Below are 72,089 nucleotides of genomic sequence, written 5' to 3' on the forward strand. Positions count from 1 at the left end.
GATGAGGACACATGGTGATAAATAATCTACCTAGAGCTCCTAATTAAGATTTAAGTCTTATGTATTACATAGAGATTGATTGTACATTTACTGTTCATGCTGAGCCACCAGGAAAGGTAGTAGGTAGTGCCCTTTGCATACGGAAGTCCTTCAGAGGCTGTGATCCTTTTCATTCTCAGCTGCAGAGTCTTACTGTAATTCCAACTATTCAGTCTCATTATTGACTTCCCTTGCAGAGTTGCCTGCTGATCAGTTGCACCTTTGAGGGTTTTGGCAAATGTCCTTGAGTTTTATCATTCTCCACACACGTACTGAAGATTAATGACATTCCTTTGAAAAGGCTGGACAGTTTTATCTTGCAAAAAGCATTCCATTAAAAAAAATTCACTGTTCAAATGAATGTATTATTTGAAAGAATTATTTATGGAATTTATAAAACACTGGCTAGAAAATTCCTACATAAATGAATTTCTTGATCCTAAAATTATTTGCACATGTAGCTGAAAGCTCACTCTCTCTCTCTCTCTCACACACACCACACACACACACACACACACACACACACACACACACACATACACACACACACATCCTGAATTGGTCCATTTGTATCCCTATTTCAAGTAGAATTATGCTATTATCTTGTGAATATAAACACATGCCAGTCTAGTGTTGGTACTGTAGGCATTTTTACCCAACAATTTCAATAATTCCTATGTTTTAACACAATAATATCACACTTTATTAACTGTAAATGTGTTTTCTTATTTAATATATTAATAAAAAAACATACTGATGAAGAAAAACACATTTCTCCTATCATTTGGCTTAAAATGAACAGTTAGGAATTTCCTTTTCTTAATTTCTATCTCATCATTGGTAATTAGTGCATATATAATTCTTGTTTTTTTCTATTTTCTCAATAATGCCAAAGAAAAACAACTTGATATTTATCAAATACTGTGGTTATAACAGATATTTTCTTGTTCATAAAAGTTGGACAATATACTGAACACTATATATAAGTATAATTTAGTTAATTTCAATAACAATTAGTTCTTTCACGTTTGCCCTCACAAAGCAAGACATAGGAAAATTATTTCTCATAAATTTCAATGCTTGCAATTCCAGTAACTACCAGCAGGTGGTAGTGATAGCTCGTGTACCTTAAAGCTAATTTTTAATCTTTTTAAAACTAAAAAACCTACTTGTATAAAGGAATATACTTATTACATTGATACTGTATTACTAAGCACAGATTTACTATTTTTGCAACCAAATACTAAAAGGAAAAAGTAATTTAACCAAACTGTAAATCAATGTAATACTTTAAAGTGAAACCACAGGCTCTCCATAAATTATCTTAATTCCAGTCTTAACTTCCCAGCCATTAAGCTCACATAGTACCTGCACGAAACAAAATGTAGTGCTTTGAAACTTATTTCATTATATTTTCTAATTTGCAGAATTCCTCAGCCTCTGTAATCGTAATGCATTATAAGAAGTTGTCATGGCTGTATTTTTTTTGCTTACTAGCTAGAAGTGAGTGGTGGAGACTCTTCTACTTATAACATTTGCTTTGGACATCATCAAGATTCATAATTAAATATATCTAGGATTTTCTTCAATAGAAAAGATTACAAATGTTTAAAATGTTAAGTAAGAATGATTCAGGGATACACGTAGGAAATTGTTGTCTGTCAGAAGATACTCCTATAGCAGTATAGCGTTTCTAAGGCTTATACAAATTTTACTAGTTTGCCATACTTTAGGGACAATTCTCTAAGTAACTCAGTAATTTGTTGTTTGTTTTGTTTTGTTTTGAGAGAGAGAGACCCCACCAGGGTGAGGGGGTGGTGAGGAGAGGGAGAGAGAGAATCCTAAGCACACTCCATGCTGTGTAACTGTCCCTCAGAACAACATACTGCTTAAAATATAATTTATAAGAAATTATACTAGTTACCAAACATGCTTAGATATAGCCTTTAGAAAAACATGTACTAGCAACAGGCTTCTGGGGGAGAGGATGATATACATACTTAAAGCTGAGCAGCTGGGGATGCTGGGCTGGCTCAGGGTAGAACGCCACCTGCTTCAATTTTCTGTTATCTCCCCTTCACAGGAGCATTAGCAGTTAGTCAGACAATTCTTTTGTTTGGCCTTGCTCACTATGGGTCATGTACTATGTGACCAGACATGTTTTGCCTTTCTTCTTATGTATCTACAAGACTCATGGTCAATGTTAATCTACTCCAGCTTCTTTGTTGATTGTTACTCACTTTCTAATAAATATGAGACTAAGGATTTGTTCAGGGCAACAGTTACAGTGCTAAGCATGGAGCCCAATATGGTGCTCTATCTCATTACCCTGAGATCATGACCTGAACAGAAATCAACAAGAGTTGGATGCTTAACTCCTTAAATGACTGAGCCACCAACGTGTCTCTCAGTGACAAGTTGTATATAAATGTTATTATCTTCTAGTTCCCCTTTAATCTGTACTTCCTCTTCATACTTTTTGTTCATCTTTTCCAGTGAATAGATAATGAGTATTGAATCTCCTACCTGGAACAAGGACTCTTGGCACTTCTGGAAGAAATTGTTTCTGTCAATTTGCTTTTCTGAAATCTAACATGTATTTCAAACAATATTTACAATTTGATTGCAATTTAATCCAATTATAATTTGATGAGAACTCCAGAAATAAAAGCCTAGTCACAATGCTGTGTACACAAAACTGTGACATACAATGCCCAGGAAGTTAAAACTAGTAGAATTTAAGACTAAAAATAATGCAAAGGAGTCGTCTTCTTGGGATTTAGAAGCCTATTTTTCAGTTTCCTCATAGCTGTCTTCACTTCTTGATTCCTTAAGGTATAGATTATTGGGTTCAGAATGGGAGTAAAGATGGTATAAAACACAGACAGGATCTTATCTACAAGGAAACTGTTTAGTGGCCACATATAAATGAAGATGCATGGCCCAAAGAACATGAAGACAACAATAAAATGAGCTGTGCAGGTAGAAAGGGCCTTAGAAGATCCTTTTGAAGAATGATGCTTGATAGTAACCAGGATAATAACATAAGAATTGAATAAAAGAATAAAGCAGGATAAGGCAATTATGCCACTAGTTGAGATCATGAAGAGGCCCAGAACATAAGTATCCACACAAGCCAGCTGGAACACTACAGGAAGGTCACAGAAAAAGCTGTCTACTTCATTGGGACCACAGAACGGTAATGTGAGAGCAAATATGACCTGGCTCATTGAATGCATGACTCCCACAACCCAGGAAGCCACCACAAGTGCAGTACACACCCAGGGATTTATGACTGAAGCATAGCGGAGAGGCTTGCATATTGCAATATACCTATCAAGGGACATGGCCATAAGTAAAATTATTTCAGTACCAGTAAAAAGGTGTAGAAAAAATATCTGGGTGATGCAGCCATCAAAGGAAATGGTTTTGTGTCCAGTGAGGTAGTCTGTAATCATCTTAGGAGTGGCAAAAGAAGCAAGTGACATATCAATGATGGAAAGGTTGGTAAGCAGGAAATACATAGGAGAATGTAGGTGAGAGTCAGCTATAACCGTGATGACTATGAGGCTGTTACCAACCATTGTTGCTACATAACACAGTGAAAACACCATGAAGAAAAACAGCTGAAGTTCCCGGGACTTAAAGAGTCCCAGCAAGACAAATTCAGAAATGGATTTATTGGCCACATCCATTATCCTGATTGATAGCTGAAAACCTATATCAAAGTAAAAAAAGAGAAAATATGATTCTATTTAAGCAAAAGGTACAGGGCTCCACTTTCATAGACTTTGGTTCCTCTATGAAAACTCATCTTTACTATTCTTTCCATTTTCATTGGTATGTTGGTTTGAAAGATAATTATAGAATATTAGAGATCATAGTGAAATACCACTGAAGTCATAGGGATTGAAAATAACACTTTCTTTTTTGTTATTAAATAGCAATCAAACTGAGATTACATCATCCAGAAGGTATCTACTTATCTACATATTTGTCCATCTATTCATCTATATAATATTAAAGGTAATAGCTAAGTAAGCACTTGCTCTGGGATGACAATGTGTAAATACACACACACACACACACACACACACACACACACACACACACACACAATTAAGTCTTTTAGAATTCATCCCTAAGAATATCCTTACTGAAAGAACATATAAAAATTGTATCACATGTAAGTGACATAGAAAGATTTCAATGAACAGTTGCAGAGCGCTTGTAAATTTCCAGAGATTTTTAACATATCCACAGATAAAGAATCTCATTGAACTGATCAGAAACAGAGAAAATAAGTAAAAATCCAATGTAAGAAGACTACTTTATTACCAAGTTTAGTACTATATAGTTATATAGCCAGTTATATAGTCTGTTTTTCTTACAAATATTTGTAATTCTATGATTTAAAATTTTACCTTTGTCTCCTAAAGACTATATTACAACATTTCTATGGGAAAGAGCTAGAAGATTAAGTTCTTTAGTTTCTCCCCTGTTTCAGTTCTCCTTTTATATCTGCCAACATATGTAAACTGTTTTATTTATCTCAGCTCCAAGGAAAAGAGTTAGGAGATTGGAAGTAAGAAAGGCAGAGATTTAAAATCTTTCAGTAGAAATTATTTGTGAAACACTTAAGCTTACCAGCTGTGCAGTAGAATCAGGGCTTTAGGTTATTCTGTACTAAGTAGGATCTGATAGAGAGCATATAGGTAATTTTAAATATAAATAAATGACCTAGTTGAATCATTAGTTGTTTAGCAGCTCTAGAAAAAAATGTAGGAACTTGGGGATTGACCAAAAAAACATCTTGCAATGGGATTCATTAAATAGGAAAGATGGTGTTATTTGGTTTACAACAGGAATATATGTCAAGAGTCTTATGGGAGTTTACAATGATGATTTTCACCTGGACCAGAGAGATTCAGAGATTGGAAGTTGAAATAACCCTTCATTTAAGAGGTAGCCAGAAATATCAAACAATAAGTTTTGATAAGCACTTCTGATCAGCTAACCCTGTTCTAGAGGCAGCAGAGAATAAAATCCAAAAACATTAACCTCTGCTTCAAGTAATTTATTATTTGTTTGGAGATATTGAATACCATAATTAAAAAATATTAGTGAAAATATACAGATAAATAAATCTATGTTCATACAATTCTCAGAGATCATGAGTGAATGGAATTTTAGATAAGTGAAAATGTATAATGTGCTTAATTAACCAAGAAAGTGTTATTGCAGAAGAGATATCATGCCTTGACTTAGAATGTAAACTAAAATCCTGATTGGTAAGAGAAAAAAATGCACATGTGGAATAAAACAGTGCAACTAATTTGCAAGAGCAAGATATTCAGTTAGTAGTTTGAAAGAAAAAAAAAAATGCAGTTGTCCTAGAAAGAATAACTTCATTTTAATATACTAATGTAAAAAAATATGTCTACAATGTTATCTCAAGTGAAAAGCAAGTTGCAGAGTAATGTGTATTATATGATCTTGATTTTATAAAATCAAACAATAACAAAGCAAACTAGGCTATTAAGAAAATGGAGGGCAGAAAAATGATGCATTTTCTCATTTATATGTATTTGAATATTTTTCACTTCTTTCTATTTTTTACTGTTTTTGTGTCAAAAACTTGTACAGAAGTGTTCATGGCCATACTATTCATAACAGCAAAAAGTGGAAACAACTATCAACTGATAAATGAATGAACAAATGTGGTATAGCCATGATTGCAATGGATTACTATTTAGCCATAAAATGAATTATGAAGAGTGATTATATGCTATAGCAAGGATGAATCTTAACAACATTCTCAGTATGGAGAGTGCTGTGAAGTGAAGTGTGTAAACCTGGCAATTCACAGACCTGTACCCTTGGGAATAAAAATACATTATATGTTTATAAAAAAAAAAAAAACTTTAAAAATGTAATTAAAAAAAACTTTCTCAGTGAAAAATGTCTTTTAATATATGTATAGATGTGTGCAGGTGAAAGAACAGAATAAAATCACAGCAAAAGAGCTTCATTAAATGGAGAAAAGCAATATGCCTGATAAAGATTTCAAAGTAATGGTCATAAATATTCTCACTGGACTTGAGAAAAGAGTGGAGACTCAAAAAATTCTTCAACAGAGAGAACGGAAATATAAAAAAGAACAATCCGAGGTGAAGAACTCAATAACTGATACTAAAAATACACTAGAGTGAAGTACTTAGTCAGTTAAAGTGGCTGGCTCTTGATTTTGGCTCAAATCAAGATCTCAGGGTCTTGGGATTGAGCCCAACACTGGGCTGTACACTCAGCAGGGAGTCTGTTTGATATTCTCTCTCCCTTTGCCCCTTTCCCCTATTCATGGATGTGCACTCTCTTTCAGATGAATGAATCTTAAAAAAAAAAAATACAGTAGAGGGAATAAATAGTAGTTGAGAGGAAACAGAAGAATGAATCAGTGAGCTGGTAGAGTAATGGAAAGCAACCAAGGAGAACAGCAAAAAGAAAAATAATAATAAAAAATTAGAGTAGGCCAAGGATATTTTTCTTATCAAGGAAAATACATTCACGTTATAGGGATTCCAGAAGGATAAAAGAGAGAAAAGGGGATGGAAAATTTATTTGAAAACTTCTTTAATCTGGAGAAGGAAGCAGACATCCAGATCTAGGAGGCACAGAGATCCACCAAAAAATCAATCCAGGAGGTTCACACCAAGGAACATAATAATTAAAATGGCAAATGGACTACGTCCTTCAGTCAAAAGATGAAACATAAAAAACAATCAAACTACAAAGACCTGTCCATATACTGCCTATAGAGACTCATTTCAGACCGAAAGACACATGCAGTTTGAAAGTGAGGGAATGGAGGAACATTTATCATTCAGATGGCGATAAGAAGAAAGCTGGAGTAGCAATACTTACATCAGATAAAATAGACTTTAAACTCTGTAACAAGAGACAAAAAAGGACACTGTATCATCATTAAGAGGACAATGCAATAAGAATACGTAATAACTGTAAATATTTATGCACCTAAAATGACAGCACCCAAATACATAAAACAGTTAATAGCAAAGGTAATACATTAAAAGAAGGGAACTTTAACACTCCACTTACATCAATGGACAGATTATCCAAACAAAATCAACAAAGAAACTATAGCTTCGAGTGACCCATTGGACCAGATGGATTTAACAGATATATTCAGAATATTCCATCCTAAAAGAGCAGAATAAACATTCTTTTCAAGGATGCACAGAACATTCACCAGAATCGATCACATAGTAGTCCACAAAACAAAGTCTCAACAGATTCAGGAAGATTGAAATCATACCATAGCATTTTTTTTTTTTTTTTTGGCCATGCATCTTTTTGGACCACAGTGCTATGAAAATAGAAATCAACCAAAAAATCTGGAAAGACCACAAATACATGGAGGTTAAATAATATGCTACTAAACTATTAATGGGTCAACTAAGAAATCATAGAACTCAAATGAACATAGAAACAAATGAAAATGAAAATACAGTGGTCCAAAACCTTTAGGATACAGCAAAGCAGGTCTAAGAGGGATGTTTATAATAATATAGGCTTATCTCAAGAAGCAAGAAAAATCTCAAATAAACAACCTAACCTGACACCAGAAAGAGCTAGAAAAAGAACGACAAATAAAACCTAAAACCAGCAGAAGGAAATAATAAATATTAGAGCAAAAATAAATGATATAAGGGCACCTGAGGGGTTCAGTTGGTTAAGCATCTGCCTTTGGCTCAGGTCACGATTCCAGGGTCCTGGCATTGAGCCCACATTGGGCTCTCTGCTCAGCAGAAGTTCTACTTTTCCCTCTATGTTCTCTCTCTCTCTCTCTCTCTCAAATAAATAAAATCAAAGAAAGAAAGAGAGAAAAGGAAAGAAAGAAAGAGAAAAAGAAAAAGAGAAAAAGAATGAAAGAAAGAAATGATACAAAAACTAAAAAATAAAAGGAAAAAATCAATGAAATCAGGATCTGGTTCTTTGAAAAAATTAATAAAATTGATAAACCTCAGTGTGCCTGGGTAGTTCAGTTGGTTAAGTGTCAGGTCCTGAGCTGAGGTCCAAGGATCAAGCCCTGCATTGGGATCCCTGTTCAGCAGGTAGTCTACTTCTCCCTCTCCCTCTGCCCCTCTCTCCATTCATGCTCTCTCTCTCAAATAAATAAATAACGTCTTTTAAAAAATTGATTAACCTCTAGCCATGCTCATCAAGAAAAAAGGTCCCAAATAAACACAATCACAAATGACAGAAGAAAACTAACAAACAACACAACAGAAATATAAACTACTGTGAAAAACCATATGCCAACAAATTAGACAACATAGAAGAAACAGATTAATTCCTAGAAACATATAACCTCCCAAAACTGAAATAGGAAGAAATAAGAAATTTGAACAGACTGATTACCAGCAAGGAAATTGAATCAGTAATCCAAAAATTTCCAACAAACTAGAGTACAGGACCAGACAGCTTCATAGGCAAATTCCACCAAACATTTAAAGAAGAGTTAATACATGTTTCTTCTCAAGCTATTTCAAAAAATCAAAGAGGACGGAACATTTCCAAACTCATTCTATGAGGTTGGTATCACCCTGATACCAAAATCAGATAGACACCACCAAAAAAAGAGAACTACAAGCCAATACCTCTGATGAACATAGATGCAAAACTCTCCACAAAACATCAGCAAACCAAATGAATAGTACATTAAAAAAAAATCATTTACTACCATGAAATGAGATTTAATCCAGGAATGCGAGGGTGGTTCACTCTTTGTAAATCAACCAATATTATACATCAATCACATCAATAAGAGAAGGGATAAAAACCATATGATCATTTCAGTAGATGTAGAGAAAGAGTTTGACGAAGTACAAAAAAGTGGGTTTAGAGGAATATACCTCAATAGAATAAAGGCCATATATAGAAAACCCATAGATAACATCTAACTTAACTAAAGTCAGGAATAAGACAAGGATGTCCACTCCCACCCACTTTTATTCAACATAGTAATGGGGTCATAGGAGTTAGACAACAGAAAGTAATAAAAGGCATCCAAATTGATATGAACAATATAAAAGTTTCACTGTTTGCAGATGACCTGACACTCTTTATAGAAAATCTTAAAGACTCCACCAAAAAACTACTTGGACCTAATAAATGAATTCAGTAAAGTTGCAAGATACAAAACCAATATGCAGAAGTCTGTTGCATTTTATACACTAATAAAGAAGCAGCAGAGGGTCCCTGGTTGGCTCAGTGGGTTAAGCCTCTGCCTTTGGCCCAGGTCATAGTCTTAGGGTCCTAGGATGGAGCCTTGCATCAGGCTTTTTGCTCAGCATGGAGCCTGCTTCCCCACCCCTCTCTCTCTGCCTGCCTCTCTGTCTGCGTCTCTGCCTACACGTGACCTCTCTCTCTGTGTCAAATAAATACATAAAATCTTTTTAATTAATTAATTAATTATTTTTTTAAAAGGCAGCAGAAAGAGAAATTAAGAAAACAATCCCATTTACAATTGCACCAAAAATAACAAAACATCTAGGAATAAACCTAACCAAAGAGGTAAAAGACCTGTACTCTGAAAACTATAAAACACAGATGAAAGAAATTCAAGATGACACAAAGAAATGAAAAGACATTCCATGCTCATGGATTAGAAAAACAAATTTTGTTACAATGTCTGTATTACACAGGAGGAGAAGTTAAGCTGGTTGAGGAGTGTGAGGGCTCTGAGTTTGTCCCTCAAACCCAGTTTAGATAGTTACTAAATTATTCTGAACACCCAAGAAGTCAGTTGGAGTTCTGAAGAACAAAAACTTCAAGTCTATAAGTAGAAAAACAACTGCCTTTTGGAAGGTAGGAGGTGTGGAAGCTCACTTGGGAAAGATATAACTATGGATGCAGTGGTGAGGAGAGAGCCTACTTGTGGAGGCTACCATAAAGTATTGGAGTGAAAAATCTGAACTTTTTAGTTGATTAGTGTGGGGGGATGTCCCTGCATTAAAGGTGCTCAGGTGGTGAAGTGGGGCAAAACCCCAGGAGTGACAGAGTGGTCTGAGGATCCACTGGGTCACAGGAAGAACAGGTGACACCAAGGTACTGTGCTTTTCCCAGGCATAGAAGCTGGGAAGCTGGCTGAGGGCAGCGGGTCTTGGTGCCAGCTTTTTGGTATAAACTACAGACCACAGCACAGTTGTGCAGTTGCTTTCCTTGGACCTGCTGGGAAGCCTGACAAGACCGTCCTTCAGAGAAACACTACAGATCCATGCCACAGACCTCCCTAAAAACTGGAATTTTGAAACTGTCATGCGTCTAAGATAAAAAGGCTCAGACATGGCCAGAGTGAACATAGGATCATAGGGAAACCAGGAAAAAAAAAAAAAAATAGGGTGATTGGCTGCTTTTCTGTGAGGGCTCACTGAAGAGTAGAAGGTGTGAACTTTGACCTCCCAGGCTTTTCATCCAGCCCATCAGTGGCTAAAAGCCTTCAAGGAGGAAAACAGCACCACCTAGTGGAGATGGGAGCCTCTTACATCAATTCCCCCACCAATCCCCAACTCCCCCACCCAACCCCCCAACTGCCCCAAGAGTCTTTCCATTGAATCAAGTCAGCCTGAGAATTAGCCCCAGGCCCCACCCCCAGAGGACCAGCATAAACAACTCATACCAAGTTTATTGGTAATAGAGTGCTGCAAAGTTTCACCTCTAGGGGAATTTTATTTCCTTTTTACTTTTATTCTTTTTTTTTTTTTTTTTAAGATTTTATTTGAGAGAGAAAGATTGAGAGTGAGGGGAGAGGGGCAAGCAGACTGCACTGAGTACAGAGCCTGATGCAGGGCTAGATCCAGAACTCTGAGATCATGACCTGAGCCAAAATCAAGAGTCAGAAGTTTAACTGACTGAGCCACACAGGCACCCCTATTTCTTTTATTTTTATTATTTTTCACTTGTTTTCTTAAATTTTCAGATACCCTTTTAAATTTATTAATTTTTTAAATTTTTGTATGTGTTCTTTTCATATATTTTTTTTTCTGTCTATTTTTATTTATTTATTATTTTTTTTTTTTTCATTTTGGGATCTAGATTCTTTCAGTAACCAAACTGAAGCACCCCCAGGATCTACATTTCTTTTTTCTGATTTTCTTGTTTTGTGTTTTTGTTTTCTTTTCTTTTTCTTTGTTTTTTTGCTCTTTCTTGATTTTGTTTATTTTTTGTTTTGTTCTGTTCTGTTCTTTTTTGTCTTCTTTTCTGAACAAAATGACAAGTTTGAAGATTCACCCCAAAATAACAAACACAAGGTAGAATTCACATCCAGGGATTTCATCAACACAGATATAAGTAAGCTGTCTGAACTAGAATTTAAAATTATTATAAGGATACTACTTGGGCTAGAAGAAAGCATAGAACACACTAGAGAATCCCTTGAGGCAGAGGTAAGAGAACTAAAATCAAGTCAGGCCAAATTAAAAATGTCATAACCAAGATGCAAAGAAGCAAATCAGTGATATAGAAAATAAAATTATGGAAAATAATGAAGCAGAAAAGAAGAGGGACCACAAAGGTAGACTTGGAGAGTTCAGAGACTCAGTAGATCATAATAGCATGGATACCATAAGAGTACCAGAAGAGGTTTATTCAAACAAATTATAGCTGAGGACTTCCATAATCTGGGGAAGGACACAGACATCAAAATTCAAGAATCACAGAGAATTCCCATCAAATTCAACAAAAGCTGTCCATCACTAAGGCATATCATAGTCAAATTCACAAAATACACAAATAAATAGTCTAGTAAAGAATCCTGAAAGCAGCAAAGGAAAAAAAGTTCCTTAACTTACAAGGGAACACAGGTCAAGGTCATAGCAGAACTGTCCACAGACACAAAGTGAGCCAGAAAGGAGTAGAAGGAAATGCTTAACCTGCTGAATGGGAGAAATATGCAGCCAAGAATTCTCTGTCCCATAGACAGAGGGCAAGTGGGTGTAGGATTAAGGACAGCACTTGTGGTGAGCACCAGGTGTTTATGAAAGTGTTGAGTCACTATATTGTACAGCTAAAACTAATAATAGACTGTATATTAACTAATTAGAATTTAAATTAAAACTTTAAAAAAATAGATTCTTCCATAGGTGTAAGGTTAAAAAATAAAATAAAAATTAAAAAGACTATATAAGGTAATGTTTAAACATAGTACAACATTTATAGGTATAATATGTGTAACAATAATATCAAAAAAAAGAAGAAAGGGGTATAGAGCTATATAAAAGTACCATTTGTAGTTCTCACTGTAATTCAGTTAATATAAATCTGAAGCTGATGCTGATAAGTTAAGATATACAGTAAGACCTGGAACAACCACTAAGGAAATAGTTGAAAGATAGGGGTGCCTGGGTGGCTCAATCAGTTAAATGTCCAACTCTTGAATTTGTCTCAGATCATGATCTCATTGTTGTGAGATCCAGCTCTGTGTCAGGCTCTGCGCTGGGCATGGAACCTAAGAATCTCTCTCCTTCTCTTTTTGCCCCTCCCTTACTTCTCTCTCCCTCCCTCTGTCACTCTCTCCCTCTCAAAGAAAAAAAAAATTTAAAAATCTTTAAAGCAATTTAACTACATTAGAAATATTCAATGCAAAATAAAATAGTAAAGGAGAAATAAAAGAATTTTAAAAAATGAGACATGAGAAAATAAAAAGCAAAATGGCAGATGCAAATCCAATAATATCAATAGCAACTTTAAATATGAGTGCATTAAACAACCCAATCAAAAGACAGAAATTGTCAGATTGGATAAAAACCAAAATAAGATAGAGCTATATTCTGTTTAGAAGAGACATATTGTAGAGTCAAAGATAGGATTGCAAGTAAATTATGGAAAATAATATGTCATGCATATAATAACCACAAAGAAGCTGGAGTGAGTATACATACATCAGACAAAATAGATTTTATTATTTTAAAAGATTTTATATATTTCTCAGAAAGAGATCACAAGCAGGGGAAGAGGCAGGAAGAGGGAGCAGCAGGCTCCCTGCTGAGCAGGGAACTCATTACAAGACTTGATCCCAGGGCATTAGGATCATGACCTGAGCCAAAGGCAGATGCTTAACAGACTGAGGCATCCAGGTGTCCCAGACAAAAATAGACTCTAAAACAAAAATCTACTAGAGATAATAAGAGACATTTTAAAATTATAAAAGGTCAGTCCATCAGGAAGATAAAGCAATCATAAACTCTGTGAGCCTAATAACAGCACCAACATGAAGGAAAAATTGATAACGAGGAGAGTATAGAAAATTAAACAGTAATAGTTGGATCATAGTTGGAGACTTCAAAAACTTCACTTTCAATAATGAGTAGAACAACTAGGCAAAATATCAAGGAATTAGAAGACAAAAACAATACTATAAATCAACTAAATCTGATAGATACCAATAAACTAGTTCAACGAACAGCAGTATATATATTTTCAAGTACATATGGCTCATTCTCCAGAATGGACCATATACTAGTCCATGAAACAAATATCCGTAAACAGATTGAAATAGAAACAAATGTGTTCCCTGACCTTAATGGAATAAAGTTAGAAATCAATTTAAAAAGCAATTTGGTAAACTCACAAATATGTGGAAATTCAATAATACGTTTCTAAATAACCAACTCAAAGAAGTAATCAAAGGAAAATTGTGATATTTTTGAGGTGAATTAAAATGAAGACACAACGTACCAAAACCTATGGGACGAGCTAAAACAGCAGTGTTTGCAGAGAAATGCACAGAATTTTTTTTCTTTTTTTTAAATTCTTTTCAGCACAACAATATTCATTGTATTTGCACCACACCCAGTGCTCCATGAGATATGTACCCTCCTTAATACCCAACACCTGACTTCCCTGGACGGGACTGGAAGAGATTATGCTGGGTGAAAATATCAAGCAAAGAGAGTCAATTATCATATGGTTTCACTTATTTGTGGAGCATAACAAATAGCATGGAGGACATGGGGAGATGGAGAGGAGAAGGGAGTTGGGGGAAATTGAAAGGGGAGGTGAACCATGAGAGACTATGCACCCTGAAAAAAACAATCTGAGGGTTTTGAAGGAGCGGGGGTTGGGAAGTTGGGGGAACCACGTGGTGTGTGTTGGGGAGGGCATGTATTGCATGGAGCACTGGGTGTGGTGCAAAAACAATGAATACTATTACTCTGAAAAGAAATTTTAAGAAATAAAATATATGGGAACCCCTCCCCCCATGTATACTATATTAGGAAGGGAAAAGTATATAGGACTTACAGATGAGAATAAAATAACTATATTCAACTAAAAAAAAAAACGTGATAAATATGGGGGTATTGTCAAGTATTTGGCTCAGCAATAGAAGCCCTAGAAATAAGGGTTCATTTCATACAATTACAAAATTATATATTCTAGAAAATTAAAGCTAGTGTGTGGTAATATGAATATCAATAGTAATGTGAAGACAGAATGAAGAAGGAATGAGGAAGGAAGAATTGCAATTACTGGAAATTTTGTGGAAAAAATAAATAAATAAAAATTGAAATTACAAAAAGAATAAACTAAACTAAAATTTTTAAAAAATTAAAAAAATAGAAAAGCAATAACAGTGGTGATAATGGACATCCCTGCCATGTTCCTGACCTTAGTGGAAAAGCTTTCAGTTTTTCTCCATTGAGAATGATATTTGCGGTGGGTTTTTCTTAAATGGCTTTGATAATATTGAGGTATGTGTCCTCTATCCCTACACTTTGAAGAGTTCTGACCAGGAAGGGATGCTGTACTTTTTCAATGCTTTTTCAGCATCTATTGAGAGTATCATATGGTTCTTGTTCTTTCTTTTATTGATGTGTTGTATCACATTGATTTGCGGATGTTGAACCAACCTTGCAGCCCTGGAATAAATGCCACTTGATCATGGTGAATAATCCTGTTAATGTACTGTTGAATCCTATTGGCTAGTATTTTGGTGAGAATTTTTGCATCTGTGTTCATCAAGGATATTGGTCTATAGCTCTCTTTTTTGATGGGATCCTTGTCCGGTTTTGGGATCAAGGTGATGCTGGCCTCATAAAATGAGTTTGGAAGTTTTCCTTCCATTTCTATTTTTTGGAACAGTTTCAGGAGAATAGGAATTAGTTCTTCTTTAAATGTTTGGTAGAATTTCCCCGGGAAGCCGTCTGGCCCTGGGCTTTTGTTTGTTTGGAGATTTTTAATGACTGTTTCAATCTCCTTACTGGTTATGGGTCTGTTCAGGCTTTCTATTTCTTCCTGGTTCAGTTGTGGTAGTTTATATGTTTCTAGGAATGCATCTATTTCTTCCAGATTGTCAAATTTGTTGGCATAGAGTTGCTCATAGTATGTTCTTATAAAAGTTTGTATTTCTTTGGTGTTAGTTGTGATCTCTACTCTTTCATTCATGATTTTATTTATTTGGGTCCTTTCTCTTTTCTTTTTGATAAGTCGGGCCAGGGGTTTATCAATCTTATTAATTCTTTCAAAGAACCAGCTCCTAGTTTGGTTGATATGTTCTATTTATTTTTTGGTTTCTATTTCATTGATTTCTGCTCTGATCTTTATGATTTCTCTTCTCCTGCTGGGTTTAGGGTTTCTTTCTTGTTCTTTCTCTAATTAGTTTAGGTGTAGGGTTAGGTTGTGTACCTGAGACCTTTCTTGTTTCTTGAGAAAGGCTTTTACTGCTATATATTTTCCTCTCAGGATTGCTTTGTTGTGTCCCACAGATTTTGAACCATTGTGTTTTCATTATCATTTGTTTCCATGATTTTTTTCAATTCTTCTTTAATTTCCCGGTTGACCCATTCATTCTTTAGAAGGATGCTGTTTAGTCTCCATGTATTTGGGTTCGTTCCAAACTTCCTCTTGTGGTTGAGTTCTAGCTTCAGAGCATTGTGGTCTGAAAATATGCAGGGTATGATCCCAATCTTTTGATACCAGTTGAGTCCTGATTTAGGACCGAGGATGTGATCTATTCTGGAGAATGTTCCATATGCACTAGAGAAGAATGTGTATTCTTTTGCTTTGGGATGAAATGTTCTGAATATATCTGTGATTTCCATCTGGTCCAATGTGTCATTTAAGGCCTTTATTTCCTTGTTGATCTTTTGCTTGGATGATCTGTCCATTTCAGTGAGGGGAGTGTTAAAGTCCCCTACTATTATTGTATTATTGTTGATGTGTTTCTTTGACTTTGTTATTAATTGTTTATATAGTTGGCTGCTCCTATGTGGGGGCATAGATATTTAAAATTGTTAGATCTTCTTGTTGGACAGACCCTTTGAGTATGATATAGTGTCCTTCCTCATCTCTTATTATAGTCTTTGGCTTAAAATCTAATTGACCTGATATAAAGATTGCCACTCCTGCTTTCTTCTGATGTTCGTTAACATGGTAAATTCTTTTCCACCCTCTCACTTTAAATCCGGAGGTGTCTTCAGGCTTAAAATGAGTTTCTTGTATGAAACATATAGATGGTTTTGTTTTTTTATCCATTCTGATACCCAGTTCCTTTGCTGGGGCATTTAGCCCATTAACATTCAGGGTAACTATTGAGAGATATGAATTTAGTGCCATTGTACAGGCAATTTAGTGCCATTGCCTGCAAGGTGACTGTTACTGTATATTGTCTCTGTTCCTTTCTGATCTACCACTTGTAGGCTCTGTCTTTGCTTAGAGGACCCCTTTCAGTATTTCCTGTAGAGCTGGTTTGGTGTTTGCAAATTCTTTCAGTTTTTGTTTGTCCTGGAAGCTTTTAATCTCTCCTTCTATTTTCAGTGATAGGCTAGCTGGATATAGTATTCTTGGCTGCATGTTTTTCTCGTTTAGTGCTCTGAATATATCATGCAATTTTCTTACACCACACATGAAAATAGACTCAAAATGGATGAAGGACCTCAATGTGAGAAAGGAATCCATCAAAATCCTTGAGGAAAACACAGGCAACAACCTCTTCGACCTCAGCCGCAGCAACATCTTCCTAGGAACATCGCCAAAGGCAAGGGAAGCAAGGGCAAAAATGAACTATTGGGATTTCATCAAGATCAAAAGCTTTTGCACAGCAAAGGAAACAGTTAACAAATCCAAAAGACAACTGACAGAATTGGAGAAGATATTTGCAAACGACATATCAGATAAAGGGCTAGTATCCAAAATCTATAAAGAACTTAGCAAACTCAACACCCAAAGAACAAATAATCCTATCAAGAAATGGGCAGAGGACATGAACAGACATTTCTGCAAAGAAGACATCCAGATGGCCAACAGACACATGAAAAAGTATTCCATATCACTCGGCATCAGGGAAATACAAATCAAAACCACAATGAGATATCACCTCACACCAGTCAGAATGGCTAAAATTAACAAGTCAGGAAATGACAGTTGCTGGTGAGGATGCGGATAAAGGGGAACCCTCCTCCACTGTTGGTGGGAATGCAAGCTGGTGCAACCTCTCTGGAAAACAGCATGGAGGTTCCTCAAAATGTTGAAAATAGAACTACCCTATGACCCAGCAATTGCACTACTGGGTATTTACTCTAAAGATACAAACGTAGTGATCCAAAGGGGCACGTGCACCCAAATGTTTATAGCAACAGTGTCCACAATAGCCAAACTATGGAAAGAACCTAGATGTCCATCCACAGATGAATGGATCAAGGAGATGTGGTATATATACACAATGGAATACTATGCAGCCATCAAAAGAAATAAAATCTTGCTATCTGCAACAACGTGGATGGAACTAGAGCCTATCATGCTTAGCGAAATAAGTCAAGCAGAGAAAGACAACTATCATATGATCTCCCTGATATGAGGAAGTGATGATGCAACATGGGTGCTTAAGTGGGTAGGAGAAGAATAAATGAAACAAGATGGGATTGGGAGGGAGACAAACCATAAGTGACTTTTAATCTCACAAAACAAACTGAGGGTTTCTGGGGGGAGGGGGTGGGAAAAAGGGGGGTGGGGTTATGTAAATTGGGGAGGGTATGTGCTTTGGTGAGTGCTGTGAAGTGTGTAAACCCTGTGATTCCCAGACCTGTACCCCTGGGGATAAAAATAAAAATATATGTTTATAAAAAATAAAAAATTTAAAATTTAAAAATAAATAAATAAATACAATTAATTAAAAAAATAGAAAATCAAAAGAAAAACACTGTTTTATATATCAAAAAGTTCAGGTTAAATGGTTATTATGGAATTTGATGTACTGGAGATCTCAGTGTGATGGTAAATAGGTTAAAAATCATCGTGAAAAAATAATGAATACTGTTTTTCTGAAAATAAATAAATTGAAAAAATCTAAAAAATCATAGAAAAAATGAATAAGAATAGTGGGAACGAATTAAGAATAAAAGTTGTATCTATGAAGGAGTGGTGGTAGTTCTCTTATTGTCTTTTTTTTTTTTTTCTGGTTGGTTTTCTGGGGAGGGGCCTGCCACGTGGGTTTTCAGGCATGTTCCCTGAGTTAAGTCCTCCCACCCTCCTCAAGTGAAATGGGCTCTGAGGAAACCGTTTTTTCAGGCTTTTGTGCTCTGGAGGTTTTTATTTTTGTTTTTTCATTTTTTTTTCCCTCTCATCTTGACAGCTTTTTGTGGGGAGCCATGCAGCAGAAACAAGGAGTCACGTACTAAGCGAGGCCTGAGGAGTGAGGGATGTAACCGATTGACCCTAGGAATGCAAGGAGTCCGGTACCAAGCGGAGCCTAGGAGTAAAGACTATAGATTAACTTAAGGAATGTGAGTGCTTTCACGGGTGACGTTTGATGGATACCAGGAGTCCTGGGAGAGGCACATGATCTGGGGAGCCATGGAAACCTATGGAGTCACATAGGTGCTCACGAGCGCGCCGTATGCACACAGATAATGTCATAGGTAGCCCTTCTGATTGGTAGTTATGTTAGCCGTGGTGTACTCTTATTGGATATAGTTTGTACTCGGTGGGTATATACTGGGGGTCTTAGACTAGTGCCGGGGTCCCGGCGGTGATTATCAATAAAGAAGCTTGCCACTCACCTCGTCTGCGGGTCGTTCTTGCGGGCCGAGAGCGACAGCTTTTGATGGTTTTTGTAGGTTTAGAGGAAAGCAAACTGCACCCCAACCTCCTTCTCAGAAGCATCAGTCTGTTCCTCTCTGGGTGCTCCAGAGCACATAAGTCCCCCTTGGCTGCTGGCAGCGCAGGCTCTGGAGTCACAGTCCCTGGGGACACAGGAATCCTGCTTGTACCCAAAACCACGACAGTGGTGGCTGTCTGGGCAGCTCCAGACCACCAGAGAGGTTCCAAGCAGCAATTGCACACTGAGATTTTCCCTCTGGCCTGGGCTGGGAGTGCCTGGTCTTTCTGGGTCTGAGAGCGCTGGGCTGGCACTGTGCGCACCTCTCTAAGGGGAGGGTGTGGGGCGCGTGCATCTCATGCACTGAGAGCACTGTACTGTGCTTGTGTGGAGTGTGCAAAAAGGCTGTACATTTGCTGGCTGGCGAGGCTCCCAGCCCCTCACGGGAGCCAGACCCCATGCGTTCTCAGGCACACTGGCGGCTCAAGGACCAAGACCTGGTTTCTCCACTGCACTCTCTCTGGCTCAGTGCCAGGGGTGGCTGTCCTTGGTCCAGGGACTTAAGCCCCTGTCCCTAACCACCCTGATTCCCACAATTTCCCCCCGTGACCCTTTGCTCTTTTTGAGTGCTTTCAACCAGACTCCAAGTTAATACTGGTCCCCAGACACAGGGAACTCTCGTACTGGGGTATTACTTTCCAATGAATCACTTCTGGTGACTCTCTCCCCCTTTTTTTTATCTTCCGATATCAGTTCGATGTTCCCACTCCACTTTACCTGCCCACTGGCGTCTTCTGCCCCCCTAGAGATCCAGACGTGTATAATTCTGATCTCAGGCTGATTTCATGGGTAATCAGAGTTCTTTGGTAGGTAATCAGCTCACTTTAGGGTACAGGTTGAAATGGCGCCTCCTCCTATTTCCCTGCCATCTTGTCTCTCCCACGCAAATTTACAGAAATTTTAAAAAAGAATAAACATCTCAAATGAATAACCTCATCTTCCACCTTAAGACACTGAAAAAAAAAAAAAAGACAAAACTTAATGCAAGGAAAAGCAACTAAATGAAGATTAGCGCAGAAACTAATGAAATACAGAGTAGTAACATAATAGGCAAAATGAATAAAACCAAAATGTTCTTTAAAAAAATCAACATAACTGATAATGATTACCTAGATTGACAAAGAGGAAAGGAGATAAGAGTCAAACGACAAATATAACTCTCAGCAAGGGATACCAGTACTAACCTTACAGAAATTTAAAAAAAAAATTACAATAAAATAATTAGAATAAATACTCTGAATAATTGTATGCTAATAAATTACATAGGTGAAATGAACAGATTCCTAGAAATACACGAAGTGCTTAAATTGGCTAGAGGATAAGTAAACTGAGTAGACCTTAAAAAAAATAAAAAGGAAATGAGAAATGTGAAATAATTGTAATGGGATGCAAGATACGCCACTTTTCTTTGATAGTTCTCCATTGGTTGATATTAAATTCTTGGTTAGCCTCTTTTTGACCACTGTATTTTTAATTAGTGGTAATAAAATGTACACTCCTTTCATAATTGGGGTTAAATTATGCCAGGTATGCCAGGTATAATTTTAATACAATTTTTAACTTAATAAAATATATTTTGGGAACTAGTGATACTACTAGTAATACTCATTAACTGCTTTTGCTACCCCTGCCTTAGCTCCAAATATTCAACATTGCCCCTTGTGCTGGAACTTTAAAACCCAAATATAAACCCCTAAACATTACACTACAATCCAGAGAGTCCTATATTAGTAACAGTATTTTACTCCTCTCTTCCTTTCCCTCTTTCCCTGATGCTATGCACATTTGATCTACCCTTTCCCTCTCTTTATCCTTCTTGTAAATACCATCTGTTACATAGAGAGCCCACAACATTTTGAAAGATGTGTTACTAATGTGAATAATAATAATAATTATTATTATTATTATTATTATTTTGTGTGTGTGGCTCAGTAGGTTAAAGCCTCTGCCTTTGGCTTGGGTCGTGATCCTGGGGTCCTGGGGTCCTGGGGTCAAGCCCCACATGGGGCTCTCTGCTCAGCAGGGAGACTGTTTCCCCCTCTCTCTTTCTCTGCCTACGTCTCTGCCTCCTTGTGATCTCTGTCTGTCACATAAATAAATAAAATCTTTAAAATAAATAAATAAGTAAATAAATAAAATAAAACAAATGTGAATTAAAAGAGACCTCTGGGGCTCCACATTTTTGTAGACCTGAAGTAGGCTGATGGGAACTACTCAGCAGAAAATATAGGCCATTTCCTATGGAAAAAGGAAAATGATTCATAGTTTGGAGCCAAGAGCCACTTAATTCGGTAGATCAGAGAACTACCCCAGGAGAGGCAGAACCAGGCCCAAGTCAAGAAATATTTCCTGACCCTTGAGTCAGGGAAACTGATGAAATGTACCTAGAAATATTTCAGAATAGCTGTGGGCCAAGGCCTGCTTTGTCTTCTATCTCTTCTTTTTGCATTGCCACACCCATTAACTGATTATAGTCTCATCATTATATTGTTGAGTTTGTTAAGAATAGAGAAGTTCAGAAATACCTATATTAAGAATATATCTGCACCCAAGGAGCTACATGTACATCTGGAGAGAGTACAATGAAAATATCATGCCATTATTGCATGGGACTTTGGGGGTCTTGCAATTGAGTGGGCAGGTTTTCTATCTGGGAGGAATGTAAATAATTGTGTCCAGAGAGTGGGTAGTGACATACGGAAAACAGTAACCAGACTATTTTACATCTCCTTCAAATAAATGTTTGTTTGTTTGTTTGTTGCCTAACCCCTTGAATCTTTGTAATTCCACAAGTCAAATTAATAGATCTTATTTGACTTTGCTGTGGTCCAAGAAAAAAAGTAGTTATCCTTTATGGCTTCCCTGCCCCACAATATCTATACAGTGTACATAAAGCACTTAAGAACAATCATAATATTTTGTGATCCATCTTTAATTCTGACAAAACTAACTTGAGTGTTTTAATAACTCTCACTGCAACTGGAATATCTGTTTATTCCCCAAACAGCTGCTGGTCTTCTTCATGACATGTAATTTGCTGAATCAATTCTTACTAATAGAGACATTATAAATACAAAGTTCCCAAGGATTGTGAGCCTCCTTTACCTAGAAATGAGGTGCAGTATTGATCTGAGGTCACTCTGGAGCAATTGTCATTGTTTGTAGGTACTAGCTAAATTTTTCAGTATTAATATGTGCATGGAAAGGATCTTTAAATCATCCAGATCAACCCACTTATATTATTTATGAATAATCAAGGCGCCAGTTGATTTTGTAAATTATTTAGGACAAGATTTGAATTCACATTTTCTGAATCTTAGGTTGCTGCTATTTCTGCTACGCCAATTTAAGTGAGAGCTGTAACATCCATTTTAATACCAGGTATGTGGGTGCAGAAACAAATCTGAAAGTTTCTGGAATGGATAAATTTGGAAGAACAATGTGGGATTAAAGAAGGGACACCCAAACTTCAGAGGGGAAAAAAACCAACAAGTACAGGTAATTGCATGTAAAAATTGGTTTAGTCTTAGAACAGTTCATTTAAAATATACTTATGGCAGGGTTTTGAGAAAGGAAAAAAAAAAAGCTGTTTTCTGGCAACATGGAAGGAATTTGTCATGAATCTTAAGTATACATCCTCTCAGTTGGCTTTCAGTGCAGTCATAGTGTCTCAGATCTGAGTAGAAAATCGTTTACCTAAGAAATCTAGTTTTAACTTTTGAGGCATATAGTATTATCTAACTTCTCCTAGCTTCACCATATCCTCTTCCGTCTATATATAAACCTGTCTCCTATTTGTTTCAAGTGAACTCCTGAAACAAGAAGAGTTTTCTGCTTCAAACTGCTTTGAGGAAAGTCTATAAAACCTAGCAATTAAAAAATATCTGATTTCAGGCAGCATGTTACTTGATGGCCTTTCAATATAAAATATACTTGGAAATGTATGAAACCTTCAGACTCTAGCTACATAATGTTCACCAACCTTGGAAAATTTTTGGTCTTGATGATTTGGAACAGGGGTCATTCATGTCTGCATAATTGGAATGAAGAACTGAAAATGAAAGTCTGTTTCATTTTTATTCTGGACAATCTCCATTGGAAAATCAGAACATACTATGTTTCTCCATAGCCATTTCCCCTCCCCTTATTTCTGTTCCTTCATCCTAATCACTGTAAGGAGACAGTGCCCACATTCCTTTCCACTTTTGTTTTCCCACTAATCATCTATCATAATTCTCAAATGTTGTTCACTCCAGTCCTTCAGTCATCATGATGTTTTGAAAAAGGCTACCATTCCCTCTCCCTTCAAAACTTGTTGGAAGTTAGCTGTGAATTTTCTTTATGTATTTTATAAAGGGAGGAGTAAGTCTTCAAATAGATGAATTTTTATTTCTTTCATGAAGATTTTCATCTTAAAAGCAAATTTCTAAGTCTTAAGAATTAATCTTCAGTTGAATCAAGTAAGATATCTGGAAAGTCCATGGGGAAATATTTGACTACTGTAATCAGGGAAGTGATAAAACAGGGAACTATTTGGTAGTGGACTGCCACTAAATTATTTCATGCAAAAAAAAAAATCTCATTTTGGATTTGATCACTGTATTTTTTCCTAGTTCTCCTCCCACTGGAAATGTCAGAGTCCTTCCAGAAATGAGACTGAATGGCCTGGAATAATCAGTCAGTCATAACTGAATTCATACTACAGGGTCTCTCCAGTTCTTGGGAACTCCAGATCTTCTATTTCCTGTTTTTCTCCATAGTATATGCAGCCACTGTACTGGGTAACCTCCTTATTGTGCTCACCATCCTGTCAGAGCCACGCCTTCACTCACCCATGTACTTTTTGCTGGGCAATCTCTCCTTCATTGACATGTCTCTGGCTTCATTCGCCACCCCCAAAATGATTGCAGATTTCCTCAGTGAGCACAAAGCCATCTCTTTTGAAGGATGCATCACTCAGATTTTTTTCCTGCATCTGTTAGGGGGTGCTGAGATTGTACTGCTGATATCTATGTCTTTTGATAGGTATGTGGCTATATGTAAACCTTTACGTTACTTAACCATTATGAGCCGAAGAATGTGTGTTGGGCTTGTAACACTTTCATGGATTGTTGGCATCTTCCATGCTATGAGTCAGTTAGCATTTACTGTCAATCTGCCTTTCTGTGGACCCAATGAAGTGGATAGCTTCTTTTGTGACCTCCCCTTGGTGATCAAACTTGCCTGTGTAGACACATACATTCTGGGAGTATTCATGATCTCAACCAGTGGCATGATTGCCCTGGTGTGTTTTGTCCTCTTGGTGATTTCCTACACTATAATCCTGGTCACTGTTCGGCAACGTTCCTCTGGTGGGTCCTCTAAAGCACTTTCTACTTGCAGTGCCCACTTCACTGTTGTGACCCTTTTCTTTGGCCCATGTATTTTCATCTATGTATGGCCTTTCACAAACTTCCCAATAGACAAAGTGCTCTCAGTATTTTATACCATTTTCACTCCCCTCTTGAATCCAGTGATCTATACCCTTAGAAATAAAGATGTCAAGGATTCCATGAGAAAACTTAGCAGACATATCTTTAAGTCTAGGAAGACTGATCTTACCCCTTGATTTCCTCATACAAAAATTAAATACTTGCTCTGCATTTATCCTCCTCATTCAGTTGATCAACAAAGTGATGCTACTGCAGAAACTGATAAGTTTATGGCAGAACTGTTTATGTAATCAGTCTCAGCACTTACTGAGTTCTGGTCATGTTAATTGTTCCTCATACAATATAACATTAACTACAGGGCACCATCAAACCTATACTCAGCATTTACCACACAGAGATCCACTTTTTAACATTCAGCTTCTGTCAGATGTAAACATTTATTTGAGTATTCCTTCCCCTGAGACATAGGCATGCTTTAAGGGTATATTTTTCTCCCAGTCTCTTGTAATAACCTCTAAGAAAAGAGGCACATGTGAAAGCACCAACACCTAGTATAGTAGCCTATACACTGAAGTTACAATGAGATCTTTTTATTGCTGACAAAGGTGCTAATGAATGGATTATTTTGGTTTGAAAGTCAGGAAAAGTGGAAGGTTTTTGTAAGTAAAAATATTTGGTATTTAATGTTTTTATAACCCATCTTTGATGAGAGTAATAATGTATCTTATATATATTCTGTCCCTAAGTTCCCTAGAGGATTATCCAATTTTAAAACAGTATAGTTAACTCCAGAAAATTCCTGTAGTCTTATATATATTAAATATTAATATGTGTTATACAGCAAATTCCAGCCACACTCCCATTCTAGAAGATGAAACTAAGACCCAAGGACACAGCTTTTTCAGGGTCATGCTAATTAGGGGTAGGATCTAGGTCATTCATCTGCAAATAGAGATGTATCTTTATTTTCTAAGCAGTAACAAGTTATTTTGGAACTATGTTAGTTGTATTGTTTTTATAATCAAAATGTATCTTATAATTAGTAATGTCCTATAGGATCTTTGCCATTTTCACCCTGGTTAAACACAGTATTTGACTTAAGGAACCTATGAAATAGTAGTCTTTCAACATATTTGATATAGTTAATAACTGGAGTTTTTAGAACATAGAAATCATCTATCAGTATCTATTTATTTTAAGATGATGAAATTGAGAATCAGGGAATAAAGTAACTTTCCCAAGTTCATACATCTGTATGATGACAGAGTCTGTCCTAGAATGTGCCTGTCTTCTCTCTCTCTCTGTCTCCCTCCATCTATGTCTCTCTCAACTGAACAAGGTCTAGGTGATCTTCAAGAGAATTTGGTCATTGTCATTCTGAGAGTTGCACATAGGAAAAATGTTTAATGCATATAAGTGGACTAACTGTAACCACAAATAATTATCCAACAGCCTGCCATTGTCAAAGTTTGCATAATATTGTGATATTATACTAAGTTGGGTTTAGATAAAGACAGTTGAATATATAGAGATAGCCAATGGTATAAACATATTGTAAAGATTTAAAAGATAAAACAATCATCAAGGGAATGGAAGAGCAGATAAATGGACAAACAGATGGATGGGGGGTTGGATGTATAGCAGGGTAAATATGTAAAATCATAAATAAATGAGTAAATATCTTAACTATATTGACTCAGTAGTCTGTGTACTAAATCTATACAACTGTAAATTGCAATCATCACTTGTTTAAATTATTTAAAAGGTTATTGGATTTAGTAAAGTCAAAATGGGATTCTCTTAAATGTTTCTTTTTTTTCTTTAAATCTTATTTTATTTTTTCAGTGTTCCAAGATTCATTGTTTATGCACCACACCCAGTGCTCCATGTAATATGTGCCCTCCTTAAGATCCACCACGAGGCTCACCCATCATCCCACCCCCCTGTCTTCCAAAACCCTCACTTTGCTTCTCAGAGTGGACAGTTTCTCATGCTTTATCTCCCCCTCCAATTTACCCCAATTCACTTTTCCTCTCTTTCTCCTAATGTCCTCCATGTTATTTCTTATGCTCCACAAGTAAGTGAAACCATATGATAATTTACTTTCTCTGCTTGACTCATTTCACTCAGCAAAATCTCCTCCAGTCCGGTCCATGTTGATACAAAAGTTGGGTATTCATCCTTTCTGATGGAGGCATAATACTCCATTGTATATATGGATCATATCTTCTTTATCCCTTCGTCTGTTGAAGTGCATCTTGGCTCTTTCTACAGTTTGGTGATTGTGGCCATTGCTGCTATGAACATGCATCTGTTAGCCATTTCTATGTTTTCTTTGGAGAAGTGTCTGTTCACATCTTCTGCCCACTTTTAGATATGATTATCTGTTTTTTGGGGTGTTGAGTTTGAGGAGTTCTTTATAGATCTTGGATATCAGTCCTTTGTTTGTAGTGTCATTTGTGATTCTCAACAAGATCCTGGCTAACAGGGCGCCTGGGTGGCTCAGTGGGTTAGGCCTCTGCCTTTAGCTCAGGTCATGATCTCAGGGCCCTAGGATCAAGTCCTGCATCAGACTCTATGCTCAGCAGGAAGCCTGCTTCCCCCTCTCTCTGCCTGCTTCTCTGCCTACTTGTGATCTCTCTCTCTCTGTCTTTTTCTGTCAAATAAATAAATAAAATCTTAAAAAAAAATCCTAGCTAATAGGATCCATCCAACAATACATTAATAAGATTATCCCATCATGACCAGGTAGGATTTATCCCTCAGATGCAATGTTCAACATTCACAAATAAATCAATGTGATAGAACAAATCAATAAGAGAAGAACCAAAAAGAGAGAACCATTGGTCCTCTCAACTGATACAGAAAAAGCATTTGATAAAATACAGCATCCCTTTGTGATTAAAATGCTTCAAAGTATAGGGATAGAGGGAACATTCCTCAAATTCATAGAATCTATGAAAAACCCACAGCAAGTATCATTTTCAATGGGGAAATGCTGACAGCCTTCCCTTTGAGATCAAGAACACAACAAGGGTGCTATTGTTCAACATCATGCTAGAAGAATCAGACAACAAAAAGAAATAAAAGGTACTCAGTTTGGCAAAGAAGAAGTCAAACTCTCTCTCTCTTTGCAGATTACATGATCCTTTATATGGAAAACCCAAAAGACTCCACCCCAAACTACTAGAACTCATACAGCAATTCAGTAATGTGGCAGGATACAAAATCAATGCACAGAAATCAGTTGCTTCCTTATACACTAACAATGAAAATTTAGAAAGGGAAATGAGAGGATCAGTTCCATTTACTATAACACCAAGAACCATAAGATACCTGGAAATAAACCTAACCAAAGAGGTAAAGGATCTATACGCGAGGACCTTAAATGTGTTTCTTGTGATGCAGTACAACCACTTCAGTTTAGTAATATGTTTAATGGTCACTTGAGAGATCTACTGATGAATTAACACTAGTAAAAAAAAAATATCTTTAGCTTATTTTTGACTGTCTGAATATTATAAATCTGTTCTCCCACCTTCTCAACACTTGATTAGATCAAGTTTCTACATTGGGTCTTTCATATTTCATTCTGATCCATAGCATATGGTTGGCTGATCAGGGTAAGGAATGTTACATATTTTTTGTCAGACTACATAATTTGTGCTCCAGGTCAGCATCTTAACATACACAGGGATAGAATTATAGCCATATAAATGTCATGAGTTTCATTATAGGGAAATTGACATGTGCTTTAAAATAAAATTCCAAGTATTAGGAAAATAACATGGGAAATTAACCCAAAGACAAAATCTAGATGGTTGGCATAAGCATCAACCTAAGAAAATTTGAGGAAAGGACTCTCTATTCTAAGCCCTCCACCTACACAGTGCTCTCCCTCCTTGCCTCATATTCTTTGCTGACAATAAGTTATCTGAGCATGCTTTTTACCTATCATTTCATTGCTATGAGAAAGAAACCTCACACTGAGTCTCAACAGTCCACTGTAAAGATAAACCTAGCAAAAAAATTTCAGGAAATAATCTAATTTTATGATGCCGATTTCTTCACCTCGAAGAGTCAGTAGCCTAATTGAAACTGTGTGTAGTGTGGTGCAGTAGAGCAATTTTTTTTCTTCTCTTTTTTTTTTTTTTAAATTTTTTGAGTAAGATAACCTGTTCCCTATTTACCTCTGTTGAGCTTGTTTTACAAGTTGATCTCTAATTACAGTCTAATAAATGAAACCAGGAATAAATGTATATAAGGATATCAAATATTTAATATTGTTCAAAAATTAAATGTACACATACAGAATAAAACTGAGATTTGTTTGAGACTGGATGAGCTACAGCAGTGAGCCATCAGCCCCAAACAGGGTTCCTGGTACCAAAATCCCTTTAGATGTATTTCTCTCCCATTGTTCCTGCTCAAAGAACCACTGTCCCCTGCTCATTATAGGAATCACGAGGATAATCAGGAACGTGGCCTTTCATTTGATAATGCTGATGATGTAGCGGGGGATTTTTGACACTTTATTAACAAAAACTTCACCAAAAGTGATTTGTTTCATGTGCCATTTTTTCTGGTCAGTTATCAGTTTGTGCTCCCCCCACCCCATTTTGTTCCTGAAAACCTACTTAGAAGATGATGTTATAGTTTGCATTTCAAAAAATTGTAATGGTTTTAGAACTGAGACATAGTACGACTTTATAACACACCCCTTCAAGGTTTAACCTAAGCCCCACCTCTTCAGAGGAGGCTTTTTCAATTCTTTTATTAACTTCTCTTTACTTTTTTCAGAGCTAATATTTCCTGCATTATTAATTTTACACATTCTTTAGATTGTTACTTAACCATTAAGTCTGTGTCATCTTCTTGTAATTTATAAGCGTTTTAAAAACAGAAATTTTGCCCTTGTTTTTGTTGTTATTATTCATATGTTTGTTTGTTTGTTTTTAGTATCTGCCATAGCATTTGACTTAGAGCACAGTTAGAAGCAATGATTTGGTATAATTTTTAAAAGTATTTACATTTTTCTAAATCTTTTTTTTTTGTTATATTCCACTGTTCTTTGATGGTATCATAGTAATCACAGAAATGTTGAGGTAGAGAGGATTTCAGAGATAAGTAGTTGCCTCTGTCAAATTCTGCCCCCATCAAATTCTGCCATTAATTATGGACCTTGTACAAACCTCTGATTTGATTAGATCAGATCAAGCACTATCATCATGTGTAGGACCTTTAATTGTCAATTCATTTTATCCTGTGGTAGTTCAAGTATAAAACTTCCTAAAAGTCAAGAGAAATTGTGAATGTCAGAATCTATAGGAAAAGGGACTCTGGTTTGATATTCTTTTTTTTTTAAGATTTTATTTATTTATTTGACAGAGAGAGATCACAAGTAGGCAGAGAGGCAGGCAGAGAGAGAGAGAGGAGGAAGCAGGCTCCCTGCTGAGCAGAGAGCCCGATGCCGGACTCGATCCCAGGACCCTGAGATCATGACCCCAGCCGAAGGCAGCGGCTTAACCCACTGAGCCACCCAGGCGCCCTGATATTCTTTAAATAATCCTGGAAATCCAGAAAAATATGCATTCCCATAAATTTTGGTATGTTGTGTTTTCATTTTCATATGTCATGAGATATGTTCTAATATCTGATTTTCATTTTTTATAAAATAGTTGTTTAAAAGTATGCTAATTTACACATATTTGTGAATTTTTCCATTTCCTTTTGGTATTGGTTTCTAGTTTCATTCCAGTGTGGTTGGAAAAGATGCTTGGGATGATTTCAGTCTTCTTAAATTTGTAATGACTTGTTTTGTGACCTAGCATGTGATCTCTTCTGGAGAGTGTTTCATGTGCACTTGAGAAAAATGTATATTCTGGTCCTACTGGGTGAAATGTTCTGTATATGTCTCTTAGGTCCAGCACCTGCTGTTTCCTTACTCATATTTAGTCTGGATCATCTATCCATTATCATTTAGGGTATTGAGGTCTTCTTTATTGTGTTGCTATCTATTTCTCCCTTCAGACCTGCTGATATTAGCTTTATATATTTATTTTTAAAAATATTTTTATTTATTTATTTGACAGACAGAAATCACAAGTAGGCAGAGAGGCAGGCGGGTGGTGGGGGGAGGCAGGCTCCCTGCCGAGCAGAGAGCCTGATGTGGGGCTCGATCCCAGGACCCTGGGATCATGACCTGAGCCGAAGACAGAGGCTTTAACCCACTGAGCACCCAGGAACCCCTAGCTTTATATATTTAGTTAGGTGTTGTCATGGGCATATATATTCCTAATTGTAACATCTTCCTGTTGAACTGACCCATTAGCATTACATAATGACCTTCTTTCCTCTTGTGACAGTTTTTGACTTAAAATTTATTTTATTTTTTATTTTTTATTAAAATCTATTTTTTTTCTGATATAAGCATACTCCTCCTCTCTTTTGGTTACCATTTGAATGAAATGTATTTTTCCATCCTTTCACTTTGAGCCTGTGTGTGTGTCCTTAATCTAAAGCAGATACCTTATAGAGAGCATATAGTTGGATCTTGCTTTTTATCCCTTTGGTGACCCTATGTCTTTTGTTTGGTGAGTTTAATCTATTTACATTTAAAGTAATTATTTTTAGATCAGGATTTACTGTTTCCTTAATTTTTTTCTGTTTTGTAGTTTCTTTTGTTCCTCTTCCTCTCATCATCTTCATTATCGATGTGCTGCTTTTTTGCAATGGTATATTTTGATTCTTTTCCCTTTATATTTTCTTATATTGCTACAGATTTTATTATCTGTGGGTATACCAAAGGCTTTCAAAAAACTTTTTGTTATAGCAGTCTGTTTTGGACTGATAACAACTTCACTTTAATTGCATATAAAAGCTACACTTTGGGGACACCTGGTGGCTCAGTTGGTTGAGCAGCTGCCTTCAGCTCAGGTCATGATCCCAGCATCCTGGGATCGAGTCCCACATCGGGCTCCTTGCTCGGCAGGGAGCCTGCTTCTCCCTCTGCCTCTGCCTACCATTCTGTCTGCCTGTGCTCGCTCTCTCCCCCCCACCTCTGATAAATAAATAAAATCTTTAAAAAAAAAAAAAAGCTACACTTTTACCTCCTGACACATCCTTTGTAGTGTTGTTGTAACAATTTAAGCAGATAAAATAGCATGTCTAAAGGCCTCAAAAGAATGGATTATGGCATATGGGAAGAAGAATAAAATGAGTGTTCAAGAGGGAAAGGAATGCAAAATAGGGATAAGGAGGTAAGCAAGGTTCAGATGATTCATGTCCTACTATACCTTGTAATAATTTGTTATTGTATATTCCCTAACCACATTAGTGTTTTATCTGTGATACATAAAATGAAGTCTGTTACATTTTAAGCTTTTAGTAATAAATATTTGAGAATAAATACATATATCATCTTCATCAATAGTAAAGTGAACAATGTTAAAATCAGCATCAAATCAGAATATTTCACCTTTGCAGAGACAAGTGCTGAACCATGTATGCCCCTGTCCTATAATCCTTCCTGCTCCCTCTCCAGGTACTCTCTGTCACCTTAATCTAAAGGTTTCCACCAACTTGCATGACATCCCCTCAATGAAAATACACCAAAATGCATTCCAGAACTGACATCTATAAGCCAGTAAGCTTACTTCAGGGTATGGGAGGAGAAGATATTCTGGGACATAGATTTAAGATGCAAGATGATGGGAAAAGAAGAGAGGAGGTAAAAGGAGGTACCTATTTCCAGAAATTGCTGAGCTAACAGTTCCAAGTCACCTCACCTGATAACCTTATAAGCCAATTACACTTAAAAGATTCAGTATTCTGGTTAAGTAAACAAATTCACAATTTTACAGGAAAGATCATAAAGAGATAAGAATGAGGATAACTTTTCTTCTGTAGCTCCACTGTAGTCTTCATGTGCAGACTATAAGTTTAGTACCCTGTTATCCACTGGAGAAAAAATGAGACAAAACTTTCATCAGATGACCTGAGAAGGCTATAAAAAGTTTTCACAACAAGAACTGGGTAAAAGCTGGCCTTTTGCTTTGAGTCTTCCCTCAATTATTCAGTGCTTCCTCATTCTTTCCAAGGCTCTGGCCACTTTTTTTTTTTCTTTCATTACAATCTCTTTCTACTACTGCTAACCTAATAATTTGTTCTCTAGAAAAAGTCAATCACATGCAACTCCTGAGTTCACTAGGTATTTGTGTTTTTCTCTGCATTTGCCCATGCTGTTCCTTCCCAGTGGCATACTTTGCCCCCAACTTTGCTTTCAAGTCTCAGATTCATCACTATCTTTAAGAAGATTTCTCTGACTCTGCAGGCATATTTGGACATGCCTTTTCCTAAGTTCCTATATTATTGTATGCAAATCTACATCATGGCCATTATGACACTACATTGTGATTATTTTTCTGTGATTTGATAGAATCTCTTTAAAGGTAAGGATAATGTTTTATTGTGTTTCCAAAGGACAGAGCATAGGCCCTCAAACAAACACAAAAACAAATGAAAAAAACATTTCTGGGAATATCTATACTGAGGGAGGAGATTAAGGTGGCACCTGTTTGACAAAGGTGGGAAATACTACTTAAGATAATGTCATCTCTCTGTTGACTATTACTAGACTATTTACCTATTTCAAGAAGAGGCCAGTCCTATCTTCCTACAATTAAAAATGCATTTGGAAGATCTAAAATAACTCTCCAGTGTAAAATGAAATACAGGTGACCAAAAGCAGATTTCTACTGGAGTACAGTCAGAAGATCAGAACATAGGAGAAGAAAGTCATTTAAAAAAAAAAAAAAGAAGAAGAAGAAGAAGAAGGGGAAGAAGACAGGGTGCCTAGGTGGCTCATTTGTTAAGTGTCTGCCTTCAGCTCAGGTCATGATCCCAGGGTCCTTGGATCGAGTCCTAAATCAGGCTCCCTGCTCAGCAGGAAATCTATTTCTCCTGTTTCTCCTATTCTGCCTGCTTGTGTTCCCCCACTTGCTGTGTCTCTCTCTGTCAAATAAATAAATAAAATCTTAAAAAGAAGAAGAAGAAGAAAACAATGAATCTTAGAATACTGCATCAAAAACTAGTAATGTATTTGATGGTGACTAACATAACACAATAATAAAATATTAAAAAAAGAAAAAGAAGTATAACTGATTTTTTAATAATCCAATTTGGCTTAAAACCTTATAGAAGAATAATCTGTAGAAGTATCAGTGACCCAAGGAGATACAATGAATGCTATATGTTTGTTGAGAATGAACCATCAGAAGTTAGGGACAAGAGTAGATTGTGTCAAGGTGAAGGTTAGAGCTGGAAGATAAGTGGTAGATGTGGTGATAGAAAAGACATAATACACATCTTAATTTCTTTATTAGGAATCATAAACTGCCGGGGTAATATGCATGAATGGGGAGGGAGTGTACTAGTGTGCAAGACAAAACAGATGAGATCTCTGGTATTAACCCAGTCTAAAAACTCACCTACAATTTAGAATTCTGGCCTAATGTAGGCAGGTTTGTTTTTCTTCCATTTTTTTAAGAAAATCTATCAAGCTCTATTTTGTTTTGAAATCTACCACTATCTCATTTTATCAAATTAGTTTTTCTTTATAAACCTTTGAGGAAAGACAAAAAACATGTTGGGTATGCAGGCTGCTTACTTGCAAACTCTGCTAAAAGAATGATGAGAAAACCAGGATAGAAATTGACAAACTTATCCCAAACCAGAAGCCCAGTAAGTGGTATAGAGCTGCGTTCAAATCAGATAACCAGGTTTCAATGGTGATATTCATAGTCCCCACTCCAAGAGTTCTTAGTCTTGTGTGTACCACAGACCCCTCTGAGCTTCAGCGAAGCTCAAAGCCTCACTAGAATAATATGGCAAATATACAAACTAAAATACTTAGGAGTATAAGGAAAGCTGATTAAACTTAATTATACTTATCAAAATGTGATATGTACAGTGTGGGGTTTAACTGATTGCCCAGGAAAGGGTTTTACCACATAAATCTCCAGGTAGAAATTAGATATTTATCCTACATCTTCAGGGATATCTTAGCCAGATGAAATGTCTGACTTGATGCTACAATTTCATGGTTCCAATTTTAATAGTTTCTTAAACAATACTTCTACCAAGTCTCCAAATAAGCTATTCCCTTAATTTTCAAAATGTGGAGAAAATCTTTCTGCCTACAGTTGTAACCTCCTTCATGTGCTAAATATAAAGTGAATAAGTAGTTGTGACCATTCATTTCTAGTTAATATTTGTAATAAATGTAGTTATATAAGAATTTTAAGCATTTCACTACTATGTTTTGAATGAGTAAAAGACAAAGAGAGACAAAATATGTGAACAATATTTTATCACTTTTTAATCATATAAATTTTACTTAAAAACATTGTGATAAAATAAGACACTGACTTGTAAAACATTTATTATTTTCCCCTTTCATGGCATCTTGGTATATATTTCTACAAAAATGAATAAAAAATTTCTAAAATATAATGCTTCCTTTGAAAAACACAGACCTACAAAAGACAATATTAACTACATCAGTGCACCAAAGATTAATAATTGGCACAAATCCAGTATTCTAAAATTAGTTAATGTTTGGTAAATTGACACATCCTAATAGTCTACAACCATGTTCTTGATGTTTAAGTAAGCATTTCTATATCCATTCCATTAAACTGTCATTTATGCATGCCTAACACAATTGGCAACAATAATATTATTAGTTAGCATTCATTAAACATTTAATGAGTGCCAAGCACTCTTTATTATGTTACATGTCTTTTTTATTAATTTTTATAACATTCCTAGTGGTTATATACTAAGTCTACAATTTATCAGTGAAAAAAAAAAAAAACAGAGTTAGAAACATTAAGAATATGTGCTCCAGTTCTACACAAGAAAGTGGTGAGACTGGAATTCCACCTACAACAGACTGGTCCCATGTAATTGCTAGATATTTTTCTTAAAAACAGATAAACAGGGGCTCCTGGGTGGCTCAGTGAGTTAACGCCTCTGCCTTCAGCTCAGGTCATGAGCTCAGGGTTCTAGGATTGAGTCCCACATCGAGCTCTCTGCTCAGCAGGGAGCCTGCTTCCTCCTCTCTCTCTCTCTCTCTGCCTGCCTCTCTGCCTACTTGTGATCTCTCTCTGTCAAATAAATAAAATCTTAAAAAAAAAAAAACAAACAGATAAACAGATCTTGTAAATTAATGAATCACGAGCACCCAGAAAAGATCTTAAACAGAGTAGGGGCTCAATGAATAGTTATTTAACTAAAGATTTTTCAGAAGCAGGATTTATATTTAAAGATTTTATTTATTTATCAGAGAGATAGAGGAGGAGAGAGCGAGCACAGGCAGACAGAATGGCAGGCAGAGGCAGAGGGTAAAGCAGGCTCCCCGCTGAGCAAGGAGCCCGATGTGGGACTCGATCTATATTTAAAAACAAAGATGTGGAGGTTCCTCAAAAAGTTAAAAATAGAACTACCCTATGACCCAGCAATTGCACTACTAAGTATTTAACAAAGGATACAATCATAGTGATTCAAAGGGGCATATGCATCCCAATGTTTATAGCAGCAATGTCCACAATAACCAAACATGGAAAGAGCCCAGATGTCCATTGACAGATGAATGGATAAAGAAGATGCAGTATGTGTGTATATACACACACGCGCACGCATATACAGGCATCAGAAAATGAAATCTTGCCATTTGCCACGAGGTGGATGGAACTGGAGTGTATTATGCTAACTTAAATAAGAGAAAGACAAATACCATATGATTTCACTCATGTGGAATTTAGGAAACAAAACTGATGAACACAGAGAAGGGAAGGAAAAATAAGATAAAATCAGAGAGGGAGACAAACCATAAGAAACTCTTAATTGTAGGAAACAAACTGAGGGTTGCTGGAGGAGAGGTGGGTGGGGTAATGAGGTAATTGAGTAATGGGCATTAAGGAGGGCACTAGGTATTATATGCAACTGATTAATCACTACATTCTACCCCTGAAACTAATAATTCATTATATGTTAACTACCTTGAATTTAAATAAAATAAAAAATTAAAAAATCATCACAAAGATGATAATTTTTACTGAAGAATGGAATTAAGACAAAGGACATTTTTACCTTAAATTTTTCTCATTTCTCTGATTGACTCTGAGGCAAGAAGGAAGAGTTTATGATTTGGTTAAAAATGAACTATTATTTTAAACTAGAATTTTTTTATTATGTTATATTAGTCACCATAGAATATGATTTTATACCTAAGTCCAACACTATATTTCTTCACAAACTTCTGCCAAATTATTTAACTTCAGATATTAAATATTTGGCTTGGAGATTGTGTTAAAGCATACTGAAACCTTAAAAATTCAGAATAAATATAAGAATCTATTAATACTATTAAAACCAAACTGTCTAAATCCATCATAACAGATATTTCCTAAACTATTTTCATATACTAAGTCAGTTCAAATAGATACAGCCTATCAGTACGTTGTTGTTCATAAAAATCACAAATTATCTGACAATCTAATCTAATTTTTTCTAACTACCCTCCATGTTAGTGAAGGAAAACTGGAAAGTGTTCTTTTGTTTTTCTGCCATATGTCTTAAGAAGTCATAATCAAAGAGACATCCTAAAACTAGAATATCAGATTTTGTGAGCTACTGGTTTCACTTGAATGCAGCTATTCTTTAAAGGTATACTTTATGAATAAGATGCATTTTCATTTAGAGTCTGTGCAGATGGGAAGGGAAAATAAAATTACATTTTTAGAGTCTCTTCTGTCCAGTTTCCATAAAAGTCACAACAAACAATCTAGTTTTATTATCTTCACAATAGAAATTACAAAGGGTAGAGAGATAAAGTGAATATCCTAGGATAACACAGCTAGAAAAAAAACAGATCCAAAATTTAATTTTGAGATCTACATATTTTTAGAAAAATGATCTTTGCCTCTTACAGTGATTCAGTCTTGAGCCAACTTTATGAATTCTCTGCATCTTATGTTCTTTATCAGCAGTTAGGGAAATTATTTGGTTAGCTGATTTCCAAAGACCGTCTTGTAATAAAATATATCTTTAACAAAATCAGTTATAAATCAGAATAGGGAGAATTGTGCTATATTTTTTTAACTTAGTTTCATCTTTTCTTCCTATAGGCTACTTATATTGAAAATGAGGAACAAAACTCATACTAAGACTAATAATATTTTGGAATATTTTATTTTGGGAATGACAAACTTGTCATGAATTAAGTAGTTAATTTTCCAAGCAGTTAGTCTTGCTATTAAATGAGTTCATCATATTTCTGATATTTGGCCAGGTTTTAGAAGTTTATCAGACCTGAGTGGTTTACTTTCTATCATTTAAACTTCACAAATGGCCATTTAATCAGTTATTTACTATATTAACTATCAAGTGTGGTAGTGATCTGTACACTTCTTAAAAACCATATCATTAAATTTCAGATCCTCCAAACTGTACTGTTTTATTCAAAGCTGACTCAGAACTCAAACAGTTTCATGTAATAAATCAGGATTCTTCTGCTTTATTCAGAACAATCTCTTCACAATATGAATTCCCCCACAAAAATATTCCCAATGCTAGGGGGGGGGGGAACCCTGTTATGCCCAACACTCTTTTTTTATTGTGTTATGTTAGTCACTATAAAATACATCATTTGTTTTTGATGCAGTGTTCCGAGTACACCCAACACTCTTAATCAAAGTTCTGCAAGTGGACACCATCAGAGTGCCACAAAGCTGCCACAGAGTGGGAATGTTCTGGGTTAGAAGACAAGAGAACACTATTTTATTTCAGGTTTCTCTAAGCTGACTGAGGTATGTTGATAGGACTCAGGGATTTATGAAGCCCTGAGTTTATGTTTTAATGATATATCCATTTCTCTATGAAATTAACCTACAGATTTCAACAGATTTTCAAAGGTTCTATGATCTCAAAAGGCTTGCAAACATTTCACTAACTTTTAGGCAAAATATTTCATATCTCTTAACCCCAGCTTCCTACTTTTGTGGATTTAGATTAAAGGACTTGAAGTTCTAAGTTTAATTTTCTATTGCTATAAGGACAAAACTGATGATGTGTATCTCAGACAGGAGATTCATTGCACTGGGTATCTTGAAGTAGTTTTCCCAAGATTCAAGTTTTGATTACTTAGTTTCTTCTTCACAGCAGTCTTCACTTCCTGATTTCTAAAGGTATAGATAAGTGGATTCAGAAAGGGGGTGAAGATGGTATAGAAAACAGACAGAACTTTGTCTACCAGGAAGTTGGTAAAAGGCCACACATAGATAAAGATGCAAGGCCCAAAGAACATAAACACAACTATAAAATGTGCAGTGCAGGTAGAAAGAGCCTTAGATGTCCCTGTAGAGGAGTGGTGGTCCTTGATTGTGACAAGAACAATGATATAGGAAGTGAGCAAAAGCAGAAAACTTACAAGAGCAATCACACCACTGGTAGAGATCATGAAGATTCCAAGAACATATATATCTATACAGGCCAGCTGGATGACCAAAGGAAGGTCACAGAAGAAACTGTCTACAACATTGGGACCACAGAAGGGTAAATAGAGGGTGAAAGCTAACTGACTCATTGTATGCAGGAAGCCTACTGTCCAAGAGGTTACCACAAGCCCAGCACACACTTTTTGGCTCATTATTGTTGAATAATGTAGAGGTTTGCATATGGCAATGTACCTGTCAAAAGACATGGAGATCAGCAGCACAATCTCAGTCCCAGTGAAAAGGTGCAAAAAGAAGATCTGCGAAATGCAGCCCTCAAAGGAGATGGTCTTACGCTCAGCAAAGAAGTCCATGATCATCTTTGGAGTAGCAAAGGAGGACAGGCACATGTCAATGAAAGACAGATTGCTAAGGAGGAAATACATGGGAGAGTGAAGGTGTGGGGTAGACAGAACTGTGAGCAAAATCAGGCTGTTGCCCAACATAGTTATCAAATAGAAAACAGAAAATATTACAAAGAAAAAAGTCTGGAGCTCAGGAGAATCAGTAAGTCCAAGTAACACAAATTCAGACACTCTAGAATGGTTGAACCCCTCCATCGATCTGCAGACTGCTCTGTAATGACAAAAATAAGACAAAATGACATAGGCAGAAATTGTGACACTTTTACAGTTACATATGGAGTTATGATATCAATTAATAATTCATCAGAATACTAATTACCTAAAAGCCAACTAACAACTATCTCAGTAAAAATTTGTCCTTTTGGAACAAACAACAATTGCTGTTAGCACTTCAAATGGACAACTTCTTGGTTTGGCCAACATCAGTACCCAACATTTTGGGTTATACTTTTCATATACCCATACAATAATATTCCCATTCTGAATACTGAGTAATGAGTTACATAATCCATGTTTACAAAGTAAGATTACACTAAGTTACTGCACTCTACCTAATAAGTCAGGTATTAAAAAGTTTAAATGAGGGTTGAAATCTCCAAACTTTCTGTTAAACAATAATAATAAAATATAATTATGTAAAATCTATTATTATTGCATGCTGGATGTAACTAATAGTTTAACATAATTTCAGAAGATCTATTAAGTATCCTAAGAAGGTAATAAATGATTCTTTTAGTGGTCTCCAGTTTTCTCAGCTTCAGAAAAATCCAGTTCCATTCTCACCTCACTTGCAAATTTGCAAACTGTTTTGTCACTATTGACAAGTATTATTTTTAATATATAATTTTGTTTTCTTAGTTTTATGGGTCATGTTCTTTATTTTTGTAACTTGCTTTTTTAAAAAATTTTTTATTTCTTTTCAGCGTAAAGTATTCATTGTTTTTGCTCCACACCTAGTGCTCCATGCAATCCGTGCCCTCTCCAATACCCACCACCTGATTCCCCCAACCTCCCACCCCCCACCCCTTCAAAACCCTCAGGTTGTTTTTCAGACTCCATAGTATCTCATGATTCACCTCCCCTTCCAATTTCCCTCAACTCCCTTCTCCTCTCCACCTCCCCTTGTCTTCCATGCTATTTGTTATGCTCCACAAATAAGTGAAACCATATGATAATTGACTCTCTCTGCTTGACTTATTTCACTCAGCATAATCTCTTCCATATAATTTCTTAATTCCATAAAACTATTGATAACTGAAAGGTATACCTACAACATGAATTATTCTCGACTTGAAACATTTAAAAAAGAGAGAATATTCCTCCTTTACATCTCATGCTATTCCAACAAAGGTATTTTTTGACTAGAAAAAAAATAGATTCTAGAACTGAACCAGAAAATATACAAGATGAATATTAGATCTCTTGTAATATCAGAATATAAGAATATAAGATGCTCAAAACAAAAATCAAAAGCCCGCTTAAGTGATACTATTTCCAAGTGACACAGGAGTCACTGGGGGGAAGAAAAAGATACTTTTAAGGGCTCAGTCTCATTTTTCAAAATTGAAAAAAATTTAAAAAGATTTTTATTTGCAATACATTTTAAGTGCTACAAATACCTTCTATGATATTTTTCATATAAGTAACCACCTGTTTTCCCATTAGAGAAAAATTTGGCTTCATCCTCATTTATTTGCACATAACTCAAATTGTTCTGTCAATATTGATAAATATTTGTAAAATTTGTCAGAGAACAATATTCCAGAAATCTGACAACTGAACTGTGGCAAAATAGTTAAAAGGGTTAAGGTGTTCTTAATGTGCTGTGTGACCTTGATTGTACATGAGTAGCCTCTGTAAGATTTGACATCTTACCTGAGAGAATTAAATTAGGTAGCCTGTATAAAGTCCTTATATCTCCTGGACAACATTCAAGAACTCTCTAGGTTTCAAAATCCAAATTTCAGAATACTGCTTGGAAGTAATCAGCTTGTTTTATTTCACTAATAATCATAATAATTGCAGTAAAAATATTCAAATCTAGTTTTAATTCAGGGATTAGGAAAAGATATGTGCTTATAAAATCATTTCATCTTTTTGAAGTTAAATTACTTCTTTCCAAATGAAAATTATTAGTATCTTGATATATTAAAAATTTCAGCCTCACTCATTTAAATATTTGTTCTATTTTCCTAACTTAATAATGTTATTAGTAAGGAGAATGTAAGCTATTATAGCTAATTATATATATATATATATATATATATATATATACACACACACACACACACACACACACACACATATGTATACACATACACACACACACACACACGCACACACTATGAATATATTGTGTATTCATTATAAGTGAATAAAGAGTTACCAGGTTTTTTCTCCTTTTATCTTCAGAAGGGCATCTCTAAAACCTATTTAATGAAATCATCCATCTTTATGTCTTCAGGTTATACATTTTTTCTTTATTACACTTACATTATATTTGCTTTATAGAATTATTAAATGAATTGTTCTAGCCACCTGACGAACATAAACCATGACTGCTTCTCAAAATCCTTAATATTATTTCCAGCTTTTATCCTACCAGCTATACATCAGGAATCAAAATACTACATCCTTCAAGATTCAGAAGCCTACTGAAATCACCATGGTCCTTATAGATATATGTTTTTCCCAGTCCTGGTATAAAAGCCTCTAGAAAGTGGCAACATTTAGGAGCTGAGGGACTGGATACTCCTGTCTGCTTGCAGTGGGAGTTATTAAAATGTTGAGCTGACTTTTTCCCAAAGTTGCAAGAATTGTGGAGTATGTCTTTGTTATTTAAAGTGAGGAAACACACTCATGCTCATGATGAAGCCGTGTTCATCACAACTGGGACTGGCCTAGGAGAAGGACTCCTTTGACCAGTCTGAAGGAGCATTTAGGAGCAAAAAATTGCTCCTTTGAATGTGGAAATATTCTCACCTTTATGCCCCAGTGTTCATCGTCTAAAAGTTGGAAAATTACTCTTGTAGGCTAAGGCACTTTGTCAGTGAAAGAAATTTTGCTTACTGGAAGAATAATATAGCAAAATAATCATGTACTGAGTTTTTGACAGGGCACTAAAAATAAGTACAAGCTGGTAGGTACCAGCAGGTAAAATATGGGAAAGGAGAAGTTGGGAAGCCCAAAGTGCAAAAGAAGTGAAGATAGGTACTTGCAAGTGCCCTAGAGGAATGGTGTATTAATTAAATTATACAAATAAATGTAAAGCATTTAGCACAATATCTGGCACAGAGAAAGTGGTGAATATAGAATAACTAGCAGAGGTGATTCTAATTAACTATTTTTTGAAATGTCCGTGACACATAATTCAGAAAGATTCCAAATGTAGACTCTCAACCTGAAACTCTAACTGAGGGTCTTGCCATATTTTCTTGAAGGCCAGTCATTCATCTGTGGATTGCTCTCCAAACACAACTTTCTCCTCAAATTTCTCAGTAATTTTAACTCTTCACAACTACAATACCTATCCTACATTCCCCATAAGACTAACAGTAGAGCCCAAGAAAATATTCCTTAGCTGACCACATTACTTATAGTCATTGAAATAATAAAACAAATAACTTTGTTTTGAAGATTTTTAAAATTTCTCTTCTATAAAAAGAAAGGGAATAAAAGAAAAAAAAAAAGGTCAACCAACCCAAAAGCAGTTGCAAAAATTCAGTAAATTTTAAGTATTTGCCCACTTTAAAACAAAAGGTAAGTGTATACAGACTACTAGAGTTATTCTGGAAAGGCGAGAGAATTAACAAAAAAAGTAGCGGAAATAAAAGATAATTCAGAAACAGAGTTATGAAGGAGTGTGAGAACATTATGCAGATGTTCTGTATCTTGGTTGTAGTGGAAGTTACACAAATCTATATATATGTATTAAAATCCACAGCACTGCAATACCAAAAGAAACCAAAATCAGTTTTGCTTTAAGATAATTTATAAAGTAGAATTTTAGAAAGAAAAACCAGAAAATGTTGCTTACAAAAGAAGCAAATAAAACCATGAGCTTTCTTATAAACCAACATTAACCTACTAAAATATAAAGTAAAAAAAATGTTTTCCAGATAAGCAACAGAATACATAAATAAGAGTAATCTTAATCTGAAATGTGTTGGATATATGTGACAAGCTGTAATACTCTACAAAAGGAAAAAAATGAAATACATGCTGTGTTATTGGAAGGAAAAATACAATATTGCTCAACAAGAAAACTGTTTTATTGAGGTATAAATAGCACACAGAGTTCTACTGGTTTCAGATGTACAACATAAAGTTTGAACAATTCTATACATACTCAGTGCTCACAATGGTAAGTGTAGTCACCATCATCCAAACAACATAGTACAACATTATTAACTATATTCCCTGTTCTGTAATTTTATCTCTGACTTTATTTTGTACTGAAAATTTGTGCCTCTTTCTCCCTTTTATCTATTTCACCTATTCCCCTACTCACCTTCCCTCTAGAAACCACCAGTTTGTTCTCTGTATATGAGTCTGTTTTGTCCCTTTTTTCTGTTTCTTTATTTCTTAAATTCCACAATGAGTGCAGTCATATGGTATTTGCCTTTCTCTGACTGACTTATGTCATTTATCATTATACTCTCTAGCTGTATCCATGCCATTGCTATTGGCAAGATTTCATTCTTTTTATACTGAATAATATTCCATCATATATATGTAGGTAAAACATACCAATTACACACACACACACACACACACACACAGCTTTTTAATTGATTTATCTATCTGTGGATACTTAGGTAACTTCCAATCTTAGTTATTATAAATAATGCTGCAAGAAACATAGGGGTGAATGTCTTTGAAAATTAGTACTTTTGTTTTCATTAGTAAATATCCAATAATGAAATTACTGGATTATATGGTGTTTCTGTTTTTCATTTTTTGAGGAAACTCCATACTGATTTCCACAGTAACTGCACCTTTTCATTCCCACCAACAATGCATGAGGGTTCCCCTTACTCCATATCTTCACCAATACTTGTTTTTATTTTTGATATTTGCCATTCTGACAAGTGTGGGCTGAAACCTCATTGAGGTCTTTATTTGCATTTCCATGATGTTTAGAGATGTTGAGCATCTTTTCGTATGTCTGTTGGCCACCTGTATATCTTTGGAAAAAATGTCTAATCAGGTTCTCTGCCCATTACTTTATCAGAGTGTTTTTTTTTTGATATTAATTTCTGTAAGTTCTTTTCATATTTTGGATGTTAACCCCTTATAAGATACATCATTTGAAAATATCTTCTCCTTTCAGCTTTATTTTGTTCATGGTTTCCTTCACTGTGCAAAAACTTTTCATTTTGATATAGTCTCAGTGGTTTATTTTTGCTTTTGTTTCACTTGCCTGAGAAGACATATTTAGAAAATGGTTTCTGTGGCAGATAAAAAAGAAATTACTACTTGTGATTTCTTCTAGAAGTTTCATAGTTTCAAGTTTCACATGTAGGTCTTTAATCCATTTTGAGTTTATTTTGCATGTGGTGTAAAAAAACAAAGTGGTTCAGTTTCATTCTTTTGCATGTAACTGTTCAGTTTTCCCAGGACCATTTGTTGAAGAGACTCTCTTTTCCCCATTGGATATTCTTGCTTCCTTTGCCATAAATTGACCATATAAGTGTGGGTTTATTTCAGTGCTATTTTCTTCCATTGATCTTTGTGTCTGTTTTTGTGAGTACTATTACTGAGATTTGGATAGAAAAGGAAAAAAGCCTTGGTTCTTTTCGCTGCCATGGCAAAGAAACAAAAGTAAAATGAAACAAAAGTAAAGCAGAGCAATTCTATTAAATACTTCAAGAGGAGTAGCGAATCAACAGAGACAAATATCCTGGAAACTCTGGGTGTGAGTTTATATCAATTGTTTTCTTTTGGGTGAGTCCTAGGCTCACAGCATTTGAGTGAGAGGAATGGATTATGTAGCAATTAGCTATCTGTCCTTTCCCAAGATGTATTAAAATGCCTGTGCAGGTAACAAAGCACATTATTTCTTTCTAGAGACATAGGTCCAATAAGGACAAGAGGCTGCTTTCTACCCAAGCGTAACCAGCCCAACAAATTTAACTCCTTTTCCACTGAGACATTGTAACTGCAAACCTACTGCTACATGGGTGGAATGGGGTGTTCTTTGGGCAGTCCTCTGTTGAGGCTCTCAGTCAGAAAATCTATAGTACATCATTTATTGCTCATGCCTAGCTTCCTACCTAACAAGTACTGTACTATTTTGATTACTACCACTCTGTAGCATATAATGAAGTCTGGGATTGTAACACCTATAGTTTTGTTATTTTTTCTTAAGACTGTTTTGTCTATTCCAGGTTCTTTGTGGATCCATACAAATTTTGGTATTCCTTGTTCTAGTTCTATGAAAAATGATGTTGGTATTGTGATAGAGATTGCAAAGCAATCTTGCTTTGGGAGAGTATGGATATTTTAGCAATATTAATTCTTCCAATCTATGACGATGGAATATCTTTCCATTTAATTGTTTTCAATTTCCATAGTTTGTCTATTATGGAAGTTACTGCTATAAACATTCAGGTGCATAGGCCCCTTGAATCACTACATTAGTATCTTTAGGGTAAACACAGTAGTGCAATTGCTGGGTAATAGGGCAGTTCTATTTTCAACATTTTGAGGAACCTCCATGTTGTTTTCCAAAGTGGTTGCACCAGCTTGCATTCCCACCAACAATGTAGGAGGGTTCCCCTTTCTCCGCATCCTCGCCAGCATCTGTCATTTCCTGACTTGTTGATTTTAACCATTCTGACTGGCGTGAGGTGATATCTCATTGTGGTTTTGATTTGTATTTCCCTGATGCCAAGTGATATGGAACACTTTTTCATGTGTCTGTTGGCCATCAGGATGTCTTCTTTGCAGAAATGTCTGTTCATGTCCTCTGCCCATTTCTTGATTGGATTATTTGTTCTTTGGGTGTTGAGTTTGCTAAGTTCTTTATAGATTTTGGACACTAGCCCTTTATCTGATATGTCGTTTGCAAATATCTTCTCCCATTCTGTCAGTTGTCTTTTGATTTTGTTAACTGTTTCCTTTGCTGTGCAAAAGCTTTTGATCTTGATGAAATCCCAATAGTTCATTTTTGCCCTTGCTTCCCTTGCCTTTAGCGTTGTTCCTAGGAAGATGTTGCTGCGGCTGAGGTCGAAGAGGTTGCTGCCTGTGGTCTCCTCAAGGATTTTGATGGATTCCTTTCGCACATTGAGGTCCTTCATCCATTTTGAGTCTATTTTTGTGTGTGGTGTAAGGAAATGGTCCAATTTCATTTTTCTGCATGTGGCTGTCCAATTTTCCCAACACCATTTATTGAAGAGGCTGTCTTTTTTCCATTGGACATTCTCTCCTGCTTTGTCGAAGATTAGTTGACCATAGAGTTGAGGGTCTATTTCTGGGTTTTCTGTTCTGTTCCACTGATCTAGGCATCTGTTTTTGTGCCAGTACCATGCTGTCTTGATGATGACAGCTTTGTAATAGAGCTTGAAGTCCGGAATTGTGATGTCACCAACTTTGGCTTTCTTTTTCAATATTCCATGGCTATTTGAGGTCTTTTCTGGTTCCATATAAATTTTAGGATTATTTGTTCCATTTCTTTGAAGAAGATGGATGGTACTTTGATAGGAATTGCATTAAATGTGTAGATTGCTTTAGGTAGCATAGACATTTTCACAATATTTATTCTTCCAATCCAGGAGCATGGAACATTTTTCCATTTCTTTGTGTCTTCCTTAATTTCTTACATGAGTACTTTATAGTTTTCTGAGTATAGATTGTGTGCCTCTTTGGTTAGGTTTATTCCTAGGTAACTTATGGTTTTGGGTGCAATTGTAAATGGGATTGACTCCTTAATTTCTCTTTCTTCTGTCTTGTTGTTGGTGTAGAGAAATGCAACTGATTTCTGTGCATTAATTTTATATCCTGACACTTTACTGAATTCCTGTACAATTTCTAGCAGTTTTGGAGTGGAGTCTTTTGGGTTTTCCACATATAGTATCATATCATCTGCGAAGAGTGATAGTTTGACTTCTTCTTTGCCGATTTGGATGCCTTTAATTTCCTTTTGTTGCCTTATTGCTGAGGCTAGGACTTCTGGTACTATGTTGAATAGCAGTGGTGATAATGGACATCCCTGCTGTGTTCCTGACCTTAGCAGAAAAGCTTTCAGTTTTTCTCCATTGAGAATGAGATTTGTGGTGGGTTTTTCATAAATGGCTTTGATAATATTGAGGCATGTGCCCTCTATCCTTACAAGAGTTTTGATCAGAAAGGGATGCTGTACTTTGTCAAATGCTATTTCAGCAACTATTGAGAGTATCATATGGTTCTTGTTCTTTCTTTTATTGATGTGTTGTATCACATTGATTGATTTGAGGTTGTTGAACCAACCTTGCAGCCCTGGAATAAATCCCACTTGGTCGTGGTGAATAATCTTTTTAATGTACTGTTGAATCCTATTGGCTAGTATTTTGTTGAGAATTTTTGCATCTGTGTTCATCAAGGATATTGGTCTATAGCTCTCTTTTTTTGGGATCCTTGTCTGGTTTAGGGATCAAGGTGATGCTGGCCTCATAAAATGAGTTTGGAAGTTTTCCTTCCATTTCTATTTTTTGGAACAGTTTCAGGAGAATAGGAATTAGTTCTTCTTTAAATGTTTGGTAGAATTCCCCCGGGAAGCCGTCTGGCCCTGGGCTTTTGTTTGTTTGGAGATTTTTAATGACTGTTTCAATCTCCTTACTGGTTATGGGTCTGTTCAGGCTTTCTATTTCTTCCTAGTTAAATTATGGTAGTTTATATGTTTCTAGGAATGCATCCATTTCTTCCAGATTGTCAAATTTGTTGGCGTAGAGTTGCTCATATTATATTCTTATAATTGTTTGTATTTCTTTGGTGTTAGTTGTGATCTCTCCTCTTTCATTCATGATTTTATTTATTTGGGTCCTTTCTCTTTTCTTTTTGATAAGTCTGGCCAGGGGGTTATCAATCTTATTAATTCTTTCAAAGAACCAGCTCCTAGTTTCATTGATTTGTTTTATTGCTTTGTTTTTTTTTTGTTTGTTTGTTTCTAATTCATTGATTTCAGCTCTGATCTTTATGATTTCTTTTCTCCTGCTGGATTTAGGGTTTCTTTCTTGTTCTTTCTCTATTTAGTGTAGGTGAAGGGTTGGGTTGTGTACTTGAGACCATTCTTGTTTATTGAGAAATTCTTGTGCCGCTATATATTTTCCTCTCAGGACTGCCTTTGTTGTATCCCACAGATTTTGAACCGTTGTATTTTCATTATCATTTGTTTCCATAATTTTTTTCAAATCTTCTTTAATTTCCTGGTTGACCCATTCATTCTTTAGGAATGAAGGATGCTGTTTAGTCTCCATATATTTAGGAATAGAAGGATGCTGTTTAGTCTCCATGTATTTGGGTTCTTTCCAAACTTCCTCTTGTGGTTGAGTTCTAGCTTCAGAGCATTGTGGTCTGAAAATATGCAGGGTATGATCCCAATCTTTTGATACCGGTTGAGTCCTGATTTAGGACCAACGATGTGATCTATTCTGGAGAATGTTCCATGTACACTAGAGAAGAATGTGTATTCTGTTGCTTTGGGATGAAATGTTCTGAATATATCTGTGATGTCCATCTGGTCCAGTGTGTCGTTTAAGGCCTATATTTCCTTGTTGATCTTTTGCTTGGATGATCTGTCCATTTCAGTGAGGGGAGTGTTAAAGGCCCCTACTATTATTGTATTATTGTTGATATGTTTCTTTGATTTTGTTATTAATTGGTTTATATAGTTGGCTGCTCCCACGTTGGGGGCATAGACATTTAAAATTGTTAGATCTTCTTGTCGGACAGATCCTTTGAGTATGATATAGTGTCCTTCCTCATCTCTTATTATAGTCTTCGGCTTAAAATCTAATTGATCTGATATAAGAATTGCCACTCCTGCTTTCTTCTGATGTCCATTAGCATGGTAACTTCTTTTCCACCCCCTCACTTTAAATCTGGAGGTGTCTTTGGGTTTAAAATGAGTTTCTTGTAGGCAACATATATATGGGTTTTGTTTTTTATCCATTCTGATACCCTGTTCCTTTGATTGGGGCATTTAGTCCATTAACATTCAGGGTAACTCTTGAGAGATATGAATTTAGTGCCATTGTATTGCCTGTAAGGTGACTGTTACTCTATATTGTCTCTGTTCCTTTTTGATCTACCACATGTAGGCTCTCTCTTTACTTAGAGGACCCCTTTCAAGATTTCCTGTAGAGCTCGTTTGGTGTTTGCAAATTCTTTCCGTTTTTGTTTGTCCTGGAAGCTTTTAATCTCTCCTCTATTTTCAATGATAGCTTAGCTGGATATAGTATTCTTGGCTGCATGTTTTTCTGATTTAGTGCTCTGAAAATATCATGCCAGCTCTTTCTTGCCTGCCAGGTTGCTGTGGATAAGTCTGCTGCCAATCTAATATTTTTACCATTGTATGTTACAGACTTCTTTTCCCGGGCTGCTTTCAGGATTTTCTCTTTGTCACTAAGATTTGTAAATTTTACTATTAGGTGAGGGGGTGTGGGACTATTCTTATTGATTTTGAGGGGCGTTCTCTGCATGTCCTGAAATTTGATGCTTGTTCCCTTTGCCATATTGGGGAAATTCTCCCCAATAATTCTCTCCAGTATACCTTCTGCTCCCCTCTCTCTTTCTTCTTCTTCTGGAAGACCAATAATTCTAATGTTGTTTCGTCTTATGGCGTCACTTATCTCTCGAATTCTCCCCTCGTGGTCCAGTAGCTGTTTGTCCCTCTTTTGCTCAGCTTTTTTATTCTCTGTCATTTGGTCTTCTATATCACTAATTCTTTCTTCTGCCTCATTGATCCTAGCAGTGAGAGCCTCCATTTTATATTGCAACTCATTAATAGCTTTTTTTATTTCAACTCGGTTATATTATAGTTTTTTTATTTCTCCAGAAAGGGCTTTTATATCTCCCAAGAGGGTTTCTCTAATATCTTCCATGCCTTTTTCGAGCCCAGCTAGAACCTTGAGAATCATCATTCTGAACTCTAGGTCTGACATATTAGCAATGTCTGTATTGATTAGGTCCCTAGCCTTTGGTACTGCCTCTTGTTATTTTTTTTTTTGTGTGGTGAATTTTTTTGCCTTGTCATTTTGTCCAGATAAGTATATGAAGGAGCAAGTAAAATACTAAAAGGGTGGCAACAACCCCAGGAAAATATGCTTTAACCAAATCAGAAGAGATCCTAAATCATGAGTGGGGAGAAAGGAGATAAAAAGAGGTTCAGAAAGAAAGAAAAAAAAAAAAAAACAACAACAAAAAGAAAAGAATTAAAAAAAAACAAATAAAGAAAAGTATAAAAAAGAATATATATATATATATATATATATATATATATATATTAGATAAACTAGTTAAAAAACATTAAAAAATAAAAGCATAAAAGTTAAAAAAATTTTAGCAAAAGAAGAGAAAAATAATGAAAAGAAAAAAAATTTTAATTAACTGCAAGACTAAAGAATCATAGGGATAAATCCATCAGTTCTGTGCTTTGCTTTCTCCTCCTCTGGAATTCTGCTGCTCTCCTTGGTATTGAAACTGCACTCCTTGGTAGGTGAACTTGGTCTTGGCTGGATTTCTTGTTGATCTTCTGGGGGAGGGGCCTGTTGTAGTGATTCTCAAGTGTCTTTGTCCCAGGAGTAATTGCACTGCCCTTACCAGGGGCCGGGCTGAGTAATCCACTCGGGTTTGCTTTCAGGAGCTTTTGTTCCCTGAGTGCTTTCCCTAGAGTTCCAGAGGATGGGAATACAAATGGCAGCCTTCTGGTCTCTGGCCTGGAGATGCTGAGAGCCCGGGGCCCCACTCCTCAGTGCGCCCGCAGAGAACAGTGCCCAGTAACTTCCGTGTGACTGACCTCATGCTGAGCCTGTGACCCGTTCAAGGTAACCCCAAGCTATGAGCTCACTGTCAGCTCTGTCTCTGTAGCTGGCTTCCTCTTTCTAATACCTGTAAGCTCTGTGACACTCAGACACCCCTGATCCTTCTGTGACCCTGCGGGACCTGAGGCCACGCTGACCCCACATGGGCTTCACCCGGTTTAGCCTCTGGAGCAATGTCCCTCAGTGGAACAGACTTTTAAAAGTACTGATTTTGTGCTTCGTTGCTCTGCCACTTGCCGGGAGACGGCCCCTCCCCCTGGGGTCTATCTTCCCATCACTTTGGATTCACTTCTCTGCCAGTCCTACCTTTCAGAAAGTGGTTGTTTTTCTGTTTCTAGAATTGCTGTTCTTCTCTTCGACCTGTCGATGGATTTGTAGGTGTTTGCAATCTTTAGATAAGCTATCTAGATGATCTCCTGCTAGCTGAAGTAGTCTCAGCCTGCTACTTCTCCACCATCTTGACTCCTCCCCCTAGAGATTGCATTTAATGTATAGATTGTTCTAGGTAGCATAGACATTTTCACAGTATTTGTTCTTCCAATCCATGAACATGGAACATTTTTCCAATTCTTTGTGTCTTCCTTAAAGTCTTTCATGAGTATTCTATAGTTTTCTGAGTAGAGATTCTTTGCCCCTTTGGTTAGGTTTATTCCTAAGTATCTTATGGTTTGGGTGCAATTGTAAATGGGATCAACTCCTTAAATTCTCTTTCTTCTGCTTTATTGTTGATGTATAAAAATGCAACTGATTTCTTTGCATTGATCATATACCCTGACACTTTACTGAATTCCTGTATGAGTTCAGCAGTTTTGGAGTGGAGTCTTTTGGGTTTTCCACCCAAAGTATTATATCATCTGCAAAAAATGAGAGTTTGATTTCTTATTTGTCGATTTGGTTGCCTTTTATTTCTTTTTGTTGTCTGATTGCTGAGGCTAGGACTTCTAGTACTACGTTGAATAGCAGTGGTGATAATGGACATTCCTTCCATGTTCGTGACCTTAGGGGAAAAGCTCTCAGATTTTTCCCTTTGAGAATGATATTTGCTGTGGGTTTTTCATAGATGCCTTTTATGATATTGAGCTATGTACCCTCTATCCCTGCACTGTGAAGTTTTCATCAAGAAAGGATGCTGTATTTTGTCAAATGCTCTTTATGCATCTATCAAGAGTATCATATGGTTCTTGTTCTTTCTTTTATTAATATATTGTATCACATTGATTGATTTGCAGATGCTGAACCAAACTTGCATCCCAAGAATAAATCCCTCTTGGTTGTGGGGAATAATCCTTTTAATGTGCTTTTGTATCCTATCAGCTAGTATCTTGGTGAGAATTTTGGCACCCATGTTCATCTAGGATATTGGTCTGCAGTTCTCCTTTTTGATGGGGTCTTTGTTGGTTTGGGGATCAAAGTAACACTGGCCTCATAAAATGAGTTTGGAAGTTTTTTTTTCCATTTCTATTTTTGGAAGAGTTTCAGGAAAGCAGGTATTAATTCTTAAAATATGTGGTATAATTGCCCTGGGAAGCCATCTGGCCCTGGGTTCTTGTTTGTTGGAAGATTTTTGATAACTGCTTCAATCTCCTTACTTGTTATGGGTCTGTTCAGGTTTTCTATTTCTTCCTGGATTAGTGTTGGCAGTTTATATGTCTCTAGGAATGCCTCCATTTCTTCCAGATTGTCTAATTTGCTGGCATATGTTTGCTTATAATACGTTCTTTTCATTGTTTATATTTCTTTGGTGTTGCTTGTGATTCCTCCTCTTTCATTCATGTTTTATTATTGGGCCCTTTCCTCTTTTTTTTTTTGATAAGTCTGGCGAGGGGTTTATCAGTCTTAGGAATTCTTTCAAAGAACCAGCTCCTACTTTTGTTGATCTGTTCTACTGTTCTTTTGGTTTCCATTTCACTGATTTCTGCTTTGATCTTTATTATTTCTCTTCTCCTGCTGGGTTTAGGCTATATTTGCTATTGTTTCTGAAGCTCCTTTAGGTATAGGGTTAGGTTGTATATTTGAGACCTTTCTTGTTTCTTGAGAAAGGCTTGTATTGCTATATGCTTTCCTCTTAAGACTAACTTGGCTGCATCCCAAAGATTTTAAACAGTTGTGTTTTCATTACCATTTGTTTTTATGAATTTTTTCAATTCTTCTTTAATTTTCTGGTTGACCCATTCCTTCTTTAATAGGGTGTTCTTCAGCCTCAATGTATTTGAGTTATTTCCAACTTTCCTCTTGTGGTTGAGTTGTAGTTTCAAAGCATTATGGTTTCAAAATATGCAGGGATGATCACAATCTTTTGGTACCAGTTGAGACCTGATTTGTGACCCACGATGTGATCTCTTCTGGAGAATGTTCCATGTGATGTGCATTAGAGAAGAATGTGTATTCTGTTGTTTGGGGATGGAATGTTCTGAACATAACTTTGATGTCCATCTGGTGTGGTGTATCATTTAAAGGCTTTATTTCCTTGTTGATCTTTTGCTTATATGATCTGTCCATTTAAGTGAGGGGTGTTAAAGTCTCCTACTATTATTATATTATGGTTGATGTGTTTCTTTGATTTTGTTTTTAATTGGTTTATATAATTGGCTGCTCCCATTTTAGGGGTATCAATATTTAAAATTTTTAGATCTTCCTTTTGGACAGACCCTTTAAGTATGATATAGTATCCTATACCCTTTAAGTATGACTTTTATCAATATAGTGATATAGTGTCCTATATCCTTTAAGTATGACTATAATATAATCTTTGGCTTAAAATCTAATTTATCTGATAAAAGGATTGCCACCCCAGCTTCTTTTTGATGTCCATTAGCATGGTAAATGGTTTTCCACCCCTCACTTTAAATCTGGAGGTGTCTTTGAGTCTAAAAAAACTCTCTTGCAGACAGCATATCAATGGGTCTTTTTTTTATCCATAATGATACCCTCTGTCTTTTGATTGGGGCATTTAGACCACTTACTTTTGGGGTAATGATTGAAAGATATGAATTTACTGCCATTGTGTTGCCTGTAAGGTGACCATTACTGTTATTGTCACTGTTCCTTTCTGGTCTGTTTCTTTTAGGCTGTCTTTCCTTAGAGGACCCCTTTCAATATTTCCTGTAGGGCTGGTTTGGTGTTTGAGAATTCTTTTAGTTTTTGTTTGTTCTGAAAGCTTTTTATTTCTCCTTCTATTTTCAATGACAGCCTAGGTGGATATAGTATTCTTGGCTGCATATTTTTCTCATTTAGTGCTCTGAATATATCATGCCAGTTTGTTCTGACCTGCCAGGTCTCTGTGGATAGGTCTGATGCCAATATAATATTTCTGCCATTGTAGATTGCTTTCAGGATTCTCTCTTTGTCTCTGAGATGTGTACGTTTTGCTATTAGATAATGGCATGTGGACCTATTTTTATTGATTTTGAGGGGTGTTCTCTGTGTCTCCTGAACTTTAATAACTGTTTCCTTCCCCAAATTAGTGAAGTTCTCTGCTATAATTTGCTTCAATATATCTTCTGTCCCTCTCTCTTTCTTCTTCTTTGGCAATCCCAATTATTCTAATATTGTTCCATCTTATGGTATCATTTTTCTCTCAAATTCTCTCCTCATGATCCAGTAGTTGTTTATTTTTCTTTTTCTCAGCTTCTTTATTCTCCATCATTTGGTCTTTTATATCACTAATTCTTTCTAATGCCTTATTTATTCTAGCAGTAAGAGCTTCCATTTTTTAATGCACCTCATTAATATCTTTTTTTTATTTCAACTTAGATTTTAGTTCTTTTATTTATCCAGAAAGGGATTCTCTAGTATATTCTGTGCTTTTTTCAAGCCCAAATAGCATTTTTATAATCATAATTCTGAACGCTAGGTCTGACATCTTACTAATGTCCATATTGATTATCCCTACCAGTCAGTAATGCTTCTCATTCTTTTTTTTTTTTTTTTGAGGTAAGTTTTTTCTGCCTTCTCATTTTTTCCAGAGAAGAATAGAAGAATGAGAGAACAAAATGCTAAAAGGGTAACAATGACCCCCCCAAAAAATATACATGAACCAAATCAGAAAAGACCTGAAACTGGGGGGAGAAAAAAGGACAAAAAAATATGATTAGACTGGTGAATAGAACAGAGGCACACACTTGATTTTGGGTGTATTTTGGTCTGTTAGAAGAAACTGCCTCCCAAAATTTTAAAGAAAAGAAAAAAATATATATGTATACACACACACACACACACACACACACACACACAATGCATATAGTGTATATATCATTTGAGATATCAGACATTTGAGAAAGTATTGCTATATACTTTCCTCTTAGGACTATCTTTGTGCTATATATATATATATGACTGTAAAGATGAAAATAAAAAAAAGATTTTTCAAAAGGTATTGATAAGATGTAGGTTAAAATAAGAAAAAGAAAAATTTCAAAAAATAATAATAGAAAAAAATAACAAAAATTTTAAAAATTTAACTTTGAAAGATAAAAAAAAAAAAATATGGGGGAAAAAGCCATGAATTCTGTATGTTGTATTCCCCTATCACTGGTGTTTTGCAGTTCTCATTGATTAGTAAACTTGGTCTTAGTTGGATGTTCTTGCTGATCTTCAGGGGGAGGGGCCTTTGCAGTAATTCTTAAATGTCTGTGCCTGAGATGGAACTGCACCACTCTTACCAGGGGCCAGGCTAAGTAATCTGTTCAGTCTTGCTCTTGGTAGCTTTTGTTCCCTGAAAACTTTCCGAACAGCTTTGGAGGATAAGGATGCAAATGGCAGCCTCCTAATCTCTGGATCCAGTGGAGCTGAGAACTTGCCCCCCACCCTTCAGTGAGCACTCAGAGAAAAGCAGTCAATCACATCTGTCTCCCTGGTCTCTGGCTGCACTCCTAGCTGACCCAGCCTGTGACTGAGCATTTTGGTCTCTGGCACACAGCCCCATTTAGAGTCTCCAAACCCAGAGGATCCCTGAAGAACACTCCTGCACTGCTCCTCCTGGTGGAGAAAGAAGGGGATTTCCCCAGATCTGCCACTTTGGGGGTTCCTGCTCAAAGAATAGTGGCCCAACTGTGCCATGGATCATAGTTTATGGCAGCCCTGAGCTGAGAGCCCATTCCTTGACTCTGTCTTTGTAGCTGGCTGCCTTACTCTGATACCTGGGAGCTCTGCAATATTCAGGCACTCTTGGTATTTCAATGAACCGAGGGTCCTGAGACCACACTGTCCCAGCGAGGGTTCCATCCCCACTTAGCCACTGGAGCAACATTCCTCTGCAGAGCAGACTTGAAAGTTCTGATTTTGTGCTCTACTGCTCTGTCACTTGTCAGTAACCAGCTGAGAGAGGCTCCCTCCCCTGAACTCTGTCTTCCTGTCTATCACCTTGGATTCACTTCTTGCACATCCTACCTTTCAGAAAGTGGTCGCTTTTCTGTTCCTAGAATTGGTGCTATTCTCTTCAATCTCTTGTTGAGTTTGTAGGTGTTCAGAATGGTTTGATAGCTATCTAGCTGAATTCCTGGGACCAGACAAGTTTTAGGTCTCCTACTCCTCCACCATCTTGCAAACCCCTGTGCAGAAACATTTTATCTTAATGAAGTTCAAAAAGTTCATTTTCACTTTTGTTTCCTTTGGCTTTGGAGACATGTTTGAAAGAAGTTGCTGTGGCTAATGCTGAAGAGGTTACTGCCTATTTTCTCTAGGATTTTGATGGATTCTTGTCTCACATTGAGGTCATTCATCCATTTAGAGTTTATCTTTGTGTATGGTGTAAGCAAATGGTCTGGTTTCATTCTTCTGTATATAGCTGGCCAGTTTTTCCAACACCATTTATTTTTTTAAAACTTTTTATTTTTTTTATAAACATATAATGTATAATTAGCCCCAGGGGTCCAGGTCTGTGAATCGCCAGGTTTCCACACTTCACAGCACTCACCATAGCACATACCCTCCCCAATGTCCATAACCCCACCACACTCTCCCTACACCCCTCCCCCAGGCAACCCTCAGTTTGTTTTGTGAGATTAAGAGTCTCTTATGGTTTGTCTCCCTCCCAATCCCATCTTATTTCATTTATTCTTTTCCTACCCCCCAAACCTTCCACAAAGCATCTCCACTTCCTCATATCAGGGAGATCATATGATAGTTGTATTTCTCCAATTGACTTATTCTGCTAAGCATAATACCCTCTAGTTCCATCCACATCATTGGAAATGGCAAGATTTCATTTATTTTGATGGATGCATAGTATTCCATTGTATGTATGTGTGTGTGTGTGTATATATATATATATATATAAAATCAGATCTTCTTTATCCATTCATCTGTTGATGGACAACTAGGTTCTTTCCATAGTTTGGCTATTGTGGACATTCCTAGCATCATTTATTGAAGAGACTGTCTTTTTTCCATTGGATATTTTTTTTCCGGCTTCATTGAAGATTATTTGACCATAGAGTTGAGGGTCCACATCTGGACTCTCTATTCTGTTCCACTGACATATGTGTCTGTTTTTGTGCCAGTACCATGCTATCTGGTGATCAAAGCTTTATAATATAGATTGAAATCAGGCAACGTGATGCCCCCAGCTTTGGTTTTCATTTTCAACCTTTCCTAGGTGATTTTGGGTCCTTTCTAGTGCCATACAAATTTTAGGATTGTTTGTTCCACCACTTTGAAAAATACTATTGGTATTTTAATTGGGATGGCATTCAAAGTATAGATTGCTCGGGGCAGCATAAACATTTTAACCCTGTTTATTCTTCCAATCCATGAGCATAAAAGGTTTTTCCATCTTTTTGTGTCTTCTTCAATTTCTTTCATGAGTGTTTTGTGGTTCCTAGAGTATAGATCCTTTACCTCTTTGGTTAGGTTTGTTCCAAGGTATCTTGTGTTTTTTGGTGCTATTGTAAATGTAATCAATTCTCTAGTTTCGCTTTCTACAGTTACATTGTTAATGTATAAGAAAGCAACTGATTTCTGTGCATTGAATTTGTATCCTGCCACATTACTGAATTGCTGTGTGAGTTCTAATAATGTGGGGGTGGAGTCTTTTGAATTTTCCCATAAAGTATCATGTGTGTGAAGAGAGAAAGTTTGACTCATTCTTTGCCAATCTGAATACTTTTATTTCTTTTTGTATTCTGTTGTTGCTAGAACGTCCAGTACTATGCTGAACAATAGTGGTAAGAGTGGGCATCCTTGTTGTTTTCCTAATCTTTGGGGAAAGGATATCAGCTTTTTTCCATTGAGAATGATATTCGCTGTAGGTTTTTCATAGGTGGAGTTTACGAAATTGAGGAATGTTCCCTCTAATTCTATGCTCTGAAGAGTTTTAAACAGGAAAAGATGCTGTATTTTGTCAAATGCTTTTTTGCATCAATTGAGAGGACCATGTGGTTCTTTATTCTTCTTTTATTAAAGTATTCTATCATGTTGATTGATTTGTGAGTGTTGAAACACCCTTACATCCCTGGGATAAATCCAATCTGGTCATTATGGATCTTTTTAATGTACTGTTGGATCCTTTTAGCTAGGATCTTGTTGCAAATCTTTGCATCCATATTCATCAGGGATATTGGTATGAAACTCTCCTTTTTGATGGGGTCCTTGCCTGATTTGAGGAACAAGGTAATGCTGGCATCACAGAAAGAGCCTGGAAGTTTTCCTTCTGTTTCTATTATTTGAAACATCTTCAGGAGATTAGGTATTATTTCTTTTTTGAATGTTTGATAAAATTTCCCAGGGAATCAATCAGGTCCTGGACTCTTTTCTTATGGGAAGCTTTTGGTCACTGCTTCAATATAATTACTGGTTATTGATATATTCAGGTTGTTAGTTTCTTCCTGTTTCAGTCTTGGAAGTATATATGTTTCCATGAAATTTCAAGGAAATCTGTGTCTTCTAGGTAGCTTAACTTATTGGCATATAGCTGTGGATAATAATTCTGAAGATTGTTTCTTTTTCCTTCATTCATGATCTCTTGCTTTTTTATTGATAATTTTATTAATTTGGGTCTTTTTTCTTTTGGGTGAGTCTGGCCAGCAGTTTATTGATCTTATTAATTCTTTCAAAGAATCAGCTTTTATTTTCATTGATGTGTTCTACTGTATTTCTGGTTTCTAATTCATTGATCTCTGCTGCAATCTTATTTCCGTTCTCTTGCATGGGTTGGGCTTAATTTGTTGTTGATTGTCCAGGTCTTTAAGGTGTAAAGATTCCTGTTTTCGGGATTTTTCTTTTTCTTTTTTTTCCCAGAATAACAGTATTCATTATTTTTGCACCATACCCAATGCTCCATGCAATCCGTGCCCTCTATAATACCATGACCTTGTATCCCGACCTCCCACCCCCCACCCCTTCAAAACCCTCAGATTGTTTTTCAGAGTCCATAGTCTCTCATGGTTGACCTCCCCTTCCAATTTGCCCCAATTCCCTTCCCCTCTCTAACTCCCCATGTCCTCCATGCTATATTTTTATGCTCCACAAATATGTGAAACCATAGGATAATTGACTCTCTCTGCTTGACTGATTTCACTCAGCATAATCTCTTCCAGTCCCATCCATGTTGCTACAAAAATTGGGTATTCATCTTTTCTGATGGAGGCATAATACTCCATAGTGTATATGGACCATATCTTCCTTATCCATTTGTCCGTTGAAGGGCATCTTGGTTCTTTCCACAGTTTGGCGACCGTGGCCATTGCTGCTATAAACATTGGGGAACAGATGGCCCTTCTTTTCACTACATCTATATCTTTGGGGTAAATACCCAGGAGTGCAATGGCAAGGTCATAGGGAAGTTCTATTTCTAATTCCTAGAGGAATCTCCACACTGTTCTCCAAAGAGGCTGCACCAACTTGCATTCCCACCAACAGTGGAAGAGGGTTCCCCTTTCTCCACATCCTCTCCAACACATGTTGTTTCCTGTCTTGCTAATTTTGGACATTCTAACTGGTGTAAGGTGATATCTCAATGTGGTTTTAATTTGAATCTCCCTGATGGCTAGTGATGATGAACATTTTTTCATGTGTCTGATAGCCATTTGTATGCATTCATTAGAGAGGTGTCTGTTCATGTCTTCTGCCCATTTTTAGATATGATTGTCTGTTTTGTGTGTGTTGAGTTTGAGGAGTTCATTATAGATCCTGGATGTAAACTTTTTGTCTCTACTGTTATTTGCAAATATCTTCTCCCATTCCGTGGGTTGCCTCTTTGTTTTTTTGACTGATTCCTTGGCTGGGCAGAAGCTTTTGATTTTGATGAAGTCCCAAAGTTTATTTTTGCTTTTGTTTTCTTTGCCTTTGGAGACATATCTTGAAAGAATTTGCTGTGGCTGATATCAAAGAGATTACTGCCTATGTTCTCCTCTAGGATTCTGATGGATTCCTGTCTCACGTTGAGGTCTTTTATCCATTTTGAGTTTATTCTTGTGTACAGTGTAAGAGAATGGTCGAGTTTCATTCTTCTACATACAGCTGTCCAGTTTTCCCAGCACCATTTATAAAAGAGACTTTTTTCCACTGTGTATTATTTCCACTGTATATTTTTTTTCCCACTGTATATTATTTTCAAAAGCATGGAATGGTCTTCCATCTTTTTGTGTCTTCTTCAATTTCTTTCATGAGTGTTCTGTAGTTCCTTGAGTACAGATCCTTTACCTCTTTGGTTAGGTTTATTCTCAGGTATCTTATGGTTTTTGGTGCTATAGTAAATGGAATCGATTCTCTATTTTCCCTTTCTGTATTTTCATTGTTAGTGTATAAGAAAGCCACTGATTTCTGTACGTTGACTTTGTATCCTGCCACATTGCTGAATTGTTGTATGAGTTCTAGTAGTTTGGGGGTGGAGTCTTTTGGGTTTTCCATATAAAGAATCATGTCATCTGCGAAGAGAGAGTTTGACTTCTGCATTATCAATTTGGATACCTTTTATTTTTCTTTGTTGTCTAATTGCTGTTGCTAGAACTTCTAATACTATGTTGAAAAAGAGTGGTGAGAGTGGGCATCCTTGTCGTGTTCCTGATCTCAATGGGAAGGCTGCAAGCTTTTTCCCATTGAGGATGATATTTGCTGTGGGTCTTTCATAGATAAATTTTATGAAGTTCAGGAATGTTCCCTCTCTCCGTATACTATGAAGCATTTTAATCAGGAACGGATGCTGGATTTTGTCAAATGCTTTCTCTGAATTGATTGAGAGGACCATGTGGTTCTTCTCTCTTCTCTTCTCTTATTAATTTGTTGTATCACATTGATTGATTTGTGAATGTTGAACCATCCTTCTAGGCCTGGGATGAATCCCACCTGGTCATGGTGGATAATCTTTTTAATGTGCTTTGGATCCTGTTTGCTAGGATCTTGTTGAGAATCTTAGCATCCATATTCATCAGAGATATTGGTCTGAAATTCTCCTTTTTTGTAGGGTCTTTGCCTGCTTTGGGGATCAGGATAACGCTGGCTTCATAGAAAGAATCAGGAAGTTTTCCTTCTGCTTCAATTTTTTGGAACAGCTTCAGGAGTATAGGTGTTATTTCTTCTTTGAAAGTTTGGTAGAATTCCCCAGGGAATCTGTCAGGTCCTGGGCTCTTGTTTTTTGGGAGGTTTTTGATCACTGCTTCAATCTCGTTACTAGATATTGGTCTATTCAGGTTGTCAATTTCTTCCTGGTTCAATTTGGGGAGTTTATATTTTCCAGGAATGCATCCATTTCATCTAGGTTGCTTATCTTATTGGCATATAACTGTTGATAATAACTACTGGTGATTGTTTCTACTTCCTTGGATTAGTTGTGATCTCTCGATTTTCATTCATAATTTTATGAATTTGGGATTTCTCTCTTTTCTTTTGGATTAGTGTGACCAATGGTTTATCGATCTTATTGATTCTTTCAAAAAACCAGCTTCTAGTTTCATTCTTACATTCTACTCTATTTCTGGTTTCTACCTCATTGATCTCTGCTCTAATCTTGATTATTTCCCTTATTATGTGTGGAGTTGGTTTGATTTATTGTTGATTCTCTGGTTCTTTATGGTGCAGAGACAGCTGGTGTGTTCTGGATTTTTCAATTTTTTTGAGCGTGGCTTGGATGGCTATGTATTTCCCCCTTAGGACTGCCTTTGCTGTATCCCATAGGTTTTGGACCAAAGTGTCTTCATTCTCATTGGTTTCCATGAATTGTTTCAGTTCTTCTTTGATCTCCTAGTTGATCCAAGCATTCTTAAGCAAGGTGGTCTTTAGCTTCCAGGCGTTTGAGTTCCTTCAGAACTTTTCCTTGTGATTGAGCTCCAGTTTCAAAGCACTGTGATCTGAGAATGTGCAGGGAATAATCTCAGTCTTTTGGTGTCAGTTGAGTCTTGATTTGTGACCCAGTATATGGTCTATCCTGGAGAAGGTTCCATGTAAACTTGAGAAGAATGAGAATTCTGTTATTTTAGGGTGGAATGTTATGTATATATCTATGAGGTCCATCTGGTCCAATGTGTCATTCAATGCTCTTGTTTCTTTATTGATTTTCTGCTTCGATGATCTGTCTGTTTCTGAGAGAGGTGTGTTAAGATCTCCTACAATTAGTGTATTCATATCAATTTGACTCTTTATCTTGATTAATAGTTTTCTTGTGTAATTGGCTGCTCCCATATTGGGGGCATAGATATTTACAATTGTTAGATCATCTTGGTAGATAGTCCTTTAAGAGTTATGTAGTGTCCTTCTGTATCTCTGACTATAGACTTTAGTTTAAAATCTAATTTATCTGATATGAGAAATGCTACCCCGGCCTTCTTTTGAGGCCTATTGGCATAATAGATACTTCTATATCCCTTCACTTTCAATCTAGGTGTACTTTTAGGTTCAAATTGGGTCGCTTGTAGACAGAATATGGATGGTTCCTGTCATTTTATCCAATCTGCAATCCTGTGCTGTTTTATGGGCGCATTTAGGCCATTCACATTGAGAGTGAATATTGACAGATACTTTTTTATTAACATCTTGTTACCTTTGAAGTCTGTCTTTCTGTAGATTGTCTCTATATTTCTGTTCAATGCTATTCTTAGGATTCTTCCTCTTTTATAGAACCCCCTGTAATATTTCCTGCAGGGTTGGCTTGGTGGTTGCAGTCTTTTAAGCCTTGCCGTCTTGGAAAATCTTTATCTCTCCAACCATTTTGAATGTCAGTCTTGCTGGATAAAGTATTGTTGGCTGCATGTTCTTCTCATTTAATGCCCTGAATATATCTTGCCAGCCCTTTCTGGCTTGCCAGGTCTCTGTGGACAGATCTGACGTTATTCTGATAGGCTTTCCTCTGTAAGTAAGGAGCCTCTTTGTCCTAGAGGCTTTCAAGCCTCAATTTGACTATTAAGTGCCTTGATTTTTTTTTTTTTTTTTTTTTGGAATCTATAATCTTGGGTGGAGACCTTTTGGCCTCTAGTACATGAACACTGGTTCCATTCTCAAGATTGGGAAAATTTTCATGAAGAAGTTGTTCCACTATATCTTCTAGACTTCTTTCTTTCTCCTCCCCTTCAGGGATTCCAATAATTCTGACGTTGGAATGTTTCATGGCATCAATTATTTCCCTGATTTTGTTTTCATGGTTTCTAAGCTGTTTGTTCCAGGCTTCCTCCTGATCCTTTCTCTCTGTTTGTCCTCCAGATCACTAATTCTATTTTCTGTCTCAATTACCCTATCTTTGAGAGAATTTAGATTCAATTGGAACTCATTGAGAGCATTGTGAACCTCAGCCCTGGTAGCTTTTAACTTTGCCCTAACATTGTGAACATAATCTCTGGTCGCTTTCAGCTCAGCCCTAATCAATTCCGTTTGGTCATCCATGGCTTTCTCCAACCTAGCTATTGCCTGGATAATTGTTAGCCTGAATTCTCTTTCCGACATATTGTCTATGTTGATAGCCATTCTGTTGCAGAAGGTCCATCCTCTGTATTTTTCTTCTGTTGGGCATTCCTCCTCCTAGTCATTCTGGTGAGAGATGACTGAACAGATGTAGCTGGATGTATCAACCATGGTGCAATCAAGGTGCACCCTGGAACACTTCTGAGCAATCAGGATTCCCCACCCATACAAGAGACAAAAGAAAAGGAAAAGAAAAAAAGAGAGAGAGAGAGACAGGAAAGAAAGGGAAGATGAAAGAGAAGGTTCAGCCCAAATGGGCCCCAAGGTAAGATTTATGTAGTAGACAAACACAAGACTGATAAAAGTATATGACAAGAGAAATATATATATATATATATATATATATATATATATATATATATATATATATATATATATGCATGCAAATAAAGGAAGAGCCTTGTCAAAAAGAACCCCAAGTGTAAGATTTATATACTATCAGGACAAACACAAAAACACAGAAACAATGGTGGAAGAAAAAGATGGCAGAGTGGTTATAAATTCTCAGTGTGGGCGAGGAAGATTGTTTTAATTCTTGAGTAAGGCTTGGATGGCTGTGTATTTCCCCCTTATAACCTCCTTTGTTGTATCCCATAGGTTTGCACTGATGTGTTTCTTTTTTTTTTTTTTTCTTTTTTTCTGCATTCTTTTTTTTTCATTTTTTTTTTAAATTTTCAGCATAACAGTATTCATTGTTTTTGCACCACACCCAGTGCTCCATGCAATCCGTGCCCTCTATAATACCCACCACCTTGGTACCTGGACCTCCCACCCCCGCCCCTTCAAAACTCTCAGATTGTTTTTCAGAGTCCATAGTCTCTCATGGTTCACCTCCCATTCCAATTTTCCCCAACTCCCTTCTCCTCTCTATCTCCCCATGTCCTCCATGCTATTTGTTAGGCTCCACAAATAAGTGAAACCATATGATAATTGGCTCTTTCTGCTTGACTTATTTCACTCAGCATAATCTCTTCCAGTCCCGTCCATGTGATGTGATTTCATTCTCATTGGTTTCATGAATTCTTAAGTTCTTCTTTGATTTCCTGGTTGACCCAAACATTGTTGAGCAGGATGATCTTTACCTTCCAAGTGTTTGAATTTCTTCCAAACTTTTTCCTGTGATTGAGTTCCAGTTTCAAAGCAATGTAGTCTGAGAATATGCGGGGAATAATCTCAGTCTTTTGGTATCGTTTGAGACCTGATTTGTGACTGAGTATGTGATCTATTCTGGGGAAAGTTTCATGTGCACTTGAGAAGAATGAGTATTCTTATGTATTAGGTTGGGATAGTCTGTATATATAAGGTCTATCTGGTCCAGTGTGTCATTCAAAGCTCTTGTTTCTTTGTTGCTTTTCTGCTTAGATGGTCTGTTGCTGAGAGTGGAGTGTTAAGGTCTCCTACAATTAATGTATTCTTTTATTTTTTTAATTTATTTTTTATTTATCTTCAGCATAACAGTATTCATTATTTTTGCACCACACCCAATGCTCCATGCAATCTGTGCCCTCTCTAATACCCACCACCTGGTTCCCCCAAACTCCCCCCTCCCTGCCACTTCAGACACCTCTTCTTATCAATATATCTATTTATTTTGGTTAACAGTTGGCTTATGTACTTGACTGCTCCCATGTTGGGACCATATATATTTACAATTTTTAGATCTTCTTGTTGGATAGACCCTTTAAGAATGATATAGTGTCCTTCTATATCTCTGACTACAGTCTTCAGCTTAAAATCTAATTTGTGTGATATGAGAAATCCAGCTTTTTTTTTTAGTTCTGTTGGCACAAAATATAGTTCTCCCTCCCTTCACTTTGTCTGACTGTATCTTTACATTCAAAATGAGTATCTTGTAGACAACATATGGATGGGTTCTGTCTCTTTATCCAGTCTGCAACCCTGTGCTGTTTTATGGGAGCATTTAGGTCATTCACATTGAGAGTGATTATTGAAAGAGATGATTTTATTGTCATCATGTTGCCTGTGAGGATCCTTGTTTCCTTAGATTGTCTCTGTTAATTTCTGCTCTGTATCACTCTTGGGGTCTTTTATAGAACCCCCCCTTATTATTTCTTGCAGGTCCAGGTTAGTGATCACATATCCTTTCAGTTTTTGCCAGTCTTGGAAGCTCTTTATCTCTCCATCCATTCTAAATGACAGCCTTGCTGAATAAAGTATCCTTGGCTGCATGTTGATCTCCTTATTACCCTGAATATGTCTTGCCAGCCCATTCTGGCTCACCAGGTCTCTGGACAGGTCTGACATTATTCTGATGTTCCTCTCTCTGTACATAAGAAATCCCTTCCCCCTAACTGCCCTTAAGATGTTTTCCTTGGTTTTGGGATTCACAGGTTTTATTATTACATGTCAGGGCATTGGTTTATTCTCCTTGATCTTGGGAGGGGTTCTCTCTGCCTCTAGGACACAAATTCTTGTTTCATTCCCCAGATTAGGGCTGTTCTCAGCTAGGATGCTCAAATATATCTTCTAGTCCTCTCTCTCTCTACCCCTTAGGAATCCCAATAATTCTGACATTAGAATGTTTCATGGCACCATTTATTTCTCTAATTCTGTTTTCATGGATTCTAAGCTGCTGTTCCAGGCCTCCTCCTAGTTTTGCCTTTCTATCAGTTTGTCTTCTAGATCACTACTTCATTCTTCTGCCTTGTTTACCTTAACTGTTAGAGTATCTAGATTAGATTGGATCTCGTTGACAGCATTTTTAAGTTCTGCCAGATCAGCTCTCACTTCTTTCCTTAGAGAATCTATGTTGCCATTAATGGTTTTCTTCAACTAAGCTATTGTCTGCATAACTGTTACCCTGAAGTCTATTTCCGACATCTTGCTTATAGCCATACCCATTAGTTCTGTGGCAGAGGTCACAATCTCCAAATTCTTCCTGTGTTGCAGGTTCCGCCTCTTAGTCATTCTATTGAGGGGTGGTTGAGGGAATGTACAGAGTCCAAATATTGAACACAACCCACGCAAGATGCACTTTTTTATAGGGACCTTAGGGTTGTTGTCCCTTCTTTTTTCAGCCTGTCTTCTGGGGGAAGGGCCTCCATGGTATCACTCAGGCAATCCACTTTGGGCAGAGTTGCCCTGCCACCTTTGAGGGGGATGGGCTTAGTGAAAACTGGTTTTGAGGGGCTTTTGTTCTCTGGCAGCTTTCTTCGTCCCTTCCAAGATTCAGATCAGAAGTGACCATATCCAAACTTCTGTCTCAGGACAGAGAGATCCCAGTCTGTTATCCAGAGAGCCCTTCAGGCTACACTGACTCCATTTTTGTCTGTGCTGCTAAAAACTACAGGGTCTAGGTTTTATGACTCACAGAAGCACTCCAAGCTCTCACTTCCAGGTCCAGGCACGTCTCTACTCTTTGTGCTTCTAAAACAACCAGCTTCCCCTAGTTCACACTCACTCCTGGAGCTCCAGATTTCAGTGTGGGGTCTTCCCTAAAGTCCTTTCCCTGCCACTACTAGTCTGCAAGTCCGTGCTCACTCCCCAGAGTGGATGGCTTTTGTGCTCTGGTGGCACAGGATCCCAGATGTTCCCTCTCCCTTCTGTTTATCTTCCAAAATCTGCCCACAGAATCACAGCTCCCCACTTCATACCTCGAAACCAACCACCAGAGATATTGTTTGTAGAGATCAGATATATCTTCTAACATCTCAGGGTGATTTCATGGGTGTTCAGAGTAGTCTGGTAGATATCCAGCTCAATTCAAGGGACCGATTGAAACAGGTCCACCTACTCCTCTGCGATTTTGCCCTCGTCCTCCTGTGATGTAGTTTTTTGCATCCTTTCATGAATCCGTTGACTAATTTTTGGCCAGTATAATTGATTTTTACTGCTTTTGTGTTTTAACTTCCTTACTGATTTTATACATGATTAGTCTATTACTTTTATTCTGCATTTGCATTTATGTATGAATTTTTTCCCCTTTTATTTTTTTCTCTCTCTGCTAGTTATGGACTTTCCTTTCCACTAAAAGAATTCTCCTTAACATGTCTTGTAAGGCTGTTTGAGTAGTGATAAACTTCTTTAAATTTTCTTTGTCTGGGAAACTCTTTCTGTCTCCTCCTATTCTGAATGATAGTTTTCCTGGGTGGAGTATTCTTGGCTGTAGGTTTTTTTCCCTTTCAAACTTTGGATATCTGATGTTGCTCTATTCTGACCTGCACAGTTTCTGCTGAAAAATCAGTTGGAAGTCTTACAGTGTTTCCCTTGTATGTAAATGTTCTCTTTTCTCTTTAAAATCACTTTAACCTTTATCACTTTGCTCATTGACATTTTAATATATGTGTCTTGGTATGGGCCTTCTTGGGTTAATTTTGTTGGGAGCTCTCCATGCCTCCTGAATCTGGGGTCCATCTCCTCCACTAGATTAGGGAACTGTTCAGCTATTATTTCTTCCAGCATGTTTCCTGGAAACATATAATGTGAATGATAGTATGATTGCTTGATGATGTCGCTGAGTTTTGTTAACTTATTCTCATTTTTATTATTCTTTTTTCATTACCCTGGCTTCTGGCTTGCTGGTCCTTTCTTCTGCTGCCTCTATTGTTTCTGTCTAGTGTGTTTTTATTTCAGTTACTGAGTTCTTCATCTCTGACTGACTCTTTTTTACATTTGTGATTTCTTTGTTGGAGTTCTTATTGAAATTCTCCACTCTTTTCTCAAGTCCAGTGAGTATCTTTTTTACCATTACTTTGAAGTCTTTATCAGACATATTCCTTATCTCCATTTCACTAAACTCTTTTGTTCTGATTTTGTTCTTTTCTTACATTGGGGACATAATCCTGTCTCCTTATTTTTTCTCTCTCTGTCTAGGAAGGTCAACTGTGTCTCCTGATCTTGAATATAGTGGCCTTATGAAGAAGTCATGTGGTGCCTGCCCTGTGAAGGGGTGTCTCTAGTGTGCATCCTTGCATCCTAGTGTTTTGGCAGAGCCATGTTTGCTTTCAGTTCAGTTGGCTGCAGTGGCCCACTTTGTTGGCTGTGGATGCATATAGATCAGGATTTGGTCCCTATGCTGTTGAGAGATCTGAGGCCTCTGAGGTCTTGTGATTGGGGAGTGTCAGCAATCAGACTAGCTGTCTGCACTCAGTTGCAGACTGTCACAGTTGCTTGCAAACTGAACTGCAGGTCACTCTCCCTGTGTTGCCCCCTGAGAGATTTTTGTTGGTTGACAGGGCTGGCATTCAGGGCACCACTCTGTAGATACCTTGATTTTAGGACTTCTGATTTCTAAAATTGTAAGATAATTTTATATTGCTTTAAGCCTCTAAGTCTGTGATAGTTTGTTACAGTAGCAATAGTACTCATGGATATTTATTTTATACTTTAAGTTATAATCCATTACTACTACATTTATTTCATTTCTGAAATTGTTCAGGGTCTCAATTAGGAGCTCCCTCAGTTGGTTCCTATGTCACTTTGACATATTCCCCAACTGTGTGTGTGTGTGTGTGTGTGTGTGTGTGTGTGTGTGTTTAATTTGTATGCTTTGTTTTGAACATTTTATATTCTGATACTCTAAGATCTCCAACACTCACTTTGTGTATTTCCTGGACCACTACTAGAATCTAAGAGGCCCAAGCCCTTTTTCTTTCTTTTTTTTTTTTTTTTTTTTAACTTTTTATTTTTTTTTATAAACATATATTTTTATCCCCAGGGGTACAGGTCTGTGAATCACCAGGTTTACACACTTCACCGCACTCACCAAAGCACATACCCTCCCCAATGTCCATAATCCCACCCCCTTCTCCCAAACCTCCTCCCCCCAGCAACCCTCAGTTTGTTTTGTGAGATTAAGAGTCATTTATGGTTTGTCTCCCTCCCAATCCCATCTTGTTTCATTTATTCTTCTCCTACCCACTTAAGCCTCCATGTGGCATCACCACTTCCTCATATCAGGGAGATCATATGATAGTTGTCTTTCTCTGCTTGACTTATTTCGCTAAGCATGATATGCTCTAGTTCCATCCATGTTGTCGCAAATGGCAAGATTTCATTTCTTTTGATGGCTGCATAGTATTCCATTGTGTATATATACCACATCTTCTTGATCCATTCATCTGTGGATGGACATCTAGGTTCTTTCCATAGTTTGGCTATTGTGGACATTGCTGCTATAAACATTCGGGTGCATGTGCCCCTTTGGATCACTACATTTGTATCTTTAGGGTAAATACCCAATAGTGCAATTGCTGGGTCATAGGGCAGTTCTATTTTCAACATTCTGAGGAACCTCCATGCTGTTTTCCAGAGTGGCTGCACCAGCTTGCATTCCCACCAACAGTGAAGGAGGGTTCCCCTTTCTCCACATCCTCGCCAGCATCTGTCATTTCCTGACTTGTTGATTTTAGCCATTCTGACTGGTGTGAGGTGATATCTCATTGTGGTTTTGATTTGTATTTCCCTGATGCCGAGTGATATGGAGCACTTTTTCATGTGTCTGTTGGCCATCTGGATGTCTTCTTTGCAGAAATGTCTGTTCATGTCCTCTGCCCATTTCTTGATTGGATTATTTGTTCTTTGGGTGTTGAGTTTGCTAAGTTCTTTATAGATTCTGGACACTAGTCCTTTATCTGATATGTCGTTTGCAAATATCTTCTCCCATTCTGTCAGTTGTCTTTTGATTTTGTTAACTGTTTCCTTTGCTGTGCAAAAGCTTTTGATCTTGATGAAATCCCAATAGTTCATTTTTTCCCTTGCTTCCCTTGCCTTTTGCGTTGTTCCTAGGAAGATGTTGCTGCGGCAGAGGTCGAAGAGGTTGCTGCCTGTGTTCTCCTCAAGGATTTTGATGGATTCCTTTCGCACATTGAGGTCCTTCATCCATTTTGAGTCTATTTTTGTGTGTGGTGTAAGGAAATGGTCCAATTTCATTTTTCTACATGTGGCTGTCCAATTTTCCCAGCACCATTTATTGAAGAGGCTGTCTTTTTTCCATTGGACATTCTTTCCTGCTTTGTCGAAGATTAGTTGACCATAGATTTGAGGGTCTATTTCTGGGCTCTCTATTCTGTTCCATTGATCTATGTGTCTGTTTTTGTGCCAGTACCATGCTGTCTTGATGATGACAGCTTTGTAATAGAGCTTGAAGTCCGGAATTGTGATGCCACCAACGTTGGCTTTCTTTTTCAATATCCCTTTGGCTATTCGAGGTCTTTTCTGGTTCCATATAAATTTTAGCATTATTTGTTCCATTTCTTTGAAAAAGATGGATGGTACTTTGATAGGAATTGCATTAAATGTGTAGATTGCTTTAGGTAGCATAGACATTTTCACAATATTTATTCTTCCAATCCAGGAGCATGGAACATTTTTCCATTTCTTTGTGTCTTCCTCAATTTCTTTCATGAGTACTTTATAGTTTTCTGAGTATAGATTCTGTGTCTCTTTGGTTAGGTTTATTCCTAGGTATCTTATGGTTTTGGATGCAATTGTAAATGGGATTGACTCCTTAATATCTCTTTCTTCTGTCTTGCTGTTGGTGTAGAGAAATGCAACTGATTTCTGTGCATTGATTTTATATCCTGACACTTTACTGAATTCCTGTATAAGTTCTAGCAGTTTTGGAGTGGAGTCTTTTGGATTTTCCACATATAGTATCATAT

The 72,089-nt window shown here is 36.7% G+C and overlaps 3 protein-coding genes across 3 annotated transcripts; 1 reads left to right on the top strand and 2 right to left on the bottom strand.

Annotated features, from left to right (window-relative positions):
- Positions 1-2,783: 2,783 nt before the first annotated feature.
- On the bottom strand, positions 2,784-3,734 carry LOC309867723 (olfactory receptor 4K2; the record flags this gene model as incomplete). Its single annotated transcript, XM_082736790.1, has 1 exon — positions 2,784-3,734. One exon carries the CDS (start codon positions 3,732-3,734, stop codon positions 2,784-2,786), a length of 951 nt encoding a protein of 316 aa, XP_082592916.1.
- A 20,136-nt stretch (positions 3,735-23,870) lies between these two features.
- LOC309867726 (olfactory receptor 4K3) lies at positions 23,871-24,818 on the top strand (the record flags this gene model as incomplete). The annotated part of the gene is made up of 1 exon (XM_082736794.1): positions 23,871-24,818. The coding sequence occupies one exon, from the start codon at positions 23,871-23,873 to the stop codon at positions 24,816-24,818; it is 948 nt and encodes a 315-aa protein (XP_082592920.1).
- A 13,976-nt stretch (positions 24,819-38,794) lies between these two features.
- Positions 38,795-39,757, bottom strand: LOC309867718 (olfactory receptor 4K2-like; the record flags this gene model as incomplete). The annotated part of the gene is made up of 1 exon (XM_082736785.1): positions 38,795-39,757. One exon carries the CDS (start codon positions 39,755-39,757, stop codon positions 38,795-38,797), a length of 963 nt encoding a protein of 320 aa, XP_082592911.1.
- Between the last annotated feature and the right edge of the window lie 32,332 nt (positions 39,758-72,089).

The sequence above is a fragment of the Mustela nivalis genome, assembly GCF_964662115.1.
Source record: "Mustela nivalis genome assembly, chromosome: 6".
NCBI lineage: Eukaryota > Metazoa > Chordata > Mammalia > Carnivora > Mustelidae > Mustela > Mustela nivalis.